This window comes from Bos taurus, chromosome 11 (assembly GCF_002263795.3).
Source record: "Bos taurus isolate L1 Dominette 01449 registration number 42190680 breed Hereford chromosome 11, ARS-UCD2.0, whole genome shotgun sequence".
NCBI classification, from domain to species: Eukaryota; Metazoa; Chordata; class Mammalia; order Artiodactyla; family Bovidae; genus Bos; species Bos taurus.
In genome coordinates, this window is record NC_037338.1 from 93658022 (window position 1) to 93730110 (window position 72089).

Genomic DNA, 72089 nt, shown 5'->3' on the forward strand with positions numbered 1-72089 from the left:
CTCAAGTGCACATGGAACCTTCTCCAGGATAGATCACATCCTGGGCCATAAATCCAGCCTTGGTAAATTCAAAAAAATTGAAATCATTCCAAGCATCTTTTCTGACCACAATGCAGTAAGATTAGATCTCAATTACAGGAGAAAAACTATTAAAAATTCCAACATATGGAGGCTGAACAACACGCTGCTGAATAACCAACAAATCACAGAAGAAATCAGAAAAGAAACCAAAATATGCATAGAAGTGAATGAAAATGAAAACATAACAACCCAAAACCTGTGGGACACTGTAAAAGCAGTGATAAGGGGAAGGTTCATAGCAATACAGGCATACCTCAAGAAACAAGAAAAAAGTAAAATCAATAACCTAACTCTATACCTAAAGCAACTAGAAAAGGAAGAAATGAAGAACCCCAGGGTTAGTAGAAGGAAAGAAATCTTAAAAATTAGGGCAGAAATAAATGCAAAAGAAACAAAAGAGACCATAGCAAAAATCAACAAAGCCAAAAGCTGGTTCTTTGAGAGGATAAATAAAATTGACAAACCATTAGCCAGACTCATCAAGAAACAAAGTGAGAAAAATCAAAGCAACAAAATTAGAAATGAAAATGGAAAGATCACAACAGACAACACAGAAATACAAAGGATCATAAGAGACTACTATCAGCAATTATATGCCCCAAAAATGGACAACTTGGAAGAAATGGACAAATTCTTAGAAAAGTACAACTTTCCAAAACTGAACCAGGAAGAAATAGAAAATCTTTACAGACCCATCACAAGCACAGAAATTGAAACTGTAATCAGAAATCTTCCAGCAAACAAAAGCCCAGGTCCAAACAGCTTCACAGCTGAATTCTACCAAAAATTTAGAGAAGAGCTAAGACCTATCCTACTCAAACTCTTCCAGAAAATTGCAGAGGAAGGTAAACTTCCAAACTCATTCTATGAGGCCACCATCACCCTAATACCAAAACCTGACAAAGAGCCCACAAAAAAAGAAAACTACAGGCCAATATCACTGATGAACATAGATGCAAAAATCCTTAACAAAATTCTGGCAATCAGAATCTAACAACACATTAAAAAGATCATATGCCATGACCAAGTGGGCTTTATCCCAGGGATGCAAGGATTCTTCAATATCCGCATATCAATCAATGTAATACACCATATCAATAAATTGAAAAATAAAAGCCATATATTTATCTCAATAGATGCAGAGAAAGCCTTTGACAAATTCAACATCCATTTATGATAAAAAAAAAAAAAACCCTCCAGAAAGCAGGAATAGAAGGAACATATACCTCAACATAATAAAAGCTATATAAACCCACAGCAAACATTATCCTCAATGGTGAAAAATTGAAAGCATTTCCCCTAAAGTCAGGAACAAGACAAGCGTGTCCACTTTCACCATTACTATTCAACATAGTTTTGAAAGTTTTGGCCACAGCTATCAGAGCAGAAAAAGAAATAAAAGGAATCCACATTGGAAAAGAAGAAGTAAAACTCTCAGTGTTTGCAGATAACATGATCCTCCACACAGAAAACCCTAAAGACTCCACCAGAAAATTACTAGAGCTAACCAATGAATATAGTAAAGTTGCAGGATATAAAATCAACACACAGAAATCCCTTGTATTCCTATACACTAATAATGAGAAAACAGAAAGAGAAATTAAGGAAACAATTCCATTCACCATTGCAACGGAAAGAATAAAATACTTAGGAATATATCTACCTAAAGAAACAAAAGACCTGTATATAGAAAACTACAAAACACTGGTGAAAGAAATCAAAGAGGACACTAATAGATGGAGAAATATACCATGTTCATGGATTGGGAGAATCAATATAGTGAAAATGAGTATACTACCCAAAGCAATCTATAGATTTAATGCAATCCCTATCAAGCTACCAACGGTATTCTTCACAGAGCTAGAATAAATAATTTCACAATTTGTATGGAAATACAAAAAACCTCGAATAGCCAAAGCAATTTTGAGAAAGAAGAATGGAACTGGAGGAATCAACCTGCCTGACTTCAGGCTCTACTACAAAGCCACAGCCATCAAAACAGTACAGTACTGGCACAAAGACAGAAATATAGATCAATGGAACAAAATAGAAATCCCAGAGATAAATCCACACACCATATCTTTGACAAAGGAGGCAAGAATATACAATGGAGAAATGACAATCTCTTTAACAAGTGGTGCTGGGAAAACTGGTCAACCACTTGTAAAAGAATGAAACTAGAACACTTTCTAACATCATACACAAAAACAAACTCAAAATGGATTAAAGATCTAAACATAAGACCAGAAACTATAAAACTCCTAGAGGAGAACATAGGCAAAACACTCTCTGACATAAATCAGAGCAGGATCCTCTATGACCCACCTCCCAGAATATTGGAAATAAAAGCAAAAATAAACAAATGGGACCTAATTAAAATTAAAAGCTTCTGCACAACAAAGGAAACTGTAAGCAAGGTGAAAAGACAGCTTTCAGAATGGGAGAAAATAATAGCAAATGAAGCAACTAACAAAGAATTAGTCTCAAAAATATACAAGCAACTCCTGCAGCTCAACTCCAGAAAAATAAACGACTCAATCAAAAAAAAAAAAAAAAAAGGGCCAAAGAGCTAAGCAGACATTTCTCCAAAGAAGACATACAGATGGCTAACAAACACATGAAAAGATGCTCAACATCACTCATTATCAGAGAAATGCAAATCAAAACCACTATGAGGTACCATTTCACGCCAGTCAGAATGGCTGCTGTCCAAAAGTCTACAAGCAATAAATGCTGGAGAGGGTGTGGAGAAAAGGGAATGCTCTTACACTGTTGGTGAGAATGCAAACTAGTACAGCCACTATGGAGAACATTGTGGAGATTCCTTAAAAAACTGGAAATAGAACTGCCTTATGATCCAGCAATCCCACTGCTGGGCATACACACTGAGGAAACCAGAATTGAAAGAGACACGTGTACCTCAATGTTCATCGCAGCACTGTTTATAATAGCCAGGACATGGAAGCAACCTAGATGTCCATCAGCAGATGATGGATAAGAAAGCTGTGGTACATATACACAATAGAGTATTATTCAGCCATTAAAAAGAATACATTTGAATCGGTTCTAATGAAGTGAATGAAACTGGAGCCTATTATACAGAGTGAAGTAAGCCAGAAAGAAACACAGCTATACAGTATGCTGCTCCTACTGCTGCTAAGTCGCTTCAGTCGTGTCCGACTCTGTGCGACCCCAGAGACAGCAGCCCACCAAGCTTCCCCATCCCTGGGATTCTCCAGGCAAGAACACTGGAGTGGGTTGCCATTTCCTTCTCCATTGCATGAAAGTGAAAAGCGAAAGTGAAGTTGCGCAGTCGTGTCCAACTCTGAGCAACCCTATGGACTGCAGCCTACCAGGCTCCTCCGTCCATGGGATTTTCCAGGCAAAAGTACTGGAGTGGGGTGCCATTGCCTTCTCTGCCAATACAGTATACTAATGTATATATGTGGAATTTAGAAAGATGGTGATGATAACCCTGTACGCGAGACAGCAAAAGAGACACAGAGGTATAGAACAGTCTTTTGGACTCTGTGGGAGAGGGCGAGGGTCGGATGATTTGGGAGAATGGCATTGAAATATTATAATATCATATGTGAAACGAATTGCCAGTTCAGGTTCAATGCATGATACAGGATGCTCAGGGCTGGTGCACTGGGGTGACCCAGAGGGATGGTATGGGGAGGGAGGTGGAAGGGGTGTTCAGGATTGGGAACACGTGTACACCCATGGTGGATTCATGTTGATGTATGGCGAAACCAATATAATATTGTAAAGAAAAAAAAATATTGAATCGGGAGGAGAAGGGGATGACAGAGGATGAGACAGTTGGGTGGCATCACCATCTCAATAAGCATGAGTTTGATTAAACTCTGGGAGTTGGTGATAGACAGGGAGGCCTGGCGTGCTACAGTACATGGGGTCACAAACAGACACAACTGAGTGACTGAACCGAACTGAACTGAAAAGGGAAGACAAAAAATGTTAAAATGAAAAGCAAAATGCCATACTTAATTTATCTAATTTCAAAACTGTTTTATAATCCAAAGCAAGGAAAATAAAAATAATTACATGAGAATAGGAATATAAATCAATGGAACAATGAGTAATTTTGAAATACATCAATACATATAAGGTCAATTAAGAGTTTACAAATGCACCAAGGCAATTTAACATGGCAAGGATAGTGTTTTAATAAATGGTACCAGCATGGTTCAGCATCAATATGTCTTAAGTGAACATGGACGCTGCTGCTACACCACATGCACAACATAACTCAAAGTGGATCAATTGTTTAAGATCTATAACTATAAAACTATCTTCCAGAAAAACTTGGACAAATCTTAAAACGTGGGGTAGGCAATATTTTCTTAAATAGGACACAAAAGTCATGAACACTAAGAGGAAAAGAGTAGAATCTTGATTTCATAAAAATAAAAAGCATTGCTCTTCCAAAGAAATTTTTTTTAAAAAGTTATTGGACTATAGTTACTTAACAATGTTGTGTTATTTTCTTTTTTCAGAAAACTGAATCTGCCATATGTACCCCCTCCTTTTTTTTTCATTTCCTTCCCCTTTAGGCCACTGCAGAGCTTTGAGTAGAGTTCCCTGTGCTATACAGCAGGTTCTCATTAGTTATTTCTTTTATGCACAGTAGTAAATGTCCAATGACAGAGGAATAGATACAGAAGAGGTGGCACATATATACAATGGAATATTATACAGCCACAGAATGTAACAAAAGTGTGCCATTGCCGGAACATGGATGGGTCTATATATTATCTGGGTCTGCAATACAGAGTAAAGAGAAAAATAAATATTGTTTGTTAATGTCTATATATGAAGTCTAGAAAAATGGTAGTGATGAACCGATTTGACAGGAAAGAATACAGAGGCAGACATAGAGAATGAATTTCTAGACACAGTCGGAGGTGGAGTTGTTATTCCGTCACTAGGTCTTGTCTGACTTTTTACAACCCCATGGACTGCAGCATACCAGGCTTCCCTGTCCTTCACAGAGTTTGCTCAGAGAGAAGGAGAGGGTGGGACAAACTGAGAGAGTACCATTGTCATATATACACTTCACTTCAGTTCAGTTCAGTTCAGTTGCTCAGTCATGTCCGACTCTTTGCAATCCCATGAATCGCAGCACACCAGGCCTCTCTGTCCATCACCAACTCCCGGAGTTTATCTAAACTCATGTCCATCAAGTCGGTGATGCCATCCAGCCATCTCATCCTCTGGGGTCCCCTTCTCCTCCTGCCCCCAATCTCTCCCAGCATCAGGGTCTTTTCCAATGAGTCAACTCTTCATGAGGTGGCCAAAGTATTGGAGTTTCAGCCTCATCATCAGTCCTTCCAATGAACACCCAGGACTGAGCTCCTTTAGGATGGACTGGTTGGATCGCCTTGAAGTCCAAGGGACTCTCAAGAGTCTTCTCCAACACCACAGTTCAAAAGCATCAATTCATCGGCACTCAGCTTTCTTCACAGTCCAACTCTCAAGTCCATACATGACTACTGGCAAAATGATAGCCTTGACTAGACAAACCTTTGTTGGCAAAGTAATATCTCTGCTTTTCAATATGCTATCTAGGTTGGCCATAACTTTCATTCCAAAGAGTAAGTGTCTTTTAATTTCATGACTGCAATCACCATCTGCAGTGATTTTGGAGCCCCCAAAAATAAAGTCCAATGCTGTTTCCACTGTTTCCCCATCTATTTCCCATATATACACTACCATGTGTAAATTAGATTGCTAATGAGAAACTGCTCCATAGCACAGGAAACTCAATGTAGTACTCTGTGATGACCTAGAGGGCTGCAAAGCATGGGGAGGGTAGGGAGGGAGGATCAAGAGAGAATATATGTATACTTAGAGCTGATTCACATTGTTATATAGCAAAAACCAACAAAATATTGTAAAGCAATTATTTTCCAATAAAAAGTAAATAAAAAATTAAATACATTTTAAAAAGAAATAAATTCCTAGGAAATAAGAGGAGAGATGAAGTACTACCAGCTATATAAATGCTCAGCCTTATAGACAAGATCAGAAATCAAGATCAGAACTCAAAATTCATAATTTATGCTAATGAACTGATAGGAAATAGACAATAATTGTAAAGGAATGCAATTCAATTATCAAACATTTACTGAATATTTATTCCATGCTGGGCTCAAATCTAGGGATGTAGGATCTGAGGTTTTGTGAACACTCGTGGCTGCTATAAAGACTAGCAAATGTCATTGAGACAAGACTTTTGCCTTGTGCAAGAGTCTCTCCAGGGCCTCCTTCATGTCCCTGTTCCTTAGGCTATAAATGAAGGGGTTCAGCAGTGGAGTGACCACTGTGTACATCACAGAGGCAATGGTGCTCTTGTCCCTGGAGGTGCTGGATGAGGGGAAAAAATACAGTCCAATAATTGTTCCATAATACAGAGACACAACAGAGAGGTGAGAGCCACATGTGGACAATGCTTTGCAGATCCCCTTGGTGGAGGGGACCTTCAGAATGGTGGCCCCGATGCGTCCATAAGAGATCAGGATGCATACTAGTGGGAGGATGATGACGGCCACTCCTGCTGTGAAAATGGCCAGCTCATTGAGGGATGTGTCTGAGCAAGAGAGCTTCAGCAGGGCACCAAGGTCACAGAAGAAATGGGGGATGCTGAGGTCAGCACAAAAGGACAGTTGGGTCAGGAGGAGGGTGTGATACAGGGCATTGGCACAGGAGAGAATCCAGGACACAGTTACTAGTAAGGTGCACAGCCCCTGTCCCATGACGATGGTGTAGTGGAGAGGGTGGCAGATGGCCATGTACCGATCATAGGCCATTGAAGTGAGCAGAAAATCATCCAGACCAGTAAAAAATAGGAAAAAATACATCTGTGTTACGCACCCTGCATAGGGGATGGATTGACCCTGAGTCTGCATGTTGATCAGCATCTTAGGGACAGTGACAGATGAAAAGGAGATGTCAGTGAGGGCCAAGTGGCTGAGGAAGAAGTACATGGGGGTGTGCAGGCGAGGGTCCAGCCTGATGAGCAGGAGGATGAGCAGGTTGCCCAGCACTGTGGTCAGGTACACGCCCAGGAACAGGGCAAAGAACACGCCCTGCTGCTCTGGCCAGATGGGAAGTCCCAGGAGGAGGAATTCGGACATGCTGCTCTGATTCTCCCTCTTCATGCTCCTCTCCTGTCTTATGGGAATGAAAGGACAGTGAAAGAAGCATATTTTGATTGCAGCAGGCATATATAAATGAGTCCTTTCTCTTCGTGAATATGTTAGTGTCTGTCTGCATTGCCCTGCAAAAACCCCGAAGATGAATGGTATTACCATGTATAGTGAGGGAATTACCAACCAAGAATTGAGTTTGATACAGAAGAGAAACTGGCTCAGTGGCATTTTTCCATCACCTCAGTAAAGAGAAAGTATCACACTTTCTTAGCAGAGAAATAGTAAGTTAAAGACCTCCCTAATTTCTCTTCTGTTTCTGGACATACAATCATAAGGTTTGACCTTCAAGTTGTGACATATTGACCTATGGAAATCTGACTTCAAAGTCCTTTCACATGTAAAGTATAAGGAGGACTGTTCAATAACGAATTCTTGAAGTAAAGTGGGTCAAAAATACACAGCCAAGGAATTTCCAGGCAGTCCTGTGGTTAATACTTCAAGATGCAAATCAGGGGTTGTGGGTTCAATCTCTGTTCCATGTATAAAGAAATCACATGCCTTATAGCTAAAAACTGAAACATGAAACAAAAATATATGGTAATAAATTCAGCAAAGAATTTTTAAAATGATCCACATCAAAAAAATTCTTTAAAAATAAATAAGCAACTAAATAGCCAGATTCCATTATGTATAAAAGTTGAAGAAAAATAAAGGAAGCTTACCTGTCAACTGAATTCAGAATTTCTAAGAGCTCAATCTTGTAATATTGTGCTCTATGAAATAAAAATATTACTGGCAGTTATGTATATATTTTTACTAACACTCATATTAATCATTCACCAATATCCTCCTGATTCAACAAAATCCTCTTGTTGAAGAGTTCCCTAATCCAAAATAAAAACAGTTGCTACCAAGAGGTGTCAAAGAGATATGCCCTAATATGCCTTCTCCACTCATCTTTAAGAACTAGTTTAAAAAAGTATCATAGCCAGAGCACAGAGAAATGCTGAACACCTATATACAGACACACACACACATACAAATACACACCTGCTATTGCCGTAGGTCATCCAGTTCTTTTCTGAACTTTATGCTTGATTGATCTAGTTGCCTTGAGTAAGAACTGGTTTTGCAGCTTCTCTGTAGGACACCTGGAGACAAGACTTATCCATTTCTGTGGTCCTGAACCACTCACCAGCATCAGAGAAAAAAGAGCTTTATCTTCAATTCACCAACTTCAGACATGAAGATGTGAAGACTGCTCTGTCCACCAGAAAGTGGATCCAAAGGGATAGGGCTCCAAGCTCTTGGTTAGAGACATGCATTAAACATGTATTAATTGCTCAGTTTTCTTGTTTCTCCCTCCAGGACACATGCCCTAGGGCAGTGGTTCCTAAACTTTGATGTTCCCTAGAATGCCCTGGGGAGTTTATTAATGATGCAGATCCCAGCTCCAACTCCACTGATGCTCATTCTTGAACTCTGCAGCAAGAGAATTCTGATGTACATGGTCCTAAGGGCTGACACTGAGAAAACAGTGTCCTTAGGAAGAACATCATGATGACGCCCCATGGGTGTGAGCCTGAAGGAGATGTGGAAAGACCTCCTCACTGACCCTTCCTACAAGCTTCAAGCTTCCCCTAGTTAAGTCAAAGCTTGGGATGTGAGGATGGAGTTTTCTCCCAAGCCGAGATGCCTTCTTAGTTTGTTGCCTTTTAAATATATCTGCTTCATGGTAGAGATCCAAATACAATATGGTAAAGTCAAAGTATTTCCCCTGTCTTTTATTCATTTTTTATACTTCTAAAACGCTTTTTATTCATAAAACCTTACATTTGTTGTTGTTCTATCAAAAGGTTAGTTGCTCAGTCATGTTGGACTCTTTGCAACCCCACGGACTGTAGCCCCCCAGGCTCCTCTGTCAGTGGAATTCTCCAGGCAAGAATATTGGAGCTATTTTTCAACTCCAATGTTGTTCAACTCCAGTTGTTGTTGTTCAGTGTCTAAGCCATATCTGACTCTTTGCAACCCCATGAGTTTCAACATGCCAGGCTTCGCTGTTTTTTGCTATTTTCCAGAGTTTGCTCAAACTCAAGTTCATTAAGTCAGTAATGCCATCCAACCATCTCATCCTCTGTCATCACCTTTATATCCTTCCTTCAATCTTTTCCAGCATCAGGATCTTTTCCAGTGAGTTGACTCTTCACATCAGATGGCTAAATTATTGGAGTTTCGTCTTCAACATCAGTCCTTCCAATGAATATTCAGGATTGATTTCCTTTAGGATTGACTGGTGTGATCTCCTTGCTGTTCAAGGGACTCTCAAGAGTCTTCTCCAGTACCACATTTGGAAAGTATTAATTTTGCCACTCAGTCTTCTTTCTGGTCCAACTCTCACATCCATACATGACCACAGGAAAACCACAGCTTTGGCTAAATTACCTTTGTTGGAAAAGTGATGTTTCTGCTTTTTAATAGGTTGTGTAGAAATGTCATAGCTGTTCTTCCAAGGTCAAGTGCCTTTTATTTTCATGACTGCAGTTACCAAATGAAGTAATTTTGAACCCAAGAAAATAAAATCTGTCACTGTTTCCACTTTGCCCCCCATCTATTTGCCAGGAGCAACAGAACAGAATGCCATGATCTTTGTTTTGTGAATGTTGCATTTTAAGCCAGGTTTTTCATTCTCCTCTTCCACCCTCATCAAGTGGGTCTTTGGTTCCTCTTCACTTTCTGCCATTAAAGTGGTGTCATCTGCTTATGTGAGGTTGTTGATATTTCTCCCAGCAATCTTGATTCCAGCTGGTGATTCATCCAGTCTGGCATTTCGCGTAATGCATTCTGTATATAGATAAATAAGCAGGGTGACAATATACAGCCTTTATGTACTCCTTTCCCAATTTGGAACCAGTCAATTGTTCCATGTCCCGTGCTAGCTATTGCTTCTTGACCTGCACACAGGTTTTTCAGGAGGCAGGTAAGGTGCTCTGGTATTTCCATCTCTTGAAGAATTTTCCACAGTTTGTTGTGATCTACATAGTCAAAGATTTTAGCATACTCAGTGAAAGAGGAGTAGATGTTTTTCTGTAATTCTCTTGATATTTCTATTATCCAACAGATGTTGGTGATTTGATCTCTGGTTCCTCTGTCTTTTCTAAATCTAGCTTAAACTTCTGGAAGTTCTTGGTTCACATACTGCTGAAGCCTAGTTTGAATGGCTTTGAGTATAATCTTGCTAGCATGTGGAATGAGTGCAGTTGTACTGTAGTTTTAACATTCTTTGGCCTTGTCTTTCTTTGGGATTGAAATAAAAACTGCCCTTTTCTAGTCCTGGGGCCACTGGGGAGTTTTCCAAATTTGCTGGCATACTGAGTGCAGCAGTTTAAAAGCATCATCTTTTAGGATATATTTACATAAATGCGATTTATTTTGCATGGTATCTTAGAGCTTTCTTTTCCTAAAATATATTTATTGCATTAATACTTGCAAGTCTACATCTATGCTTATCAGTTCATAGAATATATATAACATCAATACATTAATCTTCTTAAATTTTTAAATTTTTAGTTGCTCTCTTGTTGAATTAACTGAATGATCCATTAACACAGAATATCTAATTCTTCAATAGCACTGGGGCAACCCAGAGGGATGGTATGGGGAGGGAGGAGGGAAGAGGGTTCAGGATGGGTAACACATGTATACCTGTGGTGGATTCATTTTGATATATGGCAAAACCAATACAATATTGTAAAGTTAAAAAATAAAATAAAATAATAAAAAATAAGGTAAAACTTTAAAAAATATTATAGTACACCCTGAAGTCTTCTCCTGTGTCATTTGTCTGATCAAGATTACTTTAAGATCTCCAAAGCATTCATTTTAACAGGCTGCATTGTCTTAGTTCCCCCATGCCTGTGGCTTGTTCCTTTGAAGAGAGAACAACCGAACTTTGAAAATGTCCATGAAAATACATGAAGAATGGAAGTCCAGGTGGAAGCCCATGGAAAGAGAGGCAATAAAGCCAGACTCTTTTCATTCACCTAAGGAATGATCTAAGTCAGAGCTTATGGAATGAAATAAATGAATAATAAAGGAAAGTTGCATCATGATATTTTATACATGTATCAAATATCAAATTCCTTCAAAATATTGTGGTTTCCAACTTTACACCTCAAACAGAGTAGAGTTGTGACATTACCACAGCCTTCCGTGTCACTCCAGCTGCTGGTTACATACTAATTAGTGTAATTCGTGTTTATGTATAATATTGGTAAACATACTACATTCACATAGTGCAGGCACACATACACACAAAGACAAGATGGAAAAAAGGGGTAAAAACCTGATGCTCATAAAGAGACATATCTATGTTGATAAGAGAGATCAAAAGAATAGTACAAACTAATCTAAAAAAGGCCAATAAAGAGGGAAAAGTAAAGAAACAATCTTTGTCCAAATCTATTTGCAGTAAGTGAATTTTGCAAGGTAGCAGCATTACAAAGTTTGTCAATAAAGAACAAAAATCAATGATACTTTATATCCTAACAGTGAGCACTGAGAATTGAAAATTTTAATATACTATTTATAACAGTTTAAAAAGCAAAATATACATATGGATGAATTTACCAAAATACCAGTACATTTACAACTACAAACCCATTCATGGTAAATTTAAAGAGAATGAAAATGAATAGAGATACACTTTGCACATAGACTGGATAGCCCAATATTGTTACGAAGCCAAGTCTCTCCTCCAACTGATCTATAGGGTCAGTGCAATCAAAGGCAATGTATCAGCAGCCTACTTGTAGAAAGTGATTCTTAATATTATATGGAAGTTAAAGGGAAGACAAAAAATCTTAAAATGAAAGCAAAATGCCATAATTTACCTAATTTCAAAATCTTTTTATAATCCATCGAAAGGAAAATAAAAATAATTGCATGAGAATAGGAATATAGATCAATAGAACAGCAAATAATTTTTAAATAGATCAATACAAATAAGGTCAGTTAATAGTTTACAGTGGACCAAGGCAATTTAATGTGGCAAGCATAGTGTTTCAATAAATGGTGCCAGCATGGTTCAGTATCAATATGGCTTAATTGAACATGGACTCTTGAGCCACACAATATGCAAAACATAACTCAAAATGGGTCAAATGTGTAAGAACTATAGCTATAAGACTATTTTGAATAAAACATTGGACAAAATCTTGGTAAAAGTGAAGTAGGTAATATTTTCTTAAATAGGACACAAAAGTCATGAACACTAAAAGGAAAAGATAGAATCTTGATTTCATAAAATAAAATGCATTTGCTCTTCCAAAGAAACTTTTTTTTAAAAAAGTCATTGGACTACAGTTGCTTAACAATGTTTTGTTATTTTCTGATCTCAGTAAAATGAATCTGCCATATGTCAAGGCTATGGTTTTTCCAGTGGTCATGTATGGATGTGAGAGCTGGACTGTGAAGAAAGCTGAGCAATGAAGAATTGATGCTTTTGAACTGTGGTGTTGGAGAAGACTCTTGAGAGTCCCTTGGATTGCAAGGAGATCCAACCAGTCCATCCTAAAGCAGATCAGTCCTGGGTGTTCATTGGAAGAACTGATGCTGAGGCTGAAACTCCAATACTTTGGCCACCTCATGCGAAGAGTTGACTCATTGGAAAAGACCCTGGTGCTAGGAGGGATTGGGGGCAGGAGGAGAAGGGGATGACAGAGGATGAGATGGCTGGATGGCATCACCGACTCTATGGACATGAGTTTGGGTGAACTCCAGGAGTTGGTGATGGACAGGGAGGCCTGGAATGCTGCAATTCATGGGGTTGCAAAGAGTCAGACACGACTGAGCAACTGAACTGAACTGAACTGTATACCCCTCTTTTTAAAATTTCCTTCCCATTTAGGTCACCACAGAACTTTGAGTAGAGTTCCCTGTGCTATACAGTATATTCTCATTAGTTATCTATTTTATACACAGTAGTAAATGTCCACTGACAGAGGAATAGATAAAGATGTGGCACGTATATACAATGGAATACTATACAGCCACAAACAAAACTGTGCCATTGCTGGGACGTGGATGGGTCTACATAGTGTCTGGGTCTGACATATAGAGTGAAAAAAGTCAGAAAGAGAAAACTAAATATTTTATGTTAATGTCTACATGCGGAATAGAGAAAAATGGTAGTGATGAAGCGATTTCACAGGCAAGAATAGAGAGGCAGACATAGAGAATGAATTTCTGGATACAGTTGGAGGAGGAGTTGTTGTTACAGTTGCTAAGTCTTGTCTGACTCTTTCCAAGACCATTGACTGCAGCATACCATTCTCCCCTGTCCTTCACAGAGTTTGCTCAGGGGGAAGAAGAGGGTGGGAAAAACTGAGAGAGTACCATTGACATACATACACTACCATGTGTAAATTAGATTGCTAATGAGAAACTGCTCCATAGCACAGGACACTCAGTGTGGTACTCTGTGATGACCTAGAGGGCTGCAAAGCATGGGGAGAGTTGGATGGAGGATAAAAAGAGAGAGAATATATGTATACTTAGAGCTTATTCATGTTGCTATATAGCAAAAATCAACAAAATATTGTAAAGCAATTATCCTCCAATAAAAATAAATGAATAATTAAACACATTTTAAAAAAGAAATAAATTCCCAGGAAATAAGAGGAGAGACATAAGTACTAAGAGCTATATAAATTCTCAGCCTAATAGACAAGATCAAAAATCAAGAACCTAAACTCAAAATTCCAAATTTATGCTAATGAACTGTTAGTAAATAGACATAATTGTAAAGGAATGCAATTCAACTATCAAACATTTACTGAGTATTTATTCCATGCTGGGATCAAATCTAGGGATATAGGAGCTGAGGTTTTGTGAACACACATGGCTGTTATAAAGATAAGCAAACATCATTGAGACAAGATTTTCGCCCTGTGCAAGAGTCTCTCCAGGGCCCCCTTCATGTCCCTGTTCCTTAGGCTATAAATGAAGGGGTTCAGCAGTGGAGTGACCACTGTATACATCACAGAGGCAATGGTGCTCTTGTCCCTGGAGGTGTTGGATGAGGGGAAAAAATACAGCCCAATAATTGTTCCATAATACAGAGACACCACAGAGAGGTGGGAGCCACATGTGGACAATGCTTTGCATATCCCCTTGGTGGAGGGGACCTTCAGGATGGTGGCCCCAATGCGGCCATAAGAGGTCAGGATGCATATTAATGGCAGGATGATGACGACCACTCCTGCTGTGAAAATGGCCAGCTCATTAAGGGATGTGTCCGAGCAGGAGAGCTTCATCAGAGCATCAAGGTCACAGAAGAAATGGGGGATGCTGTGGTCAGCACAAAAGGACAGCCGGGTCAGGAGGAGGGTGTGACACAGGGCGTTGGCACAGGAGAGAATCCAGGACACAGTTACTAGTAAGGTGCACAGCCCCTGTCTCATGACGGTGCTGTAGTGGAGAGGGTGGCAGATGGCCACGTATCGATCATAGGCCATCGAGGTGAGCAGGAAATCATCCAGATCAGTAAAAAAGAGGAAGAAATACATCTGTGTTACACACCCTGCATAGGGGATGGATTGATCCCGAGTATGCATGTTTATCAGCATCTTAGGGACAGTGACAGATGAAAAGGAGACGTCAGTGAGGGCCAAGTGGCTGAGGAAGAAGTACATGGGGGTGTGGAGGCGAGTGTCCAGCCTGATGAGCAGGAGGATGAGCAGGTTGCCCAGCACCGTGGTCAGGTACACGCCCAGGAACAGGGCGAAGAACATGCCCTGCTGCTCTGGCCGGATGGGGAGCCCCAGGAGGAGGAACTCTGACACGCTGCTATTTTTCTCCCTCTTCATGCTCCTCTCCTGTCTGTTGTGAACAAAAGGATAGTAAATTTTCACTACAGAGGCAGATAATAATGAGTCCTTTCTGCTGGTGAATGTCAGTGTCTGCCTGCTTTGCCATGTCCCTGCAAAACCCTAAAATGTATGGCATTACCACATAAAACAGGGAATTTACCAACCAAGAAGAGGTTTGATACAGAACAGAAACTGGCTCAGTGGCATTTTTCCATCTTCTAGGAGAGAGGCCACCTTTAAGTCATAATTTGCAGCTGTGTCTTTTCAGCAAAGAGAAAATGTCACAGCATCTTAGTAGAGGGATAGATAGTAAGTTAAAATCTCCCTAATTTCTATTCTGTTTCTGTACATTTAAGAACAATCCTATGGTTTAACCTTCAGATTGTGACATAATGATTTTTTGAAATCTGACTTCAAAATCCCTTCCTAAGTAAAGTGTAGGGAGGAAGTTTCAACAACAAATTCTCACAGGGAAGTGGATCAAAAATACATTGCCAAAGTTTACATTATGTATAAAGGCTGAACAGAAAAGAGTCATATCTCTTGATTGAACTCAGAGGGTCTTAGATCTCAGCCTTGCAATATCACTGCTTTACAAACTAAAAATATTACTGTCAGTCACATATTTTTTACTAGTACTCATATTTATCATTATCTAATCTTCTCTTGATCCAACAAACTCTCCTGACCCCATGAATAGGCACACCCATAATAAAAAGAGTTGTTATCAAGAGTCAAACTGATAAGCCATGATATGCCTTCTCCCCTTGTCTTTAGGTACTAGCATGAGAACTAACATAAATAAGAACACCTGTGTACATACACACACACAAACACTCACACAAATACGCACCTGCTATAGGGAAAGGAAACCAGTTCTGCTCTGAACTTTATGCTAATGTGATCTGGCTGCTGAGAGTAAGGACGGGTTTCTCAGTTTCTCCTTAGGACACCTGGAGACTAGATGTGGCCAATTCTGTGGTCCTGAACCCCTTACCAGCATCAGAGAGAAAAAATCCATACACCTTGGAGTTCGTCTCTAAGGAGTTCATCTCCAAGTTCAGAAATGGAGTGTGAACACTATCATCTGCCCAACAGGGAGAGGACTCAAGGGGCCAGACACCGAACTCCTGGTTAGAGACATGCATTAAACATAGATTAATTGCTCAGTTTTCTTCTTACTCTCCCCAAGACAGATGCCCTCGGGCAGTCGTTCCTAAACTTTGATGTGCCACAGAATCCCCTGGGGAGCTTGTTAACGTTGCACATCCCAGCTCCACCTCCAGTGATGCTCTTTCTTGAACTCTGCAGCCAGGGAATTCTGACGCACATGGCCCTAAGGGCAGATTTTGAGGAAACATTGTCCTTAGGAGAAGCATCATGGTGATGCCCTGTGGATATGAGCCCCCCAAAATATGTAAAAGACCTCCTTACCCTTCCCTACTAACTTAATATTTCCCTGAGTTAAGTCATAGCCTGGTATGTGAGCAGGGATTTATTTTCCAAGTGGAAATTCCCTTTTGATTTTCTGCTTTTCAAATTAATTCTTCTTCATGATGGAAACCCAAATACAATAACATAGATATGAATGGAAAGAAGTACGTCAAAGAACTTCACCCTTCCGTTATTCATTTATCCTTCTAAAGTGGATTTTATTCAAGAAATTTTATATTTACATAAACAGGATTTATTTTATATGGTATTTTACAGCTTTCTTTTCCTATAAGAATATATTGCAACAATATTTGCATATTTACTTCTATGCATATAAAGAATACATATAACATCAACATGTCAATGTACTTAAATTTTAAAAATTTTAGCTGCACTATTGCTGAATAGTTCTGATGAACCAACTCATTGCAAAAGACACTGATGCTGGGAAAGATTGAGGGCAGAAAGTGAAGTGGGTGACAGAGGATTAGATGGTTGGATGGCATCACCAACTCAATGGACATGAAAAGTGAAAGCAAGTGAAGCCCTCAGTTATGTCCAACTCTTTGTAACCCCATGGACTGTAGTCCGCCAGGTTCCTCTGTCCATGGAATTCTCCAGGCAAGAATACTAGAGTGGGTAGCTGTTGCCTTCTCCAGGAGATCTTCCCAACCCAGGTATTGAACCCAAGTGCCCTGCATTACAGGCAAATTTTTTACCATCTGAGCCACCAGGGAAGCCCAAGAATACTGGAGTGGGTATCATATCCCTTCTCCAGTGTATCTTCTTGACCTAGGAATTGAACTGGTGTCTCCTGCATTGCAAGCAGATTCTTTACCAGCTGAGCTACCAGGGAAGAATTTGAGCAGCTGTCAGAGATGGTGAAGGACAGGGAAACTTGGCATGCTGCAGTCCATGGAGTCACAAAGAGTCGGACACAACTTAATGACTAAACAACAACAAAATTGTTGAATTAACTCAGTGATTCTTTAATAAAAAATCTTGAATTCTTTAATAAAGTTAAACCTTACTAAAGATTATACTATGCTTTGAAATCTTCTCTGTGTCAGTTGTCTGACTTTCACATCTCCAACGCATCCAGGCTCCATTATCATGGTTCCCCCATACCTGTGAGGAACTTCATGCTCCTTTGAAAAGAGAAGAACCTAACTTTGAAAATGTCCAGGAAAAATACATGAAGAATGGGAGGTTAAATTGAACTCTGTGAAAAGAGAGGTAATAAAGCCAGATCGTCTTAATTCACCTAAGGGATTGCTTCAGTCAGAGCTTATGGAATGAAATAAATAAACAGTAAAGTAATTTGCTATTGTAATATTCTATAATGTATCAAATATCAAACTCCTTCCAACATTTTGATTTCTGTCTTTACACCCAAACAGAATAGAGCTGAGGACATACCACAGACTTAAATGTCACTCCAGATGCTGGTTACATATTGCTTAGTGTTATGTTTATATATAAAGTTGGTAAAGATATTACATTTTGCATAGTACCAGCACACACGCAAAATGACACGATAGAAAGACTGGGATAAAAACCAATGCTAAAAAAGAGATATACCTAATAAGATAATAATAGAGATAAAATGAACAAGTAAGAAATAAACTAATCTAAAAGAAGGCAGAAAAAGAAGGGAAAGAAAACAAAAAAGAATCTCCCTCCAAATAGGTTTCACTAAGTGATTTTGCAAGGTAGCAGGATTACAAGGCTGATGAACAAAAACCAAAAATCAATGGTACTTTGTATCCTAGCATGGAGAATTGAAAAAAAAATTTTTTTTCAATTTTTTATTTTTTATTTTTAACTTTACAATATTGTATTGGTTTTGCCATATATCAACATGAATCCACCACAGGTATACATGGGTTCCCCATCCTGAACCCTCCTCGCTCCTCCCTCCCCATACCATCCCTCTGGGTCGTCCCAGTGCACCAGCCCCAAGCATCCAGTATCGTGCGTCAAACCTGGACTGGTGACTCATTTCATATATGATATTATACACGTTTCAATGCCATTCTCCCAAATCATCCCACCCTCTCCCTCTCCCACAGAGTCCAAAAGACTGTTCTATACATCAGTGTATCTTTTGCTGTCTTGAAAAATTTTAATATACTATTTATAACAATATAAAAACTGAAAAATACATATGGATGAATTTAACAAAATACCTGCAATACTAGTACATTAAAAACCACAAAATATTTATGGTGAACTAAAGAGGATGCAAATAGAGATATACCTTGCACACAGACTGAATAACTCAATATTATTATAGAGCTGGTTCTCTCCCCCATTTGACCTACAGGGTCAACTCCATCAAAGCCAAAAACATTAGCAGCCTACTTTTTGAAGATATTTCTTAATTTTACACAGAAGTGAAAGGGAAACCATAATAATTTAAAATGAGAAAAAAACTGCCAGACTTACTTTACCTAATTTCAAAACTTTTATAATCCATAGCAAAGAAAATAATAATATTGGCATGAGAATAGGAATATAGATCAATAGAATAGTGAATAATTTTGAAATAAGTCAATACACACAAGGTCAATTAATAGTTTATGAATGCACCAAGACAATTTAATGTGGCAAGGATATTGTTTCAGAAAACAATGTCAGCATGATTCAGTATCAACATGTCTTAAATGAACACGGACTTTTGGCTGCACCACATGCAAAACATAACTTGAAATGGAGCAATTGTGTAAAACCTATAAGTATAAAACTATGGTGTAGGCAACATTTTCTTAGATAAGACACAGAAGTCATGAACTCTAAAAAAAAGTAATCTTGACTTCGTAGTAATAAAATGCATCTGCAATTCAAAAGAAACTCTTCTTTAAAAATTTTTATTGGAGTATAATTGCAATGTTGTATTAGTTTCTGCTCTTGAGGAAAGTGAATCAGTCATATGTATACATTTCTGCTGTTGTTCGGTTGATCAGTCATGTCCAACTCTTTGCAACCCGATGGACTGCAGCATGCTAGGCTTCCCTGCCCCTTACCATCTCCTGGAGCTTGCTCAAACTCATGTCCACTGAGTCAATGATGCCATCCAACCATCTCATCCTCTGTTGTCCCATTCTCCTGCCTTCAATCTTTCCCAGCATCAAGGTCTTTTCCAATGAGTCAACTCTTCATATTAGGTGGCCAAAGTATTGGAGCTTCAGCTTCAGCATCAGTCCTTCCAATGATTATTCAGGATTGATTTCCTTTAGGATGGACTGGTTTAATCTCCTTGCAGTCCAAGGGACTCTCAAGAGTCTTCTCCAACACCACAGTTCAAAAGTGTCAATTCTTTGGCACTCAGCTTTCTTTATGGTCCAACTCTCACATCCATGTCTGACTACTGGAAAAACCATAGCTTTGGACGGACCTTTGTTGGCAAAGTAATGTCTTTGCTTTTTAATATGCTGTCTAGGCTGGTCATAGCTTTTCTTCCAAGGAGTAAGAGTCTTTTAATTTCCTGGCTGCAATCACCACCTGCAGTGATTTTTGAGCCCAAGAAAATAAAGTCTGTTACAGTTTCCATTGTTTTCCCATCTGTTTGTCATGTAGTGATGGGACCGAATGCATGATCTTAGTTTTTTGCATGTTGAGTTTTAAGTCAGCTTTTTCACTTTCCTTTTTCACCTTCATCAAGAGGCTCTTTAGTTCCTCTTGGTTTTCTGCCATAAGAGTGGTGTCATCTGCATATCTGAGGTTATTGGTATTCCTCTTGGCAATGTTGATTCCAGCTTGTGCTTCATCCAGCCTGGCATTTCACATGATGTACTCTGCATAGAAGTTAAATAAGCAGGGTGACAATAAACAGCCTTGATGTACTCCTTTCCCAATTTGGAGCCAGTCCATTGTCCCATGTCCAATTCTAACTGTTACCTCTTGACCTGCATTCAGGTTTCTCAGGAGGCAGGTCAGGTGGTCTGGTATTCCCAACTCTTGAAGAATTATCCAAAGGTTGTTGTGATCCACATAGTCAAAGGCCTTAGCATAGTCAATGAAGCAGAAAAGAAAGTAGAAAGAAAGTGAAGTCACTCAGTCGTGTATGACTCTATGAGACCCTGTGGACTGTAGCCTATCAGGTTCCTATGTCCATGGGATTCTTCAAGCAAGAATACTGGAGTGGGTTGTCATTTCCTTTTCCAGGGGATCTTCCTGACCCAGGGATCAAACCCGGGTCTCCCGCATTGCAGGCAGACGCTTTACCCTCTGAGCCACCAGAGAATGAAGCAGAAGTAGATATTTTTCTGAAATCCTCTTGCTTTTTCTATGATTGAACAGATGGATGTTGGCAGTGTGATCTCTGGTTCCTCTGCCATTTCTAAATCCAGCTTGAACATTTCCAAGTTCTTGGTTCACATACTGTTGAACCAGTCTAGCTTGGAGAATTTTGAGAATTACTTTGCTAGCATGTGAAATGAGTGCAACTGTGCAGTTGTTTGAAAATTCTTTGACATTGCCCTTCTTTGGAACTGGAATGAAAACTGACATTTTCCATTCCTATGGCCACTGTTGAGTTTTCCAAATTTGCTGGCATATGGAGCTCAGCACTTTAACAGCGTCATCTTTTAGGATTTGAAGTAACTCAGCTGGAATTCCATCACCTCCACTAGCTTTGTTTGTAGTGATGCTTCCTAAGGCCCACTTGACTTTGCACTTCAAGATGTCTGGCTGTAGGTGAGTGACCACACCATCATGGTTATCTGGGTTATTCAGAATTTTTTGTATAGTTCTTCTGTGTATTCTTGTCATCTCTTCTGAATATCTTCTTCTTCAGTTAAGTACATACCATTTGTGTCCTTCATTGTGCCCATCTTGGCATGACATGTTCCATTGGTATTTCTAATTTTCTTGAAGAGATCTCTAGTCTTTCCCATTCTATAGTTTTCCTCTATTTCTTTGCATTGTTTACTTAGGAAGGTTTTCTTATCTCTCCTTGCTATTCTATTTAATATATAGTAGTATTTAACACAATACTTGAAGAAGGCAATGGCAACCCACTCCAGTACTCTTGCCTGGAAAGTCCCATGGTGGAGGAGCCTGGTAGGCTGCAGTCCATGGGGTCGTGAAGAGTCGGACACGACTGAGCAACTTCACTTTCACTTCCATGCATTGGAGAAGGAAATGGCAACCCACTCCAGTGTTCTTGCCTGGAGAGTCCCAGGGACGGTAGAGCCTGGTGGGCTGCCGTCTATGGGGTCGTACAGAGTCAGACACGACTGAAGCGACTTGGCAGCAGCAGCAACACAATACTACTATTTATTAAAATACAAAAATTTAATATAACATTACTATATTTTAAATATAACAGTTTAGCACAGGGAACTGTATAGCACAGGGAACTCTTCTCAATGCTCTGTGGTGGATTTCCTTTCCATTTAGGTCACCACAGAGCACTGAGAAGAGTTCCCTCTGCTATACAGTAAGTTCTCATTAGTTATCTTTATAATACATAGTACTAAATGTCTGGTTGCTTTTTTTTTCTTTCTTTTTTTTTTTTTTTTTTTTTTTGATCTCTGGTTCCTCTGTCTTTTCTAAACCCAGCTTGGACATCTGGAAGTTCTCAGTTCACATAATGCTGATGCGTAGCATGCAGGATTTTGAGAATAATCTTACTAGCATGGGAGATGAGAACAAATGTCTGGTGGTTTGAAAGGAAAGGAGTAAGACAAGGCTGCTTATTGTCACCCTGTTTATTTAACTTATGGGCTGAGCACATCATGAGAAATGCCAGACTGGATGAGTTACATGCTAGAATCAAGATTGGCAGAAGAAACATCAACAATTTCAGATAGGAGGATGATACCACTCTAATGGCAGAAAGCAAAAAGGAAAAAAAAGAACCCATTGATGCAGGTGAAAGAGAGAGTGAAAAAGCCAGATGAAATCTAAATATTAAAAAACTAAGATCATGACATCCAGCCCCATCACTTCATGGCAAATAGAAGGGGGAAATGTGGAAGCAGTGACAGATTTCCTCTTCTTGGGCTCTAAAATCACTGCTGATGGTGACTGCAGCCATGAAATTAGATGATTGCTTCTTGGCAGGAAAGTTATGACAAACCTAGCATGTTAAAAAGCAAACATATCACTTTGCCAACAAAGGTCTGTATAGTCAAGGCTATGGTTTTTCCAGTAGTCACATACGGTTGTGAGAGCTGGATGGTAAAAAAGACAGAGCGCCGACCAATTGATGTTTTCAAACTGTGTTGCCGGAGAAGACTCTTGGGAGTCCCTTGGACAGAATGGAGATCAAACCAATCAATCTTAAATGAAATCAACCCTGAATACTCATTGGAAGGATTGACACTGAAGCTCCAATACTTTGGTCACCTGATGTGAACAGCTGGCTCACTGGAAAAGACCCTGATGGTAGGAAAGACTGAAGGCAGAAGGAGAAGAGTAAGACAGGGGTAAGATGGTTCAATAGCATCACTGATGCAATGGACATGAACTCCGGGAAACTCCAGGAGATGGTGAGGGACAGGGAGGCCTGACATGCTGCGGTCCATGGGGTCACAAAGAGTCAGACATGACTGGGCAACTGAACGACAACAACAGTAAATGTATATGACAGAGGAATAAATAAAAATGTGGCACATAACTGTTAGTGGGAATGTAAATTCATACAGCCACTATGGAAGATGGCATGGAGATTCCTTAAAAAACTAGGAATAAAAACACCACGTGACCCAGCAATCCCACTCCTAGGCATATACCCAGAGGAAACCAAAATTGAAAAAGACATATGTAAACCCAGTGTTCATTGCAGTATTTGCACTATTTACAATAGCTAGAACATGGAAGCACCCTAGATGTCCATCAACAGATGAATGGACAAAGAAGATGTGGTACATATACACAATGGAATATTCAGTTCAGTTCAGTTCAGTCACTCAGTCTTGTCTGACTCTTTGTGATCCCATGAATCACAGCACGCCAGGCCTTGCTGTCCATCACCAACTCCCGGAGTTCATTCAAACTCCTGTCCATCGAGTCAGTGATGCCATCCAGCCATCTCATCCTCTGGCGTCACCTTCTACTCCTGCCCCCAATCCCTCCCAGCATCAGGGTCTTTTCCAATGAGTAAACTCTTTGCATGAGGTGGCCAAAGTATTGGAGTATCAGCTTCAGCATCAGTCCTTCCAAGGAACACCCAGGACAGAGCTCCTTTAGGATGGACTGGTTGTATCTCCCTGTAGTTCAAGGGACTTTCAAGAGTCTTCTCCAACACCACAGTTCAAAAACATCAAATCTTTGGCACTCAGCTTTGTTCACAATCCAACTCTCACATCCATACATGACCACTGGAAAAACCATAGCCTTGACTAGATGGACTGGAAATTTGCTGGCAAAGTAATATCTCTGTTTTTTAATATACTATCTAGGTTGGTCATAACTTTAATCCAAGGAGTAAGTGACTTTTAATTTCCTGGCTGCAGTCACCATCTGCAGTGATTTTGGAGCCCAGAAAAATAAAGTCTGACACTGTTTCCACTGTTTCCCCATCTATTTCCCGTGAAGTGATGGGACCAGATGCCATGATCTTCGTTTTCTGAATGTTGAGTTTTAAGCCAACTTTTTCACTCTCCACTTTCACTTTCATCAAGAGGCTTTTTAGTTCCTCTTCACTTTCTGCCATAAGGGTGGTGTCATCTGCATATCTGAGGTTATTGATATTTCTCCCAGCCATCTTGACTCCAGCTTGTGCTTCTTCCAGCCCAGCGTTTCTCATGAGGTACTCTGCATAGAAGTTAAGTAAGCAGGGTGACAATATACAGCCTTGACGTACTACTTTTCCTATTTGGAACCAGTCTGTTGTTCCATGTCCAGTTCTAACTGTTGCTTCCTGACCTGCATATAGGTTTCTCAAGAGGCAGGTCATGTGGTCTGGTACTCCTATCTCTTTCAGAATTTTCCAAAGTTTATTATGATCCACACAGTCAAAGGCTTTGGCATAGTCAATAAAGCAGAAATAGATGTTTTTCTGGAACTCTCTTGCTTTTTCCATGATCCAGCGGATGTTGGCAATTTGATCTCTGGTTCCTCTGCCTTTTCTAAAACCAGCTTGAACGTCTAGATGTTCACAGTTCACGTACTGCTGAAGCTTGGCTTGGAGAATTTTGAGCATTACTTTACTAGCGTGTGAGATGAGTGCAATTGTCTGTTAGTTTGAGCATTCTTTGGCATTGCCTTTCTTTGGGATTGGAATGCAAACTGCCCTTTTCCAGTCCTGTGGCCACTGCTGAGTTTTCCAAATTTGCTGGCATATTGAGTGCAGCACTTTCACAGCATCATCTTTCAGGATTTGAAAGAGCTCAACTGGAATTCCATCACCTCCACTAGCTTTGTTCGTAGTGATGCTTTCCAAGGCCCACTTGACTTCACATTCCAGGATGTCTTGCTCTTGGTCAGTGATCACACCATCGTGATTATCTGTGTTGCGAAGATCTTTTTAGTACAGTTCTTCTGTGTATTCTTGCCACCTCTTCTTAATATCTTCTGCTTCTGTTAGGTCCATACCATTTCTGTCCTTTATCGAGCCCATCTTTGCATGAAATGTTCCCTTTGTATCTCTAATTTTCTTGAAGAGATCTCTGGTCATTCCCATTCTGTTGTTTTCCTCTATTTCTTTGCATTGATCACTGAGGAAGGCTTTCTTATCTCTCCTTGCTATTCTTTGAAACTCTGCATTCAGATGCGTATATCTTTCCTTTTTTTCTCCTTTGCTTTTCGCTTCTTTTCTTTTCACAGCTATTTGTAAGGCCTCCTCAGACAGCCATTTTGCTTTTTTGCATTTCTTTTCCGTGGGGATGGTCTTGATACCTGTCTCCTGTACAATGTCATAAACCTCCATCCATAGTTCATCAGGCATTCTATCTATCAGATCTACTCCCTTAAATCTATTTCTCACTTCCACTGTGTAATCATAAGGGATTTGATTTAGGTCATACCTGAATGGTCTAGTGGTTTTCCCTACTTTCTTCAATTTGAGTCTGAATTTGGCAATAAGGAGTTCATGATCTGAGCCACAGTCAGCTCCTGGTCTTGCTTTTGCTGACTGTATAGAGCTTCTCCATCTTTGGCTGCAAAGAATATAATCAATCTGATTTCAGTGTTGACCATCTGGTGATGTCCATGTGTAGAGTCTTCTCTTGTGTTGTTGGAAGAGAGCATCTGTTATGACCAGTGCATTCTCTTGGCAAAACTCTATTAGCCATTGCCCTGCTTCATTCTGTATACCAAGACCAAATTTGCCTGTTACTCCAGGTGTTTCTTGACTTCCTACTTCTACATTCCAGCCCCCTATAATGAAAAGGACATCTTTTTTGGGTGTTAGTTCTAAAAGGTCTTGTAGGTCTTCCTAGAACCATTCAACTTCAGCTTCTTCAGCATTACTGGTTGAGGCATAGGCTTGGATTACCATATTGAATGGTTTGCCTTGGAAATGAACAGAGATCATTCTGTCGTTTTTGAGACTGCATCCAAGTACTGCATTTCAGACTCTTTGTTGACCATGATGGCTACTCCATTTCTTCTAAGGGATTCCTGCCCACAGTAGTAGATATAATGGTCATCTGAGTGAAATTCACCCATTCCAGTCCATGTTAGTTCACTTATTCCTAGAATGTCGACGTTCACTCTTGCCATTTCCTCTTTGACAACTTCCAATTTGCCTTGATTCATTCCAGGTTCCTATGCAATATTGCTCTTTACAGCATTGGACCTTGCTTCTATCACCAGTCGCATCCACAGCTGGGTATTGTTTTTGCTTTGGCTCCATCCCTTCATTCTTTGTGGAGTTATTTCTCCACTGATCTCCAGTAGCATATTGGGCACCTACCAACCCGGGGAGTTCCTTTTTCAGTATCCTATCATTTTGCCTTTTCATACTGTTCATGGGGTTCTCAAGGCAAGAATACTGAAGTGCTTTGCCATTTCCTTCTCCAGTGGACCACATTCTGTCAGAACTCTACACCATGATCCTCCTGTCTTGAGTGGCCCCACATGGCATGGCTTAGTTTCACTAAGTTAGATAATGCTGTGGTCCATGTGATCAGATTGGCCAGTTTTCTGTGATTATGGTTTCAGTGTGTCTACCCTCTGATGCCCTCTCGCAACACCTACCGTCTTACTTGGGTTTCTCTTACCTTGGACATGGGGTATCTCTTCATGGCTGCTCCAGCAAAGCGCAGCTGCTGCTCCTTACCTTGGACGAGGGGTATCTCCTCCCGGCCACCCCTCCTGACCTTGGACGTGGAGTAGCTCCTCTCAGTCCTCCTGCACCCACGCAGCCACCGCTCCTTAGATGTGTGGTAGCTCCTCTCGGCCGCTGCCTTGACCTCGGGAGTGGGGTAGCTCCTCCCAGCCAGTAATGGAATATTACTCAGTCATAAAAAGAAACACATTTGAGTCAGTTCTAATGAGGTGGATGAACCTAGAGCCTATTATACAGAGTAAAGTAAGTCAGAAAGAGAAAGATAAATATCACATACTAATGAATATATATGGAATCTAGAAAGATGGTACCAAAGAATTTATTTGCAGGGCAGCAATGGAGAAACAGACATGGAGAACAGATCGATGGACATGAGGAGAGGGGAAGAGAGGGTGAGAGGTATGAAGATGTGGCACATATATACAATGAAATATTACACATCCAAAAAATGGATCAAATTGTGCCATTTCCCGAGATGTAGACTGACCTACAGACTGTCATATAGAGTGAAGTAAGTCAGAAAGAGAAAAAAAAATATCGTATATTAATGCCTATGTATGGAATCTGGAAAACAGTACTGATGAACGTATTTCTAGGTCAGGAATAGAGATGCTAACAGATGCAGAGAACAGACATATGGACACACCAGGGAAGGAGAGGGTGGCACAAATTGGGAGATTAGGATTGACACATATGCACTACCGTGTGCAACATAGACAGCTAGTGGGAAGCAGCTACATAACACAGGGAACTCAGCTCAGCGTTCTGTGATGACCTGGATGGGTGGGAAGGCTGGGTGGTGGGAGGCAGACTCAGAGGGAGGGGATACATGTATACTTACAGCTGATGCGTGTTGCTGCACATCAGAAACCAACACAACATTCTAAAGCAATCATCCTCCAATTAAAAATAAATAAAAAACAAAATTAAATAAAATATTTTAAGGGGACTAATAAATTCCCAGGAAATGAGAGGAGAGACATAAGTACTGCCAGCTATGCGATTTCTCAGTTTAATACACAAAATTTATAATCAAGAATATCAACTCAAAAATAACAATTTATTCTAATGAATTGTAAGGAAATAGACAATAACTGTGGTAGGATGCAATCCAAGTTATAAAATATTAACTGAGGATTTATTCCATGCTAGGATCTGGGGTTCTGTTAACACATGTGACTGTTATAAGATAAGCAAATGTCATTGAGACAAGACTTTTGCCCCGTGCAAGAGTCTCTCCAGGGCCCCCTTCATGTCCCTGTTCCTTAGGCTATAAATGAAGGGGTTCAGCAGTGGAGTGACCACTGTGTACATCACAGAGGCAATGGTGCTCTTGTCCCTGGACGTGTTGGATGAGGGGAAAAAATACAGCCCAATAATTGTTCCATAATACAGAGACACCACAGAGAGGTGAGAGCCACAGGTAGACAATGCTTTGCAGATCCCCCTGGTGGAGGGGACCTTCAGGATGGCGGCACTGATGCATCCATAAGAGATCAGGATGCATATTAATGGGAGGACGATGACAGCCACTCCTGCTGTGAATATGGCCAGCTCATTAAGGGATGTGTCTGAGCAGGAGAGCTTCAGCAGGCTACCAAGATCACAGAAGAAATGGGGGATGCTGAGGTCAGCACAAAAGGACAGCCGGGTCAGGAGGAGGGTGTGACACAGGGCACTGGCACAGGAGAGAATCCAGGATGCAGTTACTAGTAAGGTGCACAGCCCCTGTCTCATGACGGTGCCGTAGTGGAGAGGGTGGCAGATGGCCACGTACCGATCATAGGCCATTGAACTGAGCAGGAAATTGTCCAGATCAGTAAAAAATATGAAAAAATACATCTGTGTTACACATCCTGCATAGGGGATGGATTGATCCCGAGTATGCATGTTTATCAGCATCTTAGGGACAGTGACAGATGAAAAGGAGACGTCAGTGAGGGCCAAGTGGCTGAGGAAGAAGTACATGGGGGAGTGGAGATGAGAGTCCAGCCTGATGAGCAGGAGGATGAGCAGGTTGCCCAGCACCGTGGTGAGGTACATGCCCAGGAACAGGGCGAAGAACACACCCTGCTGCTCTGGCCGGATGGAGAGCCCCAGGAGGAGGAATTCAGACATGCTGCTCTGGTTCTCCTTCGTCATGCTCCTTTCCTGTCTGCTGGGGGTGAAAGGACAGTGAAAGAAGCAGAAACTAACAATCAGGCAGATCAAAATGAATCCCTAGCATAGCAGAGGGATGTTAAGCTAAAATCTACCTCATTTCTATTTTGTTTCTCTACCTTTAAAATCAGTCATAAAGTTTGACCTTTAGATTGTGACATATGGACTTTTGAAATCTGACTTCAAAATCCTTTAGTAAGTATAGTGAGGAAGCTTCAACAATAAATTCTCAAAGGCAAGTGGATCAAAAATAAATAGTCAAAGTTTCCATTATGTATAAAGATTGAAGGAAAAAGAAGCTTATCTGTTGATTAAACTCAGAGCGCCTTAGAGCTCAGTCTTGCAATATCACTGCTTTACAAAGCAAACTTATTATTGGCAGTTACATATTTTTTACTAGTACTCATATTTTTCATTCTCCAGTCTCCTCCTGATCCAACAAGTTCCCATGACCCCTTGAACATCCACAATTCATAGTAAAAAGGGCTGTTGTCAATAGGTGTCAAAGAGATAAACCATGATATGTCTTCTCCCCCACCGCCATCTTTAGAAACTAATACTAAGAAATGACATAAGCCAAGAGCACAAAGACGTGATGACCACCTGTGCACAGACATACACACACACACACACACACACACACACACACACACACACACTTGCTTTTGGTTGAAAGAGACTAAGTTCTACTCTGAACTTTATGCTCAAGTGATCTAGCTGCAGGGAATAAGGACTGGTTTCTCAGCTTCTCTGGGCCTTCCTTGGTGGCTCAGATGGTAAAGAACCTGCCTGAAATGCAATGGGGGAGACCCAGGTTCGATTCCTGGGTTGGGAAGATCCCCTGGAGAAGAGAATGGCAACCCACTCCAGTATTCTTGCCTGGAGAATTCCATGGACAGAGAAGCCTGGCGGCTACAGCCAGTGGGGTCACAGAGAGTCGGACAAAATGGCTTCAGCTTCTCAGTAGGATACTCCAAGACCAGATTTAGCCACCACTTCTGTGGTCCCAAACCTCTCACCAGGGACTTCCCCGGTGGCTCAGATGGTAAAGAGTCTGTCTACAATGCAGGAGACCCGGGTTCGAGCCCTGGGTTGGGAAGATCCCCTGGAGAAGGAAATGGCAATCCACTCCAGTACTATTGCCTGGAAAAGCCCATGGATAGAAGAGCCTGGTAGGCTACAGTCTATGGGGTTGCAGAGTCGGACACAAGTGAGCGACTTTACTTCACTTTCACTTACTTTCTGTGGTCCCGAACTTCTCACCAGCATCAGGGTGAAATAAGCAGACTCCTCAATCCACAGTTTCAGAAATGGAAATATGAAGACTATGCTCTGCCCACCAGGGAGGGGACCACAGGGACTGGGCACCAAGTTCTTGGCTAGAGACATGCATTAAACATCTATTAATTACTCAGTTTTCTTTATACTCCCTTCAGAGAAGATGCTCCCAGACAGTGGTCCCTAAACTTCAACATTTCCCAGAATCCCTTGGGAGCATGTTAAAGATGCAGATCCCAGCTCCACCTCCAGTTATGCTCATTCATGAGCTCCAGGGCCAGGGAATTCTGAGGTACATGGACCTAAGGGCCAACATTGAGGAAACACTGTCCTGAAGAAGAACATCAGGGTGATGCCCTGTAGATGTGAGCCCAAAGGAGATCCTTACTGCCCCTTCCCCACGGCTTAATGTTTCCTCTAGTTAGGTCATAGCTTGGATATAGGGATGGATTTTTTTCTCCCAAGTGGGAATTCCTTTTGACTTGATGCTTTTAAAATTAACTTTGCTTTATGATGGGAATCCAAATACAATAACATAGACATGAAAATAAAGGAGAAAGTCAAAGTACTTCACCCATCCATTATTTATTTATCCTTCTAAGATGGTTTTTTAATTAATTTATTTTAATTAGAGGATAATTACTTTACAATATTGTGATGGTTTTGCCTTACATCAACATGAATCAACCATAGGTATACATCTTTCCATAAATGAAGTTTACTTTATATGGTAATTTATAGTTTTCTTTTCCTAATGTAATTTATTATAATAATTGTATATATACTTCTATGCATTTCAATACATGATAAAATGCATCTGTTCTTCAAAACAAACCCTTTTGAAAAAAATTTTATTGGACTATAGTTGCTTTACAATGCTGTGTTATTTTCTGCTATACAGGAAAATGAATCAGCCGTATGCACACATACACCCCTCTTTTTTTGGATTTCCTCCCCATTTAGGTCACCATAGAGCATTGAGCTGAGTTCCTTATGCTCTACAGTATGTTCTCATTAGTTATCTATTTTATACATAGTAGTAAATGTCCATCAAGAGAGGAGTAGATAAAGATTTGGCACGTGTATACAATGGAATATTAATCAGCCATAAAATGGAACAAAATTGTTCCATATGAGGAGACATGGATGGACCTACAGACTGTCATACAGAGTGAACTAAGTCAGAAAGACAAAAACAAATATTGTATATTAACACAAAAAAAGGGAAGGACTGATGCCGAAGGTGAAACTCCAATGCTTTGGCCACCTGATGCAAAGAACTGACTCATCAGAAAAGACCCTGATGTTGGGAAAGATTGAAGGCGGGAGGAGAAGGGGACGACAGAGGATGAGATGGTGGATGGCATCACTGACTCAATGGACATGAGTTTGAGTAAGCTGCAGGAGTTGGCAATGGACAGGGAAGCCTGACATGTTGCAGCCCATGGGGTCCCTAAGAGTCGGACACAACTGAGTGACTGAACTGAACTGAACTGAACTCAAAGGAAATTCAAAGTAGAAAGACAGGCTTCAGACTGGCAGAAAATATTCTCAAAATGTATTTCTGATAAAGACTTGAATCCAGAACATATACAAAAGACAAGCAATCCAATTATTTGAAAAAAAAAAATGTGAAAAATGTAAACAGATATCTCACCAAAGGAAGATATATAGCAAATTAGCATATATAAAGACACTCAACCTCATTAGTCATTAGATTAATGGAAATGAAAACCACAATGATATAGCACAACAAACCCACTAGAATGGCCAAAATTCAGATAAATGGCAATTCCTAGTGGTAGTGAGGATGTTAGAACTCTCATACATTACAGGCAGTATTGCATAATATAGAACTGTTTAGGAAATAGTTTGTCAGTTTCTCCTGAAATTAAATACACCCTTGGCCCTGCAATTCCACTCTTAGGGATTTATGCAAAAGAAGTATAAATTTCTCACACAAAGATTTGAATGTACAGCTATGTGCACTGTGCTGTGTTAAGTCAGGCAGTCGTGTCTGACTCTTTGCGGCCCCATGGACTGTAGTCCACCAGGGTCTTCTGTCCATGGGGATTCTCTAGGCAAGCACATTGGAGGGGGTTGCCATGCACTCCTCCAGGGGAACTTCACAACCCAGGGATTGAATCTAGGTCTCCCACATTGCAGGCAGGTTTTTTACTGTCTAACCCACCAGAGAGCCCATGAACACTGGAGTGGGTAGCCTATCCCTTCTCCAGGGATCAAAAGCGGGGTCTCCTGCATGCCCGCAGATTCTTTACCAGCTGAGCTACCAGGCAAGCCCACACAGCTATACACATATTCATATAGTAATACATGTGACAAAGGTGATCCTGAAACGCCACGAAGAAAAGATGGATTTTCAACAAAGGGTGCCAGGGTAGTTGAATATTCATGGAGAAGAAAAATGAATTATAATTCACACCATAGACAAAAATTACTTCCAGAAGATTATAGATCTAAAAGTGAACGGTAAAAAATAAAAGCTTCTTAGAAATAATATACAAGGGTATTTTAATATATTTGGCCATATTTTTAAAAACACAAAAAGTATAAATCATAAAGGAACTAATCAACAAACTTGACTACCTTAAATTTATGATCTGTTGTTCATCAAAATATATCATTTAGATAGTTAAAAGGCAACTCACAGAGTAGGAGAAGATTCTATCTATCCATATATGCACCTGTCTGTAAAGCTAGCTACCTACCTTTCTTCAACAAAGAAATCAGATTCAGACTATATAAAAAGTTCTTTATACCAATGGGAAAAAAGGGGGATAAAATGCAATAGAAAAATAAGTAAAATATTTGAACGACTACTTTACTTAAGATATCCAAATGAACAACATACATAACAAAAGGTGTTCAAATTCAATTTTTAATGTCAAATAAATACAAATTAAAACCACCATGAGATATTGTCACACACCCATCAGCATGACTAAAATTTAGAAGACTAACAATCTGAGTCTTGCTGGGGTTGTGGAGCAACTAAAACCATCTTATGCTACAAATGGGAGTACATACTCTGGACCCTCTGGACTACCATTGAAAGCTAAAGTGAAGTTGCTCAATCGTGTCCGACCTTTTGCCATTTCCTTCTCTAGGAGATCTTCCCAACCCAGGGATTGAACCCTGGTCTCCCGCATTGTAGGCAGATGCTTTACTGTCTGAGCCACTAGGGAAGTCCTGGACTACCATTGGGTGGTATCTTTTCACGTGTTCCCTGTAACCTGGCATTTCCATACCTGGGTATGTGCCCCCAAAGAGTTACATATATATGCATATTAATAGATAGTTATAAGAAAGTCACAGCAGCCCTAGTCATAATAGTCCCAAACTGGAAAAAAAAAATCTTAAATGTCCATCTACATTGTGTGTGTGTGTGTGTTAGTTGCTCAGTTATGTCCAATTCTTTTCGACCCCATGGACTATAGCCCACCAGGCTCTTCTGTCCATGGAATTCTCCAGGCCAGAATACTGGAGTGGGTAGCCATCCTCTTCTCCAGGAATTGTTCCCAACCAAGGGATCAAAACCAGGTCTCCTGCACTACAGACAGATAGATTCTTTACCATCTGAGTACCAGGGAACATTACATCAATGTTACAATGGATTAAAAGTTGTAGTATATTTGTATAATGGAATTGTAAACAGAATGAGAATAAATAAAATACACACTAAACAGTGATGAATCTCACAAACAAAATAAATCTGGTGAACAAAATAAATCAAACAAAACTGATAAATCGGTCTACATTAAACTAAAGAATTTATGTTCCTTAAAAGACACCCTAGTTGCACTTGATGAGGAGAATAACATATAGAAGGGTTGAAATATTTGTCAAGATACTTGGGCTAAGACCATGTCAAGTCCAAATGAAGAACTACATTATGCCCAGACTGTTCACCCAAGTTCTTCCTCTGAGTCACAGATATGAGAGAACAGGGCAACAGTAGCAAGCCCAGAACATTGCCTCCCCAGGTGATGGACAAGAGGAACGCTCTCTAAGAGCATGCATGTAGAACAGGAATCCCAACTGGAAAGAGCAGTGCTCCTCCTCTCTTTAGGGATTCAGAGACAGTTAGTCTTTATTCCCACTAATGAGGTCACTGGGGTCTCCAAACCTGGAAAATATTCCCAGCATGAATCCCCTCAGGCCCTCTCAGTTCCATTTATTGTGACTCTAGAAATCTACTCCGTAGTGGCCAAAAACACTGGGTTTCATTTCCATTACACAAGGAGAAGAGGCTGAGTCTCCTAATGGGGCTGTGATGTGAATTTGCCACTGTCCAAGGAGAAAGTGTTCGAGTGTAGAACTCCATGCTGAGTAACAGCTGAGGTTGGCTTGAGATCAGCTGGGTAAGTGTTGAATCAGATACCCTGCAGTTCAAGTCTGGGTTTTACTACTCACCTGCCACCTCATCTGGGACAAATTGCTTCACCTCTTTACATCTCAGTTTCCTCATCTGAAAAATAGAGAGTTCATCTAATCAGAGTGAAAATACCACAGTGAGAGAAGCAAAGCACTTTAGTTCAACATCTGGCAGGATGAATCAGTGCTTGTTATTCTTGCTATTGCTGTTGTTGTGATCATTGAGATATTTTGTAATTTATCCCTGGCTCACAGATGAGAGAAGCAATTGATTGCCAGGTCCATTGTACCCTAGAGTCTGCCCTCTTGAGCACTAAGTCATTCTGCCTCTCGTTGAGGGTTGGGGTGGGATGGGAAAGACTCAGAAGAGTGAAAATAAACTGGAACATCAGTTTATTTTCAGTTTGCTTTTGTTATGTCAATGAGGTGAATTTTGGACCCCACCCAAGGTAGGATGCTGGTTGTCAGGTGACCTCCCATGGAGGGGAGAGGCTGGAGGTTGAGTGAATAGCCAGTGGCCAATGATTTAAATCAATGATTCCAGTGTAATGATGTGCTCAGTTCCTAAGTCTTATCTGACTCTTGGTGACCCCGTGGACTGCAGCACACCAGGCTTCCCTGTCCTTCACTCTGTCCTGGAGTTTGCTCAAACTCACATCCATCGGTCAGTGTCCTATGTAATAAATCCTATATAATGGGCTTCCCAGGTGGTACATAGTAAATAATCTGCCTGCCAATGCAGAAGATGCAAGAGACAGGTGTTTGATCCCTGGGTTGGGCAAATCCCCTGGAGTAGGAAATGGCAACCTCCTCCAGTACTCTTGCCTAGAAAATTCCAGATGGATGAACATATTTCTTGAGAGTATAATTACTTTACAATGTTGTGTAATGTCAACTACAAATTGGCACTTGCCAAGAATATTGTCCAATAACTCAACAACAACAAGGGCATTTGTCATCTGCGGTGGCACTAGTGGTAAAGAATCTGCCTGCTAATGCAGGAACTGCAGCAGAAGTGGGTTTGATCCCTGGATCAAGAAGATCCCCTAGAGGAGGGTATGGCAACCCACTCCAATATTATTGTCTGGAGAATCCCATGGACAGAGGAGCCTGGTGGTAAAAAAGAGTTAAAAAAAAAAAAGCCAGACAAGATTACACCCCCATGAACACACAGGGATTTATATTTTCAGAGCCCAAAACTAATGGTTCAAGTCTCTGTATCACTAACTCTGAGTTTTAAATGACAATTCTCCTGACTCAGTTTGACTCATCCAATTCCATGGTTCAACCACCTGTGGCCAAAGAGGTTGTATTACATGCAGCTCATTGCCTGCTCACTATACTCCAGTCACACTGCTTTTCCTCTACCGACCAGTCCCTTTCCCTCCTCCAGACCACCACATGTGCTGGAAAGTTTTCCTCCCGTCCTCTTCTTTCTTCTACTCCTGGTTTTCTCAAAGAAATTTCCCCTGAACTCCTTTCTCAATTAGGTCCTCTAATTATATGTTCTCAGTGTCACCCCTGTATCTCTCCTTTTCATACTCAGCAGAGTTTTGACTATGTATTTTCTTGTTCACTTGTTTGTTGTCAGTCTCTCCAATCAGACTGTACATGCAGAGACTGTGCCTGCTTCAAATGACTTTAAATATCTCATGCCCAGAGGCATTCCTGGTATAATGCAGGCAATCAATAAATATTTGAATACATGAAAAATTACAAACATGGCTCCCCAGACCCAATGTGGAAGTATTCTAAAGGTTGGATTTATTTCACATGATTACAAAGTAGTTAACAAATATCTCTAGTGCGTGTTCATTCACCCAGTCACGTTAGACTCTTTGTGACCCCGTAGACTACAGCACACCAGGCCTCCCTGTCCCTCACCATCTCCCGAAGTTTGCCCAAATTCATGTCCATTGCATCGGTGATACCATCCAGCCATCTCATCCTCTGATGCCCTCTCCTCCTTCTGCCCTCGATCTTTACCAGCATCAGAGACTTTAGTCCCTCTCTAGTACCCATGAGAAAATAAAGGCCTGCCTTAGGAGGTAGAATTGCATGATGGACCAATTTCCAGATTTGGTTGAAGAGAGATCTTAGTTTGAATACTGACTTATTCCCTTATAGCTGTGTGATCTTAATCTGGTCCCTTAGCCTCTCTGAGCTTTCCTGATCTGGAAATGCAGGGTAAAGATGCATGGCATACAGGTGGTATGGATTAAATGATAGAAGTCACTGTCACATAGGAAACACATCAGAAATGATTTATATATCTATCCACAGTCCTGCAAATGGTCCCTGAAGCCTTTGCCTTTTTAATTCTCTCTCTTCTGGGAATAATTCAGAGTCATCTGTATCACTGGAACTCTGTTTTTCTTTTCTTTTCTTTTTTACTTTAAAAGATTTCATCGCAGCACTGTTTATAATAGCCAGGACATGGAAGCAACCTAGATGTCCATCAGCAGATGATGGATAAGAAAGCTGTGGTACATATACACAATGGAGTATTACTCAGCCATTAAAAAGAATACATTTGAATCAGTTCTAATGAGGTGGATGAAACTGGAGCCTATTATACAGAGTGAAGTAAGCCAGAAAGAAAAACACCAATACAGTATACTAACGCATATATATGGAATTTAGAAAGATGGTAACAACAACCCTGTATGTGAGACAGCAAAAGAGACAAAGATGTATAGAACAGTCTTTTTGGACTCTGTGGGAGAGGGAGGGAGGGATGATTTGGGAGAATGGCATTAAAACATGTATAATATCATATAAAAATAAATAAATAAAAATAAAAAATTTTTAATAAAATAAATAAAAGATTTAATTAAAAAACAAAGTTTGAAAACAAGTCAGTGATCACCTTAAAAAACTAGAAAGTACTAGAAGTAATACAACTAAAAAGCTTCACAGAATACAATCAGTAAAGACAAATGCTGAGACTAAATAAATACAGAGTAAAAGAGTAAATATTGCTGGCTAAACTGTAACAATAATAATTTTCTCAAGAAGGGCAAAGAAAACTAACAGGAAATTTCCATTAATGTTTCCAGGTCATTACAGGGATTTTTGCCATTTGAGACCATGTCTTGGATATTTTAAGCTATATAAATTTTAAACAGATTCCATTGATAAAAGAAATCACCTTAATCCTTTCCTGTTTACTTCAGAGAATTTTACCACTTGTACCTCTAAGAGTGCAGCTGGGGGAGTGAAAAGCCTTAATCTACTCCATATCTCTGTCTACCACTTGTGGTTTCATCACCAACTCTAAATCATCACCCAAATCCAGCTACTTCATCCTGTCTCTATACCTGGCTGGGTCCTATATGAATTTTTTCCTTAAAAAAAAAAAAACTTATCTATCTATCTATTTATTTATTGCTGCTTCTGATCTTAGCTGCATCATGTGGGATCTTTCATTGCAGCATGTAGGGCTCAGTTTTCCTGAGGCATGTGCAGTCTAATTCACCGTCCCCTGCATTGCAAGGTGGATTCTTAACCTCTGGACCATCAGGGAAGTCCCGGAATTTTCTAATTGGCCTCCTTGTACTATATAGTCATTATTGCCCCTACAGTCCTTCTCCCCACAGTAGCACAATGATCCTTCCACAGATCCCATGATTGATCCTGTCTGCTGTTTTAAGAGCCACCCATGCCAGCAGGTCTCCAATGTTACTGGGAATCTTCACTCCATGGTGTACATGCTCTGCCTACCCCTATACACCCCTCCCACCCCTCATCCCCTCTCTCAACCCTCTCCCTTCTCCTACCCCTCTCCACCTACCATATTTGAGCCCCACCTGCCCTCCTTCTGCTCCTCCAAATATATATGCTCCTGCCCTGTTTACACTTCCTGCAAACACTCTTTCCCACAATTCTTTACTTGGTTGAGTCCTTTTAAATCATTCATGGTGAGTTATTTGCTGACCACAAAATTTAAAGCAATCTGCTAGTGATAGCTATATTCTGCTTCATTTTAATTCTTCTTTGTTTTTTATAAAAGTCTTTGTATATTACAGGACTCCTTTGACTAGCATGCTATCCATAGAAAGGCAGGAACCATTGTTTCTCTGGTAGTTAGTTATAGTCAGTACTCACTGAATATGTGGAACGAATAAATGAATGAGTTCTGGGTACCAAATCAGAGGGAGACTGGTAAGGAGGTTAAGATTACAAACTCTAAAATCAGAATCTCCAGGTTTAAACTTTACCTCTCTTTCAAAGAAACTCATTCCTTTATCAACAAAATGAGTATAATAATAACAATCTCACAGATCTGTTTAGGTTTAAATGAGATAATGCACAGCTATTAATATCCTGATTCCATCTTTGTTTTATACTTTTGTTTACATATAGACAATATGAGAGCAAGAAAAGTTTTGGAAGCATCATCCTTCATTTTATTCCTTAGTTTACACCAGTGAGATGAAACCTGGAAACCACACATTCAGTGTCTCTGAATTCCTCCTCCTGGGCCTGTCTGAGCACCAGACACAGCAGCCTCTTCTCTTTGGCATCTTCCTGAGTGTGTACCTGATCACCGTGGTGGGGAACATCGCCATCAGCCTGGCCATTGTCTCTGACCCTCACCTCCACACCCCCATGTACTTCTTCCTGGCCCACTTCTCCCTCACTGACCTGGGTTTATCATCCACCACGGTCCCCAGGATGTTGGTGAACATCCAGGCTCACAGGCATACCATCACCTATGCTGGATGCCTGTCTCAGATCTACTTCTTCCTGTGGTTCATTGGTCTAGATGTTTTCCTCCTGGCAGTGATGGCATATGACCGGCTGGTAGCCATCTGCCACCCTCTTCACTACACCTTGGTCATGAGTCCCAGATGCTGTATCCTGCTGGTAGTCATGCCCCTAATCCTTGCTCAGGCTTACTCTCTAACCCACACCCTTCTCCTGGCTCAGATATCCTTTTGCACTGACAACATCATCCCCCACTTCTTTTGTGAACTTCTCCCCCTGTTGAAGCTCTCTTGTTCTGATACTTATGCCAACAGGTGTGTGCTGACATACTGGGGAGGGGCATTAACCATCTTGATCCCCTTGCTGATTGTCATTTCCTATGCCCGCATTGTGGCTGCCATAGTGCACATCCCCTCAGCGAGTGGCAAGTGGAAAGCCTTCTCCACCTGCAGCTCCCACCTCTCAGCAATTTGCTTGTTCTACGTGTCTGCTATTGGGGTGTACTTCATTCCCTCCTCTGCAGATTCAGCCAGCAAGGACAGGATTGCAGCAGTGATGTATGCCGTGGTGACTCCCATGCTGAACCCATTCATCTACAGCCTGAGAAACAGAGACATGAAGAGTGCCTTGAAGAGATTCCTGAGCAGAAGGGCACTGCAATCTCCATGAGGTCAAACACATCATTTGGGGGAATTCAGGGGAAATCAACTTATAGAGTTATCTTGGTGCCTCCATTCAAATTCTGTATCTGCCACTTGCTAGCTTTCAAACCCAGTGCAAATTAAATAACCTTCAGTTTAGTTCAGTTCAGTCATTCAGTCATGTCTGACTATTTGTGACCCCATGAATTGCAGCATGCCAGGCCTCCCTGTCTTAGTGAGACACAATTTCCTTACTTGCAACTTTTAAGTCACTTCAGTCCTGTCCGACTCTGTGCAACCCCATAGGTGGTAGCTCACCAGGCTCCCCCGTCCCTGGGATTCTCCAGGCAAGAACACTGGAGTGGGTTGCCATTTCCTTCTCCAATGCATAAAAGTGAAAAGTGAAAGTGAAGTCACTCAGTCGTGTCCGACTCTTAGCGACCCCATGGACTGCAGCCTTCCAGGCTCCTCCGTCCATGGGATTTTCCAGGCAAGAGTACTGGAGTGGGGTGCCATTGCCTTCTCCCCTTACTTGTAAAAGGAGGTAATAAAACATTCTCTATCATGCAGGGTTTCTGGAGAGGTTACAAGAAAAAAATGTGTGCATATGCAAATTCATTTTTTATGGTAAACTCTTAGGAAAGTTCATTATTATGTACATCATCATTTGAGTTTTTTCATTTTTATTTTATAATGGAGTACAGTTGATTTACAAAGTTGTATTAGTTTCAGGTATACAGCAAAGTGATTCAGGTATACATACACATATATCTCTTCTTTCTCAAATTCTTTTCCCATTTAAGTTATTACAGAATATTGAGCAGAGTTTCCTGTATTATACAGTAGGTCCTTGTTAGTTATCTATTTTAAATGGGTGGGTGTGTACAGTTGCTCAGCCATGTCCGAATCTTTGCGACCCCATGGATTGTAGTCTGACAGCCTCCTCTGTCCATGGCATTTTCCAGACAAGAATACTGGAGTGGGTTGCCATTTCCTTCTACAGGGATCTGCCCAACCCAGGGATAGAACCCGCATCTCCTGCATTGGCAGGTTAATTCTTTGCATATATCAATCTCCAAGTACTCTGTGTTGTGTAAATTTATTTAGATCTTCATTATTTTCAGCAATAGACAATATGAGACTTTGAGGCAAATATTGTGCAGAAGAGAAAGCAAAAGTTCAAACAGGCTAAATTATATACCTGAAATAATTAATTATTACCACAGGAAGTGGCAGAGTCAGAATTTGAACTGAGATATCTGATTCCAAAATGCATACATTTGGTTCAATGGACATGAAATACACATATTCTTCTCAGTTTCTAGCTTTCTCTTTTTTTTTCTTCCTTCACATTGTTCACATACACAGTTCTAATCAACAACTTCTCCCAATACGAGCAAATGATTTGAAAACAAGGTAAAGCAAATAAGAAGCTGGAGAATGAGTGTGAAACAGGCCCAGAGATTCTCTCTCCTCGGGGATGCACACCCTCTGCTTAAGCATAAGCCCTTACTTAGATATCCTGCAATGACTTGTGAATCAAGCCACATGATCAGAGAGAAGGGAACTTGGGACCACATTGTTTGAGACTCTTACCAAGTTTCTTTCATGAAACCATCATCTTTCTTCAGCAATATGGCAACAGTCCATGTTAGATCTGCTTTAAAATGTAACTATCAATTTCATTATTGCATCCCCCCTAAGGATGCTGCTAAGGATATATCCTAACAATGTGCAGAGGACTTTTTAATAAAATGTATGCGGAAGTTTGGAACCTGTATTGCACTCTGTATTTCTTCCCCACATAACTCAGATTCTACTGAAATCTCACTGATAAACTCAGGTTTTTAAAATAGTTTTTAAATGAAAGTAAAACTTACATTAGTATCAGAAATACTTGGGTTTGTAAGTTAGATTTACTGTTCACTGTCTGTGTGACTTTCAACAAATTCTCAACATCTCTGAGTCTGCTTCCAAATATAAATACATGAATAGTATTTGATAGCAACTACAGTAACTATCATCTAAGGCTGCTGTGACAATCCATATAAATGATAACACATAAAATGCTTACCACAGTGATACTTATAATCTGAAAATTCTGTGTAAAATACAAATAATATTGAAATATGGTTGTCATTTCCTATGATATTTCTCCCGGCAATCTTGATTCCAGTTTGTGTTTCTTCCAGTCCAGCGTTTGGAGTGTGTCTTAAATGCAGTAATTAAAGAGTGTGGAACTAGTGAATGAATCAACAAGTAGGCAAGTGAATTGAATAGAATACTCAGAAATAAAAATTTAAAATATATACAGATAGAACTTCAGAATAGGCAAGTGAATAGAACAAAACAGAGTAGAATACTCGGAAATAAAAATTTAGAGTACATACAGATAGAACTTCTATGCTTGTACAAAGATGCATTGTTTAATAAATGTCCTAGAATAAGTGAATTGCCATTTGTCATACAGGTGCTAGGAAGACACATGGTAAATTCCTCTTTAACATCAATATTGAGAATAACTTTCATTCATAATCAAGAGGTAATACAAATTGAATAAATTTGATCATATAAAAACTTAAAATTTTCATGACAAAGAAATCCTATAAACAAAGTAAAAGACAGTTGACAAACTGGAAAAAAAAAGAAAGATATTTACAATGTCTGTCACAAATAAAGACAAACAGCATTTAAACTGAGAGAGAAAAGCATACCAACTCTATTCACTTCCTGATAGGATGTAATAAGGAGACACTTGCACTTTTGTGATATGTCAAAGTGGTATCTGCTCAGTCCAATCATGAAGAAACATCTAATAACTCCAAATGAGGGATAAAATTCTACAAAATAACTGTCCAGTAGTCTTCATATATATCAAGGACATAAAAACAAAAGAACTATACAATATTAAAGGAAATTTAACAGTGAAATATAATGTGTGACCCTGGATTGGCTCCTAGCTTAAAAAGGATATTACTGGGATAAGTAAGAAAATTTGAAAAAAGTCTACTGATTATTTAATAGAAGTTTATCAATATTAATACCTTGATTTTGATAAGCACTCTAGAGTAATTGGGAAAACTGGTTATCAGGTATATAAGAATACTGTTCAGTATTTTTGCACTATTTTGAGAGTCTAAAACTATTTCATAATTTAAAAATGTAAAATAATTAAACACAAAAATTTTTTAAATAATAAATAATAATGAAATATGTAGGAACCCATAAATTAACCACCATACTTCTAAAAAGAGATCACCAGTCAAAAAATAAAAGAACAAGGGAAATAAGATAATATTTTAAGTTGCAAGATGTAGAAAAGACAACATATCAACAATGACAAGCTTCAGATAAAGCAATGCTTAAGGGGAAATTTATCACTTTAAATACTTACACTGAAACAGAATAAAAAACATCAACAAAAATAACAAAATGCTCTACCTTAGAAAGCTATAAAAGGCAGGATAAAAGATACCAGAAGTAGAAGGAAGACATAATAAAAATAAATACAGAAGTACTGGAACACAGTATTGATAAGGGATAGAGAAAATAAAAAGAAACAAGTTGATTCTTTGAAGAATCAGCAAAACTGATAAACAGCTACCAGATAGTTAGGAAAAACGAGAGAAAGCAAGTTGAATATATCATAGGAGGAGGAATTCTCACTAATCAGTGGTAGTAAATTTTATATGGACAAAATTGTCCAACTGGATGAAATAGACAAATTCTTTGAAAAAGAATAGCTAAGTCACTTGCTATACAGTAGAAAATCAAGCACAACATTGTAAACCAACTATACTTCAATAATTTTTTTTAAAAGATAAATGCCAAAGGTAAATCTGAGGATTGTGAATTTAGTTCACTTTTGCTCCCTTTTCTCATGCAAAGATGGGCTCAATAAAGGACAGAAATGGTATGGACCTAAAAGAAGCAGAAGATATTAAGAAATGGCAAGAATACACAGAAGAACTGTACAAAAAAGATCTTCACGACCCAGATAATCACAATCGTGTGATCACTCACACTCACCTAGAGCCGGACATCCTGGAATGTGAAGTCAGGTGGGCCTTAGGAAGCATCACTACAAACAAAGCAAGTGGAGGTGATGGAATTCCAGTTGAGCTATTTCAAATCCTGAAAGATGATGCTGTGAAAGTGCTGCACTCAATATGCCAGCAAATTTAGAAAATTCAGCAGTGGCCATAGGAATGGAAAAGATCAGTTTTCATTCCAATCCCAAAGAAAGGCAATGCCAAAGAATGCTCAAACTAACGGACAATTGCACTCATCTCACACGCTAGTAAAGTAATGCTCAAAATTCTCCAGGCCAGGCTTCAGCAATATGTGAACTGTGAACTTCCAGATGTTCAAGCTGGTTTTAGAAAAGGCAGAGGAACTAGAGATCAAACATCCACTGGATCATCGAAAAAGTAAGAGAGTTCCAGAAAAACATCTATTTCTGCTTTTTTGACTATGCCAAAGCCTTTGACTGTGTGGATCACAAGAAACTATGGAAAATTCTGAAAGACATGGGAATACCAGACCACCTGACCTGCCTCTTGAGAAACCTATATGCAGGTCAGGAAGCAACAGTTAGAACTGGACATGGAACAACAGACTGATTCCAAATAGGAAAAGGAGTACATCAAGGCTGTATATTGTCACCCTGCTTATTTAACTTATATGCAGACATCATGAGAAACACTGGGCTGGAAGAAGTACAAGCTAGAATCAAGATTGCAAGGAGAAATATCAATAACCTCAGATATGCAGATGATATCACCCTTATGGCAGAAAGTGAAGAACTAAAGAGCCTCTTGATGAAACTGAAAGAGGAGAATGAAAAAGTTGGCTTAAAGCTCAACATTCAGAAAACTAAGATCATGGCATGGAAAATAGATAGGGAAACAGTGGAACCAGTGGCTGACTATTTTTCTGGGCTCAAAATCACTGCAGACAGTGATTGCAGCCATGAAATTAAAAGACACTTGCTCCTTGGAAGAAAAGTTATGACCAACCTAGACAGCATATTAAAAAGCAGAGACATTACTTTGCCAACAAAGGTCCATCTAGTCAAGGCCATGATTTTTCCAGTAGTCATGTATGGATGTGAGAGTTGGACTATGAAGAAAGCTGAGCACCAAAAAATTGATGCTTTTGAACTGTGGTATTGGAGACGACTCTTGATAGTCCCTTGGACTGCAAGGAGATCCAACAAGTCCATCCTAAAGGAGATCAGTCCTGGGTATTCATTGGAAGGACTGATGTTGAAGCTGAAATTCCAATACTTTGGCCACCTGATGCAAGGAGCTGACTCATTTGAAAAGACCCTGATGCTGGGAAAGATTTAGCACAAGAGGAGAAGGGGACGACAGAGGATGACATGGTTGGATGGCATCACTGACACAACGGACATGGGTTTGGGTGGACTCTGGGAGTTGGTGATGGACAGGGAGGCCTGGCGTGCTGTGGTTCATAGGGTTGCAAAGAGTCAGACACAACTGAGAGACTGAACTGAAGTGAACCGAACTAGATATACTAATGAAAGACAAGAATTGACAGCATGGACAGCTAGCCACTAAAGGCATGATATTAAAGCCAAATGGCTCCACATAAGTATTTAAAGAAACCAGCCAAAGCACAGCATGTACTGGCAAATCACACCCACTCCTGTTCTGAATCCATGGTTCTGATGGGAAAGACTAGACTCGTGGAGCAATATTTGCCACCCCAAAGTATCTCTTTGACTTGTCATTTAGTTCAAGTTGATGACAATTAAGGCCTAAAGGACTCAGGAAGAACCTCGACCTTTCCCAGAACTCCCTAAAAGAAAGTAGACAGAGGACCTTTTCCAGGAGGGGAGCCATCACCATAGATCACCACGGTTTGAACTAGTGGTAGTAAACAGAGAGGAACCTAACAAAGTCTGTTAAAATTTCTCTCTGTGCCCAATGTTTATAAGACATTCATAAAATACACAGATGATTCACATTGTAGGATTTGGGGGCTTAAGTGAATGATTTTGAGATCACTTTTCTCAAAATGTAAGTCAATACAGTAGGGGATGGTATTCCTTTATAAACACATGGGTTCTACAGAGTGAAACTGCAAAATATGGATTTAGGATTAAAGTCCCTGAGAAGACAGTGTGTGAATTTCCAAAAGCCTGCCCAATGCCACCTTCATATCCTTATTCCTGAGACTGTAAATGAAGGGGTTCAACATCGGTGTAATTATAGTGCCTATACTCACCCCCAGAATGTGATGAAGGAGGACACAGGTAGACCCCAGTAGCCATGCCATAGAACAAGAAGACCACCATGAGGTGGGACCCACAGGTGAGGAAGCCCTTTTGCCTGCCAGAGGCAGATGGGACCCTGAGGATGCTGGAGATGATATGTGTGTGTAACAGGATGATCAGGGAGAGAGGACCAGTCAGTATCATGGAGCCCACAGCGAACAGGGTTACCTGGTTGATGCTAGTATCTGAGCAGGAGAGTTGCAGCAGAGGGATCACGTCACAGAAGAAGTGATGGATAGTGTTGTCTGCACAGAAAGCAAGCTTGGCCATGAGCAGGATGTGTAAGAGGGCAGCGAGCTTGGTGAGAACCCAGCACGATGCCAAAAGGAGCACGCACACAAGAGGACTCATGAGTGTGGAGTAGAGAAGGGGCCGGCAGATGGCCACATAGCGGTCATAGGCCATCCCCCTCAAAAGGAAGTCATCCAGTGCCCAGAATGTCATGAACAAGTGCATCTGGGCCAAACATCCCCCACAGGATATGGTCTGACTGTGAGTCTGAATGTTCACCAGCATCTTGGGAACCATGGTGGAAGAAAAGCCGGCATCAGCCAACGAGAGGTTGGCCAAGAAGTACATGGGGGTGTGGAGGTGGGGGTCAGAGCCGATGGCCAGGATGATGAGCAGATTTCCTAGCATGGTGACCAGGTACATGGCCAAGAAGATGCCAAATAGGAGAGGCTGCTGCTCTGGCCTCTCAGAAAGTCCCAAGAGGAGGAATTCAGTGGCACTGGACTGGTTGTTCTGGTCCATGCCACCACACCTTCTGAAGGGAGAGAAGACGGACATGTCAGAGACTATACAAAAGGTGGTACTTCTAACTCTCTTTGAAAGAGACCCCGCTCATCCAGTTCATATATGCGCACATCCCAAGTCCTGGATCTTCCCACGTGGTGCCTATTGTCCCCTCTTCATCTGATTTAGGCCTCTTACTCAGGCTTCTCCTCATAATCTAACTTGCACTATCTGCATTTTGGGTTCCTGCCCATAAACAAAGCTCACCAACCAGCTTCTCACCACCAAGTATGTTATATTCTTGCCAACTGCTTTATTCTGCTGACCACATGGGGGTCACCAGTGTTGCTGTGGAACCCATAATATTGCACAACAAAATAAAATAATCAATACCAACCAAGAAATATCCAAAATAATATTTGAATATACTGTTTGCCTGCCACCACCCTTGAAGCCCTGACTGAAAGGCAGTGCTCACTGGCCACTGTGGTTACTGACAATCCCTTAGATTATCTGCCGTCAGCCAAGCGGGCATTTGTCCCCTGAAGGGTACATGTTGCAGTATGTGAATACACAACACAGAGTTAATCAGAGAGCACAGCACATGGTTTGTCCTTCCAGCAGAACATTTTCCCCCCTCCCACTCCTTAACCACTGAGAGTTCCCAAACCCTCTCTCTCTTTTGTCAAAGCCAACCTGCTTGCTCACACCCAGCTCTCCCCAGGAGTCCTTTAGTGTGAGTAATACACTTTCTCTTAAATTATCTTCCTGTCCTGAGTTATTCAGATGTCTCTGACATCTGAACGGAATCATATGCCTTCTGATACATGTGCTGTGTATACCTATCAAAGATTTGCAGTGTGAATATTTGATACACACACACGTATTAATAATAAAGCAAAACATGGTAAAATGTTAGTCTTTCTGGAATGTGGGCAAAGGGCATACAGGAATTCATTTTATCACCTTTACACACGTTTTTCTAAGTCTGAAATCATTTAAAAATTAAATTAGAAAATTCTGAGTCCCAGCTGGAACTCTGCCCAAGGTAAGTTTGAGCTTGGAACCATGCCCAAGAAGGAAGGAATGCCAGTCAGCCTTGGCATTAGAGACACTCTCCCCTGTGACTCCTCCAGTCCCCTCTGGCTCCTGGACATGCTACTCCCAAAATGGTAGTAAGAAATTGGCCGATTAATCCACAGGAGCTCCTCCTGTACTATGAAGAGAAGCTGAGGATTTAAGCAACAGTCTGAAAGAGGTGTCTGAACTCATGACAAGCACAGGTCAGAAGGAGCTGGAAATCCACACTTGCCGAAGGATCTATTTGGGTTTGAGTGTGAGTATGTCTGTGTTCATGAGTGTGTATGTGTGTATGCTTGTGTACAAGTTGTCTGATAAGCATGTGTGTATCATGTATGCTTATGTATTTGTTGCTTGGTAGTTTGTGTGTGTGGGCTGTGTATGATTGTGTATGTGTTGTTTGATAGTCGTGTATGTGTGTGTCCTCTGTACCTGACTCAGCCTGATTCTCTTCCTGAGTTAGACCCAGTCCAGGCCTGTTTTAGCACACAGAGATCTAGTTGTCAGCCTCTTAATGTGCAATTAGCAGCTCCTGAGTGGTGCCCATCATCTTAAATATCTGCCTCCTGTTGTCATGATGGGGCATGTCCCCCAGCAGGCAGGCATTACAGTTCAGGGTGAGGGTTCAGCATCGGGGCTGCTGGAGCAGATGCCCGACCTCACCAAGGAACCAAGGTCAGACAGGGCTCAACCTCCACTCGGCAGCCAGAGCTTAGTGTGTGTCCAACCTGTGTTTGTGGGTGACACACTTGAGAGTGAGAGCAGGAATGTGTGTTGTTTGCTTCTGTCTGTGCGTGTGTCACGAAGGGCACAGGTTGGTGGTGGTGGTGAATAGGCTTAGCCTACCCATGCTAACTGCCTTCACCTCGCAAGGATTTGGGGCATAAGCAAACCTCAATTAAGGGAGTGTGTGTGCTGCTTGTTGTGAGTGCACGACTGGGTGTGCTTGTGTGTTGTTGTTGTGTGTCTTGTAAGATTTTTGATTTGTAGTTGGCCTTGTATGTTTTTGATGGTGTGTATGTATAGTGATGAGCTATGTGTATGCAGTGTGTTTATGTATTTTATAAGGTGTGTCCTGCTGTGCCAGTGGTGTGTTGTGAGTGTATGGTTGGATGACACATGATTGTGCATTGTATATGTCTTGCTTTGTGTGTTATTTATGACTTGTACATATATGAGTGTTTATGATCTGAACCACAGACTGGTTATCCTTCCCCTGGAATGAGTCTCAGACACAGATGACAGGAATCCTCAGATCAGCAGGGTGTGTGTGTGTGCATGAGAGAGAGAGATTTCTATGTGTGTTTGAGGACTCCTGATTGTCGGGAGAAATATCAATAACCTCAGATATGCAGATGACACCACCCTTATGGCAGAAAGTGAAGAGGAACTCAAAAGCCTCTTGATGAAAGTGAAAGTGGAGAGTCAAAAAGTTGGCTTAAAGCTCAACATTCAGAAAATGAAGATCATGGCATCTGGTCCCATCACTTCATGGGAAATAGATGTGGAAACAGTGGAAACAGTGTCAGATTTTATTTTTCTGGGCTCCAAAATCACTGCACATTGTGATTGCAGCCATGAAATTAAAAGACGCTTACTCCTTGGAGGAAAAGTTATGACCAACCTAGATAGCCTATTGAAAAGCAGAGACATTACTTTGACAACAAAGGTTTGTCTAGTCAAGGCTGTGATTTTTCCAGTGGTCATGTATGGATGTGAGAGTTGGACTGTGAAGAAAGCTGAGCGCCGAAGAATTGATGCTTTTGAACTGTGGTGTTGGAGAAGACTCTTGAGAGTCCCTTGGACTGCATGGAGATCCAACCAGTCCATTCTGAAGGAGATCAGCCCTGGGATTTCTTTGGAAGGAATGATGCTAAAGCTGAAACTCCAGTACTTTGGCCACCTCATGGGAAGAGTTGACTCATTGGAAAAGACTCTGATACTGGGAGGGATTGGGGGCAGGAGGAGAAGGGGACGACAGAGGATGAGATGGCTGGATGGCATCACTGACTCGATGGATGTGAGTCTGAGTGAACTCCTGGAGTTGGTGATGGACAGGGGGCCTGGCATGCTGCGATTCATGGGGTCACAGAGTCGGACACGACTGAGTGACTGAACTGACTGACTCACTGACTTGCATCCATGATCTCAAGTATCTTCTTATGTGACCTTCTTCTAGGGTAACATCAACTGATATAACCAATGCTCCAAGTGACTGTTTCCTGTAAAGGAACCGCCCTCATTTTCAGACACCTGAGAGTGACTGAGTGTCTCAAAGTTTTGTATCTCTTTGCTTCATTTAATGTCCCAGCAAAGAAACACTAGGCACCCTGCTGAGTGAAGTTAGAATGCAGGAGCCCCCCCGCCAAAAAAAATGGGTGCAATACCTTGGAAGGCCACTTAATTCTTTTATTTCAGTTTCAGTTCAGTTCCGTTCAGTTCAGTCGCTCAGTCGTGTCCGACTGTTTGCAACCCCATGAATTGCAGCACACCAGGCCTCTCTGTCCATCACCAACTCCCAGAGTTCACTCAAACTCATGTCCATCGAGTCGGTGATGCCATCCAGCCATCTCATCCTCTGTTGTCCCCTTCTCCTCCTGCCCCCAATCCCTCCCAGTATCAGAGTCTTTTCCAATGAGTCAACTCTTCGCACGAGGTGGCCAAATATTGGAGTTTCAGCTTCAGCATCAGTCCTTCCAATGAACACCCAGGACTGATCTCCTTTAGAATGGACTGGTTGGATCTACTTACAGTCCAAGGGACTCTCAAGAGTCTTCTCCAACATCACAGTTCAAAAGCATCAGTTCTTCGGCGCTCAGCTTTCTTCACAGTCCAACTCTCACAACCATACTTGACTACTGGAAAAGCCATAGCCTTGACTAGACGGACCTTTGTTGGCAAAGTAATGTCTCTGCATTTGAATATGCTATCTAGGTGGTCATAAATGGAAGCTCACAAATTCTCAATAATTATCGATGGCTTAAACATAAGCTATGGAGAAGGCAATGGCACCCCACTCCCAGTATCAGAGTCTTTTCCAATGAGTCAACTCTTCGCATGAGGTGGCCAAAATATTGGAGTTTCAGCTTTAGCATCATTCCTTCCAAAGAAATCCCAGGGCTGATCTCCTTCAGAATAGACTGGTTGGATCTCCTGGCAGTCCAAGGGACTCTCAAGAGTGTCATAATATCAGCAGCAAACATAAGCTAATGTATGTGAGAACCTTTTGGCATCTGGAAAGTATAGAATTATGAATGAAAGGAATTATCTAGACAGAGCACTAAGAGAATTCAGGACAGCTTCAGTTTCCTTGCAGCCCTCAAATAACACAGAGTGTCTGGCGTCCATGACAATGAAAGGAGATGCTTCCATATTAAAGGCACAGAATCTGATCACATGAATAGTATTAGACTGAACTACATGAAGTAACTAATAGTTGATCATTTTTAACCTACAGAAAAAGGCAATTTTATATGTGTAATACATATATATTCTTATATATTCTTATTTGTATATTCCTATACATATGTTCATGTGTATGTATGTATATGAATATAGTTCAATCTATATCTGTATGGGATATATACACATATGTATATGCCCCAGGTTCCATATATGTTTTTATACAGTTCATCTATGTGTGTATATATAAACACACATTACCATATATATGTGAATATATATGCATCCCATCTCTGACGGCTACATCAGCTACATGCCTGTGAAATTTATATCATTTATGTTGTCATTTCCTAAAAGCTTAAAAGCAGAAAGAACACTAATTCTTAATACCATAAAGATTTTGTTATAAGGCTGACATATTAATTTAATTAGTAAATGTATATAAAGTGTTAGTTGGTCAGTCGTGTCCAACTCTTTCCTACCCCATGGACTGTAGCACACCAGGCTCTTCTGTCCATGGAATTCTCCAGGCAAGAATACTGCAGTGGGTTACCATTTCCTTCTCCAGAGGATCTTCCCTACCCAGGGATCAAACCCAGGTCTCCTGCATTGCAGGCAGATTCTTTACCATCTGAGACACCAGGGAAGGCCAATAATGTATGAAAAACCCTTAGCATAGTGCTGGTAACATAGTATAATCCGCTAAGTGTTCACCATCAATATGAAAGATAGTCTGTGGACCATTTTGTTTGGGGAGCTATCCTGGCATCAAGTGGTGTTAAGCCATTTCTAGAGGACCAATGAGTTTATAGCTATAGGTCAACGGCACTAACCAGGGTCCCAGGAGGTGTTTCACAAGGCTCCAACACCACCACCTCAGCCCAGAAACACCTGAGATCAGTTTATAGAGACTCATCTACTATTTCTGCCACAGTGAAGTATTATGGTTTGGCTCCATCTCATTGGCATAAACTATCCCAGCATGTTTATAGAAAATATTCTCACAGAAGAAAGGGACCTTGCCTTTCTTCTTCACTGCTGCGTTTTCAATCATGAGTAGATGGCAGGGTTCAGACTCAATGTTCAATAAATAATGGTTGAATGAAACAGCAAACATCCTCTGGCCTTTGTGCAATGAGGTCTTGTTGGCTACTTCTGGGTGTGATGTTTCCTGGATCCAGACTGGGATAGAGCAAGGATGCATGCATCCACAGGGGCTAGAAATGAATAGGAAGATAGTTAAAAATTCATTGTTTTCTCAGAAAATGCAGTTCAGAATATATCCCTACCATTCGTCCTGATGTTCCTAAACCCTCTTTATCCCCAGCACGGTATGAGACCTGAGAACCAGAGCAGCGTGTCCGAGTTCCTCCTCCTGGGACTCCCCATCCGGCCAGAGCAGCAGGGTGTGTTCTTTGCCCTGTTCCTGGGCGTGTACCTGACCACGGTGCTGGGCAACCTGCTCATCCTCCTGCTCATCAGGCTGGACCCTCGCCTCCACACCCCCATGTACTTCTTCCTCAGCCACTTGGCCCTCACTGACATCTCCTTTTCATCTGTCACCCTCCCTAAGATGCTCATGAACATGCAGACACGATGCCAAGCTATCACATATGCAGGGTGCATTTCACAGGTGTATTGCTTTATATTCTTCGGTTGCCTTGACAGTTTTCTTCTTGCCGTGATGGCCTATGACAGGTACGTGGCTGTGTGTCACCCTCTCCACTACACTGCCATCATGAGGGATGAGCTTTGCGTCATCCTAGTGGCTGGGTGCTGGCTCGCCGCTTGTGCCCAGGCTCTGTTGCACACCCTCCTTGTGGACCAGTTGACTTTCTGTGCAGGGACTGTCATCCCTCACTTCTTCTGTGATCTCGCTGTTGTGCTCAAATCCTCCTGCTCCGACACCTCCCTCAATGAGCTGCTCATCCTCACTGAAGGAGGACTGATCTTCACCTTGCCTTTGGGTGGTATTCTGGGCTCCTATATCCGCATGGCAGCCATCATCCTGAAGGTCCCCTCCTTCACAAGAATCTTCAAAGCCTTGTCTACCTGTGGTTCTCACCTCTTCGTAGTGTTTTTATATTATGGGACAATTGCAGGTGTGTACTATTTCCCCTCATCAGGCAACTCCAAAGTCAAGGACATAGTTGCTTCATTGATGTACATGGTGGTCACCCCCATGCTGAACCCTTTCATCTACAGCCTGAGGAATAAGGATATGAAACATGCTCTTCAGAAATTTTTCAGGACCGTGGGCACCCCTGGCTATCGTTAATTCCTTCCCTATGTCATGGGCACTTATGAGGCTGTAAAATATGTTTCCTTTAGAAGTTGTAACTTGGACAAATCTTATTGCTGACACCATTTTTCTCTCAGTCTCATTTTGTATTTTCTCTCATCTTTTTCTTAACCTGATTTTTTCCCCCTATCTGCTCTCTGAATTCTATGTATTAATGTTTCTGCACTGAAATTCCAACCACTCCTATGATGGTCGCTGCAAGCTGTGAGACTTTGAATCCACTTCCCTGAGATTTTAGTTTTCTTGTCTCCATATTTTTCTTCAGTAATCTTCTTGTCTTGTACTGATATCAACACATAGTCATATGAATTTTCTTAATACCACCAAATTTCTCTTATTTCATGTGTGAGGAATTCAGAAGAAGTTACCAAACTGGTTTATCTATGGAATGGTATCAATTACAGCTGGCATTAATTAATATACAATTTTAACGTGCAGTTTATTTAATCCTCAGCACCATCCTCTTATAAGGATGCTAACATTTCCCAAATTTACAGAGAAGCAAAGAAAAGTCCAGGCTTTCCAGATGGCACTAGTGGTAAAGAACACACCTGCCAATGCATGAGCCATACAAGACAAAGATTCTAGCACTAGGTGGGGATGATTCCCTTGAGGAGAGCATGGCAACCCACTCTACTATTCTTGCCTGGAGAATCCCATGGACAGAGCAGACTGGCAGGCCACAGTCCATAAGATTGCAAAGAGTCAGACACACCTGAAGCGAATTATCACACACACACACACGCAGAAGTCCAGAGAAATCAAGTAAGTAACTGCCCTTACTTACATGTCTCGGACACATATGGCTTTAAAACCATGTGTTTAATCAGATTATTTTATTGCCATTATCTTGATCTCTAACACTGTTTACCAGTTTGGATGTTTTTGTCCTTATATAAAGTATACAATAAATACTCTTTTGTGGTCCACTTTTTTTGCTTCAGTATCACTATGGCTGGAGAAGGCAATGGCAACCCACTACAGTACTTTTGCCTGGAAAATCCCATGGATGGAGGAGCCTGGTGGGCTGTAGTCCATGGGGTCGCTAAGAGTTGGACACGACTGAGTGACTTCACTTTCATTTTTCACTTTCCTGCACTGGAGAAGGAAATGGCAACCCACTCCAGTGTTCTTGCCTGGAGAATCCCAGGGACAGGGGAGCCTGGTGGGCTGCTGTCTCTGGGGTTGCACAGAGTCGGACACGACTGAGGCGACTTAGCAGCAGCAGCAGCAGCAGCACTATGGCTAACTCAGTCTCAAGGCTTTGTAGTTTTCTAATGTGTCTATATGCCTTCATGTACTCATCCATTCTAGTTTTCACTGATATTTGGATTGTTTCCAGCTGGGACTTGTGTATATACCTAAGAATGGAGTTTGGGGTTCACAGTGAATGCATATTTTCAGCCTTAATAGTTTGCATCAGAAAATGAAAGTGTTTGTACCAATCATCCTTGTAACATGTGAAACACTAGTCTACTTCCTCACCACATTTATACCATCCGTCTTTTCCACTGCATACATTTTTATGGATTTGCAGAACTGTGTTATGATTTTAATTTACATTTGTCTGATACCTCCTATAATTTGTCCCCTTTGCCTCTGCTTGTTAATCATTTGGGTATCTTCTCTTACAAAGGACCTCTTCCCTGTTCTTTGCTGCTGTTTTATTGGGTAGTCTGCTTTTATAAATTACTTTCCAGGAATTCTTTAAATATAATAGTTATGACTCCTTTTTTGGATATATATATATATATATTTATAGAGAGAGAGTTTTTTTCTTCCATTATGTTGCTTGTTTGTGCACTGTATTAATGATTCTTTTGTCAAACAGAAGTTCTAATCTTAATGTAATAGATATTTTTCCAATCTAGTTAATTCTGTTTGTGTTCTGTTGAAGAAATTTTTGTCTATCCAAAATTCATAAAGATATTACTCTAAGATTTTTCCTTTTAAATTTCTTGTTTTAATATTCTTTGATATCTGTATTTAAAATCCATCTGGGTTCACTTCTTATATATGTTTTGGATGTGGATTCAGATTAATTTTTTTCCATATGGATATACAATAGATACACAAGAATTTACTGAAAATTACATCCTTTCTCCACTAAAACTACAAAATCATTATATCGTTTTTATCATAAATCAAATGACTGAATATGCTGTCTTAATTATTTTTTCCTTTCATTTAAATTTTAGATTCTGCTTGACAGAAACCAAAACCAAATTATTGTTATTTTATTTGGGAGGTCATTGAACATATGAAACAGCTTGGGGAGAACTATCATCTTTAAAGTGAGAAAACTGTAGCATACAAACAGTATTACATTCTTTTTCATGGACAAATAATATTTCATTATATGGACAAACCATGTTTTATTTATGCAGTCTTCAGTTGCTAGATATTGAATTCCTTTACAATTTTTTTGGATATTCTGAATAATGCTGCTCAGAACATTTGTGCAGAAATTTTTGTGGGCCTGTGTTCATTTCTATTGGATATATACCTAAGATTGGATGTTGAAGGATTGTATGGTGAGTCTATATTTAACTTTTGAGGAACTACCAGACTGTTTCCCAAAGTAGCCACACCATTTTACATTCCCACCAGAAATATAAGAAGGTTTCAATTTCTCCATATCCTCACCAGGACTTGAAATTGTTTTCCTTCTTGGTTTTCATTATCCTAGCAAGATTGAAGTGGTATCTCATTGTAGTTTTGATTTTTAGTTTTCTAAAGATGCTGAGCATCTTTTTCATGTGCTTATTGGCCTTCTTTATATCTTCTTCAGAGAAATGAATGTGCAGATCCTTTGTCCACTTTTAAGCTGGATTTTTCTAACAAGTTGTAAAAATTATACATATATACTTTAGAAGCAAGTCCTTTATCAGATATATAATTTGCAAATATTTTCCCATTTCTCACCCCCATGAAAAGTAAGCTGACTTTTCATTTTCTTGATCATATTACTTTAAGCATGAAGGCTTTAATTTTCATGAAATTTAATTTTTTTTTCTTTTGGTACTTGTGTCAGGCCTAAAAAGGTTTTGTCAAACTCAACATCTTGGAAGTTTAGTCTTATGTTTCTTGTAATAGTTTTATAGTTTAGCTCTAACTTTTAGGAATACAGTCCATTTTGAGTTAATTTTGTGTATATAGGGGAAAAGGAGCTCAAATTTATTCTTTTGTATATGTTCAGTTTTCCTAGCACCATTTGTTAAGAAGGCGTTTCTTTCCCACGCTGAATTGTCTTGACACCTTATCAAAATTCAAATGTATATAAATGTAAGGGATTACTTCTGGGTTCTCAGCTCCATTCCAGTGATCTACACATCTATCCTTATACCTGCATCATACTATCTTGATTACCACAGTTTTATATAAAGTTTTAAAATCGGAAATCAGAACTTATGAATCCTGGCACTGTTCTACTCTTTCAAGATATTTTTTGTTAGTTTGGATTCCTTAAATTTGCATATGTAGATTGAGATCAGCTTGTCATTTTCTGCAAAGAAGCCAGCTGAGATTTCGGCAGAAATTATATTGAATATATAGATCAGTTTGGGGAGTCTTGCTACCTTAATAATATTAAGCTTTTAAGCTATGAACATAGGTATATTTATACCTTTAATTTATTTCTACAATACTATGCTGTTTTCAGACAATGAATTTTGCACTGATTTTGATAAATTTATTCATAAGCATGTTATTCTTTTGGTGCTATTGTAAGTAGAATTGTTTCATCAGTTTCATTGTTCCTTGCTAATGTGTAGAAAATACCATTGATTTTTGTATATTGCACTTTGCAATCTTTTGAACTTATTACTAGTTCTCATAGTTTGTTTTGGGATTCTTTAGAATTTTTTTTTTCTAATTTTATTTTATTTTTAAACTTTACATAATTGTATTAGTTTTGCCAAATATCAAAATGAATCCGCCACAGGTATACATGTGTTCCCCATCCTGAACCCTCCTCCCACCTCCCTCCCCATACCATCCCTCTGGGTCGTCCCAGTGCACTAGCCCCAAGCATCCAGTATCATGCATCGAACCTGGACTGGCAACTCGTTTCTTACATGATATTTTACATGTTTCAATGCCATTCTCCCAAATCTTCCCATCCTCTCCCTCTCCCACAGAGTCCATAAGACTGTTCCATACATCAGCATCACTTTTGCTGTCTCGTACACAGGGTTATTGTTATCATCTTTCTAAATTCCATATATATGCGTTAGTATACTGTATTGGTGTTTTTCCTTCTGGCTTACTTCACTCTGTATAATAGGCTCCAGTTTCATCCACCTCATTAGAACTGATTCAAATGTATTCTCTTTAATGGCTGAGTAATACTCCATTGTGTATATGTACCACAGCTTTCTTATCCATTCATCTGCTGATGGACATCTAGCTTGCTTCCATGTCCTGGCTATTATAAACAGTGCTGCGATGAACATTGGGGTACACGTGTCTCTTTCCCTTCTGGTTTCCTCAGTGTGTATGCCCAGCAGTGGGATTGCTGGGTCATAAGGCAGTTCTATTTCCAGTTTTTTAAGGAATCTCCACACTGTTCTCCATAGTGGCTGTACTAGTTTGCATTCCCACCAACAGTGTAAGAGGGTTCCCTTTCCTCCACACCCTCTCCAACATTTATTATTTGTAGACTTTTGGATCGCAGCCATTCTGACTGGTGTGAAATGGTACCTCATAGTGGTTTTGATTTGCATTTCTCTGATAATGAGTGATGTTGAGCATCTTTTCATGTGTTTGTTAGCCATCTGTATGTCTTCTTTGGAGAAATGTCTATTTAGTTCTTTGGCCCATTTTTTGATTGGGTCGTTTATTTTTCTGGAGTTGAGCTGTAGGAGTTGCTTGTATATTTTTGAGATTAGTTGTTTGTCGGTTGCTTCATTTGCTATTATTTTCTCCCATTCTGAAGGCTGTTTTTTCACCTTGCTGATAGTTTCCTTTGATGTGCAGAAGCTTTTAAGGTTAATTAGGTCCCATTTGTTTATTTTTGCTTTTATTTCCAATATTCTGGGAGGTGGGTCATAGAGGATCCTGCTGTGATGTATGTCAGAGAGTGTTTTGCCTATGTTCTCCTCTAGGAGTTTTATAGTTATATAATCACCTGGAAATAAAGTTTTTCTCTCTTCTTTCCAATCTTGATGCCTTTTACTTTCTTGCCTAATTGCACTGGCTAGTTCAGTTCAGTTCAGTCGCTCAGTCTGTCCAACTCTTTGCGACCCCATGAATCACAGCATGCCAGGCCTCCCTGTCCATCACCAACTCCTGGAGTTCACCCAAACCCATGTCCATCAAGTCGGTGATGCCATCCAGCCATCTCATCCTCTGTCGTCCCCTTCTCCTCCTGCCCCCAATTCTTCCCAGCATTAAGGTCTTTTCCAACGAGTCAACTCTTCACATGAGATAGCCAAAGTATTGGAGTTTCAGCTTCAACATCAGTCCTTCCCATGAACACACAGGACTGATCTTCTTTAGGATGAACTGGTTGGATCTCCTTGCAATCCAAGGGACTCGCAAGAGTGTTCTCCAACACCACAGTTCAAAAGCATCAATTCTTCAGCGCTCAGCTTTCTTCACAGTCCAACTTTCACATCCATTCATGACCATTGGAAAAACCATAGCCTTGACTAGACGGACCTTTGTTGGCAAAGTAATGTCTCTGCTTTTAAATATGCTATCTAGGTTGGTCATAACCTTCAGTAAATATTGATTAGAAACACTGTTGTTTCTGAACTTACAGAAGAGAACCTAGATAGAGGTGATGGCTGTACAACACTGTGAATATACTTAATGCCACTGAATTGTGCACTTTAAATTGGTTAAAATGGTAAATTTTATGATATGTGTATATATAATGAAATATTACTCAGCCATTAAAAGGAACAAAATAGGGTCATTTGTAGAGACATGGATGGACCTAGAGTCTGTCATACAGAATGAAATAAGTCAGAAAGAGATAAATAAATATCATATATTAACACATATATGTGGAATCTCAACAAATGGTATCAATTCAGTTCAGTCGCTCAGATGGACCTATTTCCAAGGCAGCAATATAGATGCAGAGAACAAACATTTGGATACAAGAGGGGCAGGGGAGAGTGGGACAAATTGGAAGACTGGGATTGACATATACACACTACCCTGTGTGAAATAGATAGCTAGTGGAAGCTACTACAAAGCACAAGAAGCTCAACTTTATGTTCTGTGATGATCTAGAGGGGTGGGATGGGGATGATGTGAAGGAGGTCCAAGAGGGAAGAGATATATGTATGCATAAGTCTGATTCACTTCATTGTACAGCAGGAACTAACACAACATTGTAAAGCAATTACATTCCAAATTTTTTCAAAAAGTACAATTTATTCCATAGGGAAAATAAAAGAAAGAGTAATTAAAAATGTAATATGAATCCTAGAAGAACAAAAAATAAAATTGGAGAAAAAGATTTAGAAAAATAATGGAGGCTGCGCTGTAGTGGCCTTGTTCTCCGCTTTTCGCTGTTGCTGTTTGACGACGTTGCCCTGCTCACTTCAGCCTCCGGCCCGCCATCTCCTTGAGACCTACCACCATGCCTTCAATTAAGTTGCAGAGCTCTGATGGAGAGATATTCGAAGTTGATGTTGAAATTGCAAAACAATCTGTGATCATCAAGACTATGTTGGAAGATTTGGGAATGGATGATGAAGGAGATGATGATCCAGTCCCCTTGCCAAATGTTAATGCAGCAATATTGAAAAAGGTCATTCAGTGGTGCACCCACCACAAGGATGATCCTCCTCCTCCTGAGGATGATGAGAACAAAGAAAAACGAACAGATGATACACTTGTTTGGGATTAAGAATTCCTGAAAGTTGACCAAGGGACACTCTTTGAACTTATATTGGCAGCAAACTATTTAGACATCAAAGGTTTGCTTGATGTTACCTGCAAGACTGTTGCTAATATGATCAAGGGCAAAACTCCTGAGGAGATTCGAAAGACATTCAATATCAAAAATGATTTTACTGAAGAAGAGGAAGCCCAGGTACGCAAAGAGAATCAGTGGTGTGAGGAGAAGTGAAATTTCGTGTCTAACGCTGTAACACTGTAAGGATTATTCCAAATACTAGTTGCACTGCTTTGTTTATAATTGTTAATATTAGAAAAAGAGTCAACAAATGCAGCAGCAAGTCAATTGTATCAGCAGAATGTTGTCCTCATTGCATGTGTAGTTTCAGTACAGTTCCCAAACTTAAGGCCCAGTTTCTTCTAGTGTGATTGAAAGTTTCTTTTCTTTGCTCTGAATAAAATTGAACTGTGGGTTCCCTACAGAAAGTGGCATTTTGGGCTTTCCCTTTCTGTAAAGCAATTTCTGCCTAGTTTATTGTCCAGTTAATTTTAGTTCAGTGACTTTTAAAGTTGGCGTTGTAAATAAAGCAACTTGCAAAAAACCTTCTGAAATAGAATTTAACAACGTATTATCTTTATTCAACTGGAAACTGGATAAAGGCTACTTGAGGTAAATGCTTTGAGTGGGGTTATCAGAGTGTCTTTAATCTTCCTGGAGGAGTAAGTACCCCTGGTATTCATTAGCCTGTATGTAGCAGGGCTTCCTTAATTGGGTCTGAGGGCTTATTTTTGCATTTTTAATCCTCTCAGCTTTGAAGGCCCAGTTACTACTCAGTTAGTGGTTTGGGAGGAGATATAATAATTAGTTTGCTAGCTTTTCAGTTAAAAAAAGATAGCCTATATGGTGTGTCATCTTTTTATAATCAGTGATCCCATGTGGGGAAAACTATTCATACTACTTGCATGTAGAAAATAATTTAACCTTTAATGTTAAAATGTGTGGCATAACCCAGAAAGCATCTGTCATGAATGCAAGATACTTTCAATAAAGTTATCTAGTAGGTAGTAAAAAAAAAAAAAAAAAGAAAGAAAGAAAAATAATGGAGACAAATTTATTCAGAGTTAAATATTAACAACTTCATATTTCAAGAGTCTGTAAAGTAGCAAAAAGGAGAGAAAACAAAAACCTCCATAGGCTTAATAGATTTTAAGAATTTCAAAGTCAAAGAGAAGATTCTGAGAGAAAAGGAAGTTTTCCTACAAAGGAACAGTAATCATATTCACATCAGACTTCTTAATAGCTACCCTGTATGTAAAAATTTGGAAAACTCAGCAGTGGCCACAGGACTGGAAAAGGTCAGTTTTCATTCCAATCCCAAAGAAAGGTAATGCCAAGGAATGCTCAAACTACCACACAATTGCACTCATCTCACACACTAGAAAAGTAATGCTCAAAATTCTCCAAGCCAGGCTTCAGCAATACGTGAATCATGAAATTCCAGATGCTCAAGCTGGTTTTAGAAAAGGCAGAGGAACCAGAGATCAAATTGCCAACATCTGCTGGATCATAGAAAAAGCAAGAGAGTTCCAGAAAAGCATCTATTTCTGCTTTGTTGACTATGCCAAAGCCTTTGACTTTGTGGATCACTATAAACTGTGGGAGATTCTGAAAGAGATGGGAATACCAGACCACCTGACCTGCCTCATGAGAAAGCTATATGCAGGTCAGGAAGCAACAGTTAGAACTGGACATGGAACAACAGACTGGTTCTAAATAGGAAAAGGAGTATGTCAAGGCTGTATACTGTCACCCTGATTATTTAACTTATATGCAGAGTACATCATGAGAAATGCTGGGCTGGAAGAAGCACAAGCTAGAATCAAGATTTCTGGGAGAAATATCAATAACCTCAGATATGCAGATGACACCACTCTTATGGCAGAAAGTGAAGAGGAACTCAAAAGCCTCTTGATGAAAGTGAAAGAGGAGAGTGAAAAAGTTGGCTTAAAGTTCAACATTCAGAAAACGAAGATCATGGCATCTTGTCCCATCACTTCATGGGAAATAGATGGGGAAACAGTGGAAACAGTGGCTGACTTGATTTTGGGGGGCTCCAAAATCACTGCAGATAGTGATTGCAGCCATGAAATTAAAAGTCGCTTACTCCTTGGAAGGAAAGTTATGACCAACCTAGATAGCATATTCAAAAGCAGAGACATTACTTTACCAACAAAGGTCCATCTAGTCAAGGCTATGGTTTTTCTTGTGGTCATGTATGGATGTGAGAGTTGGACTGTGAAGAAGGCTGAGCGCCGAAGAATTGATGCTTTTGAACTGTGGTGTTGGAGAAGACTCTTGAGAGTCCCTTGGACTGCAAGGAGATCCAACCAGTCCATTCTGAAGGAGATCAGCCCTGGGTGTTCATTGGAAGGCCTGATGCTAAAGCTGAAACTCCAGTACTTTGGCCACCTCATGCGAAGAGTTGACTCATTGGAAAAGACTCTGATACTGGGAGGGATTGGGGGCAGGAGGAGAAGGGGATGACAGAGGATGAGATGGCTGGATGGCATCACCAACCAGATGGACATGAGTTTGAGTGAACTCTGGGAGTTGGTGATGGACAGTGAGACCTGGCATGCTGCAATTCATGGGGTTGCAAAGAGTCGGACAGTACTGAGCGACTGAACTGAACTGAACTGTATGTAAAAAGACAATGACATGTTTTTAATGCATAAGGAAATACAGCTTTGACCCCAAATTTTTATATCCAGTGAAGTTGCTATTTAAAATGTAGAGATGTTTTCGATTATTTTTACTTTTATTATTATTATTATTATTTTACTTTACAATATTGTATTGGTTTTGCCATACATCAACATGTATCTGCCATGGGTGTACACGTGTTACCCATCCTGAACCCCCCTCCCCCCTCCCTCCCCATACCATCCCTCCGGGTCATCCCAGTGCACCAGCCCCAAGCTTCCTGTATCCTGCATCGAACCTGGACTGCCAATTCGTTTATTAGATGTATAAATCCTCAGGAGTTTTGTCACACAAAGAGACTTGTGGAGGAAATACTCAAATAAAAAGAAAGAAAATTTTTAGGAAATTCTGAAAGATGTGTGAAATGCAGATGTGGAAGCAATTTAAATGTCTGTTGACAGAGGAAAGGATAAAGAAGATGTGGTACATATATACATTGGAACATTACTGTCGTTTGAAACCATGATGCCATTTGAGCAACATGGAAGGATCTAGAGATTATCATACTGAGTGAAATAAGTCAGGCAGAGAAAAACTATTACCATATGGTATCACTCATATGTGGAATCTAATTTTTAAAAGATACAAATGAATTTATTTACAAAACAGAGACAGACTTACAGATACGGAAAACAAACTTGTGGTTACCAAAGGGGAAACATTGGAGGAATGGGGGGAGATAAATCAGGATATGAATATACATACAATGCTTTATATATACTTACATACTGTATAGAAGATAGATAACCAACAAGGATCTTCTGTATAGCATAGTAAACCATAAGCAATATCCTGTAATAACTTATATGAGAAAAGAATCTTTAAAAAAATGAACCAATATATGTATATGTATAACTGAATCACTTTGCTATACACCTAAAACTAATGCAATACTATAAATCAACTCTACTTCAATAAAATTAAAATTAAAAAAACACTCAAAAAATCAAAAATATCCTCTTTTTTTAATTTTTTTAAATTTTATTTTATTTTTAAACTTTACATAATTGTATTAGTTTTGCCAAACATCAAAATGAATCCACCACAGGTATACATGTGCTCCCCCTCCTGAACCCTCCTCCCTCCTCCCTCCCCATACCATCCCTCCAGGTCGTCCCAGTGCACCAGCCCCAAGCATCCAGTATCGTGCATTGAACCTGGACTGGCATCTCGTTTCATACATGATATTTTACATGTTTCAATGCCATTCTCCCAAATCTTCCCATCCTCTCCCTCTCCCACAGAGTCCATAAGACTGTTCCATACATCAGCATCACTTTTGCTGTCTCGTACACAGGGTTATTGTTATCATCTTTCTAAATTCCATATATATGCGTTAGTATACTGTATTGGTGTTTTTCCTTCTGGCTTACTTCACTCTGTATAATAGGCTCCAGTTTCATCCACCTCATTAGAACTGATTCAAATGTATTCTTTTTAATGGCTGAGTAATACTCCATTGTGTATATGTACCACAGCTTTCTTATCCATTCATCTGCTGATGGACATCTAGCTTGCTTCCATGTCCTGGCTATTATAAACAGTGCTGCGATGAACATTGGGGTACACGTGTCTCTTTCCCTTCTGGTTTCCTCAGTGTGTATGCCCAGCAGTGGGATTGCTGGATCATAAGGCAGTTCTATTTCCAGTTTTTTAAGGAATCTCCACACTGTTCTCCATAGTGGCTGTACTAGTTTGCATTCCCACCAACAGTGTAAGAGGGTTCCCTTTCCTCCACACCCTCTCCAACATTTATTATTTGTAGACTTTTGGATCGCAGCCATTCTGACTGGTGTGAAATGGTACCTCATAGTGGTTTTGATTTGCATTTCTCTGATAATGAGTGATGTTGAGCATCTTTTCATGTGTTTGTTAGCCATCTGTATGTCTTCTTTGGAGAAATGTCTATTTAGTTCTTTGGCCCATTTTTTGATTGGGTCGTTTATTTTTCTGGAGTTGAGCTGTAGGAGTTGCTTGTATATTTTTGAGATTAGTTGTTTGTCGGTTGCTTCATTTGCTATTATTTTCTCCCATTCTGAAGGCTGTTTTTTCACCTTGCTGATAGTTTCCTTTGATGTGCAGAAGCTTTTAAGGTTAATTAGGTCCCATTTGTTTATTTTTGCTTTTATTTCCAATATTCTGGGAGGTGGGTCATAGAGGATCCTGCTGTTATGTATGTCAGAGAGTGTTTTGCCTGTGGCTATATATGACAAACCCACAGAAAACATTATCCTCAATGGTGAAAAATTGAAAGCATTTCCTCTAAAGTCAGGAACAAGACAAGGGTGCCCACTTTCACCATTACTATTCAACATAGTTTTGGAAGTTTTGGCCACAGCAATCAGAGCAGAAAAAGAAATAAAAGGAATCCAAATTGGAGAAGAAGAAGTAAAACTCTCACTATTTGCAGATGACATGATCCTCTACATAGAAAACCCTAAAGATTCCACCAGAAAATTACTAGAACTAATCAATGACTATAGTAAAGTTACAGGATATAAAATCAACACACAGAAATCCCTTGTATTCCTATACACTAATAATGAGAAAACAGAAAGAGAAATTAAGGAAACAATTCCATTCACCATTGCAACGGAAAGAATAAAATACTTAGGAATATATCTACCTAAAGAAACTAAAGACCTATATATAGAAAACTATAAAACACTGGTGAAAGAAATCAAAGAGGACACTAATAGATGGAGAAATATACCATGTTCATGGATTGGAAGAATCAATATAGTGAAAATGAGTATACTACCCAAAGCAATCTATAGATTCAATGCAATCCCTATCAAGCTACCAACAGTATTCTTCACAGAGCTAGAACAAATAATTTCACAATTTGTATGGAAATACAAAAAACCTCGAATAGCCAAAGCGATCTTGAGAAAAAAGAATGGAACTAGAGGAATCAACCTACCTGACTTCAGGCTCTACTACAAAGCCACAGTTATCAAGACAGTATGGTACTGGCACAAAGACAGAAATATAGATCAATGGAACAAAATAGAAAGCCCAGAGATAAATCCACGCACATATGGACACCTTATCTTTGACAAAGGAGGCAAGAATATACAATGGATTAAAGACAATCTCTTTAACAAGTGGTGCTGGGAAAACTGGTCAACCACTTGTAAAAGAATGAAACTAGAACACTTTCTAACACCATACACAAAAATAAACTCAAAATGGATTAAAGATCTCAACGTAAGACCAGAAACTATAAAACTCATAGAGGAGAACATAGGCAAAAATATCCTCTTGATAGCCAAAAAAAGGTCAAATATTTCTTTAAAATTTAGGCTTTTTTATAGTTTCCTTTGTTGTGCAGAAGCTTTTAAGTTTAATTAGGTCCCATTTGTTTATTGTTGCTTTTATTTCCAGTAGGCTGGTGCACTGGGATGACCCAGAGAGATGGTACGGGGAGGGAGGTGGGAGAGGGGTTCAGAATGGGGAACACATGTATACCTGTGGCGGATTCATGTTGATGTATGGCAAAACCAATACAATATTGTAAAGTAAAAAAAAAAATTAGGCTTTTTTAAAAGGGCTGAGCTAAAAGAAAAATTATGAAGTATATCCCTTATAAATAGTATTAAAATTTCTATACATCATTATCAAAAGATAATCAACCCAATAAAAATAGGCAGACTCTTCTAAAAAGAAGATTTAAGAATGACTAATAGGCATATGAGAATGTGTTCAACATTATTAAGAATTGGAAGGATGATAAGTAAAACCAAAATGAGGTACCACTTCATGTACTTTTATTACAGAATGGCAAAAATGTACTTCTATTTTGGGAGACTATTTTTTGAGGGGGAGAATATTTTTGACTTATTTACCTGAAAACCAAAGTTCAGAGAGGATAAGAGAATTTTGAGTCACAGAGTAAGTTAATTTAGAGTTTGAGGATTGGGACTGGGCAAGGAACCAAGGTTTTTCCCTTAATGGGTATTTTAGGGACCGGTATTCCCAGATGTCTCTGCTGCTTCCAACAGGCAGCTCTAGGGATTGTGACAGACACTACACGCAGATAACTTCTCTTTTCCTGGGCTTCTCTTCAGTCTGGTTGACTAAGGATCTGGAGTGGCCTGCCCTCCTTTCTCCTTCATTGGAGCAGATGAGGGCTCCCTGTCCCCTCCTTAAACAGAGGGGAGGAGGCTGTCTTTTCATCTGGCCATCACATATGGCTTCTCCACTTTTGACAAGGGAGAACTGAGAGCCCAAGAGTCAAACCTCTGTCTTAACGTGAGAAATGATGACCCTTCCTGGCCCACCTCGGGACAGACAGTAAGTCATTGGCCATACGTCCCCTTTCTTGGTCAGTTGAGGGAAACAGAGTGGTCTGCTGGAAATAGTTGTAGGAAACCTGTTTCTGGTACCAGTTGTAGTGTGGGTCTTCAGTAGATTACAGCAACTTTTTAAGAGTCTATCATTTTCTCATTCATAAAATGCGAATTGTATTAGATGGCTTATTGGGCTTTAACATGTGCTCTTTCACTGTTTTTACTCATATATCAACATGTGTGTTTCAATTTTACAAAAATAGTTATAAATACACATGCTATTCTGAAATTCTACCTTTTAAAATTGGTAATTAATTATATAATTATTTTATTTATAACTATTACATGTTATTGTGTTATAAACATTATTTTAATTTTTTTGTTAAGTTAAATATTGTTTGCTTGATTGTGCTACTACTCAGTGAAAAAAGCAAAGTAACATATTAAAAAAACAAAAGCAAAGTGCAACTCAAAGAACACTTTCACATGGTACCTGACATGTTTCATGGGGATGGTTGAAACAGTTCAAAGGAGCTTTGGATATCTGATCAAGTGCTGACATCCATCCATAACTTTATAGAGTCTAATCCAAATTGTCTTTTTAAATGTGCACAATTATAAATCTAAGCTTTACCAAAACAGAATTGTCAAACCATGTTTATTTTTTTAAACAGGGGTTCAGAGTACTTCCGACACAGCATTATTTTACTTTCTTGCTATTTATAATAACATTTATTTCATACAGAATTCCAGACTTGGACAGAGGAAACCAGACAGGCACGTATGAATTTCTTCTCATGGGCCTCTCTGAGCACCCAGAGCAGCAGCCTCTCCTGTTTGGGCTCTTCCTGGGCATGTACCTGGTCACCGTCTGGGGGAACCTGCTTATCATCCTGGCCATTGGCTCTGACGTGCACCTCCACACCCCCATGTACCTCTTCCTGGCCAACCTGTCCTTCTCTGACATTGGTTTTATCTCTACAGTCATTCCCAAGATGCTCAATAATATTGGCTCAGGAAGTAAACGGATTTCTTATGGCGGGTGCCTGACACAACTCTATTTCTTTGGCCTGTTTGCAGATCTGGACAACTTTCTCCTGGCTGTGATGGCACTGGATCGCTACATGGCCATCAGCCAACCTCTCCATTATGCCATTACCATGAATTCCCAACGCTGCATCCTGTTGGTGGCTGGGTCATGGGTGGTCACTACCTTCCATGCCCTAGTGCACACCCTCCTGGTGACCAGGCTTTCCTTCTGTGGCCCCAATGTCATCCCCCACTTCTTCTGTGATCTGGTCCCACTCCTAAAGCTGGCCTGCTCCAGCACTCATGTCAATGACCTGGTGCTCATCCTTGTGGCAGGAACACTGTTAATTGCACCCTTTGTCTGCATCCTTACATCTTACTTTTACATTGCATTGGCTATCCTAGGAATCGATTCCCCAAAGGGTAAGCAAAAGGCCTTCTCCAACTGCACCTCGCACCTCTCTGTGGTCTCTCTGTTTTACACCACAGCTATTGGGGTCTATTTATGTCCTCCATCATCCCCTTCAGGTGGAAAGGACCGGGTCTTCTCAGTAATGTACACGGTGGTGACCCCTTTGTTGAACCCCTTCATCTACAGCCTGAGAAACAGGGATATAAAGGGGGCACTGGGGAAAATACTGAGAAGAAACATGTTTAACACTCTTTCTTGGGACTGAAAGGTCCAAGTCTCCAAGACTCGGAGCTGAGGGCTGAAACATGGTCTCTTAAGGGCCTAACCACTATAGTGTCCCTTAACCTGAGACTTCTCTTTTCCTCATATTTACATTTCAGGGAAGGGACCACTGACACCTGTAAGCACTAATCATCCCTGTGAAGTGTCCATGCTCTGAGCAGTTTACTACTCACTTTCAAAACGTTTCTTGCTTATTTTTACTAGATGCCTACCTGAAGTCCACAGGTAGGGGGCTTGTGTGTGTGTGTGTGTGTGTGTGTGTGTGTATATATATGTATATATATATATATATATGTGTGTGTGTGTATATATATATATATACATTTGTATATGTATGACATGAAAATGAAAGTGAAAATCTTATTTTGCTGAAGTCGCAAAGGAACTATGGAGGATATCTCTAGTCCAAGAATACAGGAGTGATTGTGGTTGGTAGAATGAAATACAAAGGATATAATCTTAAACAAGCTTTATCTTAACCAAGCAGTGATCTATAGAAGAATAAGGATGGGGCTATAAGTTCTGGGTTCCATTGCTGGCTTTGACATTATATATTGTATGACAGCTGGATAATCACTTGACATCTCTGAGCCTTGGTTTCCCTTTTTGTAAAATAAAGTGATTGTGTTATATGAGCTGAAGCCCCTGCATACATGTTCCCAGTTCTAATAATATGTAGTGCTAGAGTAACAAGAATGCAAGACCACGTCAGAAGTTACAAGTCAGAACCAAAGTCCACCACTTCACACTGTATAACTTTAGGAATATTCTTTCTCTGAGTTTTGCTTTCAGGTGTACAGCAAAGTGATTCAGTTTTACTTATATAATTTTCTGATTCTTTTCCATCATAGGTTATTGCAAGATATTGAATATAGTTCCCTGTGCTATACAGTAAACTTCTATTAATTATTTTATGCATAGTGGTTTGTATGTTAGTCCCATACTCCTAATTTATTCCTCCCCTTCTCACTTTGCCCATAAGTTTGCTTTCTATGTCTGTGAGTCTATTTCTGTTTTGTATAAAGATTCATTTGTATTACTTTTTAGATTCCACATATAAATGACATCATAAAATAGTTACCTGTGCCTCTACCAAAGTGCTACTCCTCTCTTCCCCATAAGGGTAAAAATTATTCTTTGACTTTTTATGTCAATTACTTCCCTTCCTTGCTTTCTGTTTAATTTTTCCACATACACATGTGTGCTTAAACATTATAGTTTGGTTTTGCCCATTTTTAATTTTTTAAAAAAATTTTCCAGTGTTATTGATGTATAATTGACATATAATGTTTGTGGAAGTTTAAGGTATAGGACTTGATGATTTGATATACACCCATGGTGAAATCATGACTACAATAAAGGTCAGTTAACGCATCCATCACCCCACATAGTTATGTTCTATGTGTGTGGGTATGGGAGTTAGGAACATTTAGCATCTACACTGTTAACAACTTTAAAGTATATGACACAGAATTGTTAACTACAGTCACCATACTGTTCATTATTTACCCAGAACTTATTCGTCTTATAAATGGAAATATATAGCATTATCCCAAACTCTCCCCATTTCACCCACACCCTGGACATCACTTGTCACACCTGGACATCAGCTCTTTGTTTCTATGAGCCTGGTGTTTTTGGATTTCACACGTAAGTGAGATCATACAGTATTTATCTTTTCCTGTCTGACTTATTCACTTAACATCATGCCCTCCAAGTCCATCCGTGTTGTCACAAGCGGCAGGATTTTCTTCTTTTGTATAAATTAGTAATATTCCACTGTTTATATATACCTCTTTTTCTCTATCGACAGTCATTTAGGTTTGTTTTTTTTTTTCATATTTTGACTATTGTGGATAATGCTGCAATGAACATGAGGGTAATTAATGTAGCTGCTGAAAGGACTGAATGATATAAAAACATTTGAACACTTTAAACAGAATGCCTGGCACACAGTAAACATTCAACATATATAACCTGTTATTATTGCTAACTATATGCATTCAGTTATGTCTGTGTCCATGTGAGTCTCAGATTTTTGAGACCTGACAAAAATGAAAGATGATAAGAAATGTTCTGTTTCATGTTCTAGGGAAACTAATGATTTATGTTTCCAGAATGAACAGAAAGTGTAAGTAAAAGAGAAAATGCCTATTTGAGCTGGACATTGAGAATAATTAGAGTTGTAAGTTAGATCAAGAAGGAAAACCTGAGAATATTTCATAATCAAAGCATAACTCCTGCAAATCAATAATAAAAGCATAGCAACGACATAGGGAAAAGGAGGCAACAATATAGCTGGAAATTTTTTTTTAAAATAAGAAACTCAAATGGTTGAAAAGTATTTTTTAATTCCTCCATTAATACTTCCATCTAGCATTTCCATTTCTAGAAAATATATGTACACAAAAATGCCTGTAAAATATCCATGCAGCATCGCTTTTGTAATAACCATCCCTACCCCCTGAAAAAAAAAGGAGATAGGTAAGTGGCATGAGTAGGGAAATGTGTATTACTAATGGTACATCTATTAGTCTATTAAATACTTTAAAAAATAATGAGGTAGATCCCATGGTAATATAGGAGGTCCATGATATATTGGTGAGAGAAACACAGAAAGCTCCAGAACAAATGATCCCATTTTTGTAAAATC

The 72089-nt window shown here is 40.0% G+C and overlaps 6 protein-coding genes and 1 pseudogene across 9 annotated transcripts; 4 read left to right on the forward strand and 3 right to left on the reverse strand.

Annotated features, from left to right (window-relative positions):
- Positions 1–6323: 6323 nt before the first annotated feature.
- OR1J4B (olfactory receptor family 1 subfamily J member 4B) lies at positions 6324–16985 on the reverse strand. 4 transcript variants are annotated; one of them, XM_059891407.1, is made up of 2 exons: positions 14625–15131; positions 6324–7266 (listed from the first exon to the last, which is right to left on the reverse strand). In XM_059891407.1, exons 1-2 carry the CDS (start codon positions 15119–15121, stop codon positions 6324–6326), a joined length of 1440 nt encoding a protein of 479 aa, XP_059747390.1. In that variant the 5' UTR covers positions 15122–15131. The 4 variants fall into 4 exon arrangements, with proteins under 4 accessions (XP_059747390.1, XP_002691605.2, XP_059747391.1 ...); XM_002691559.3 differs by lacking the exon at positions 6324–7266 and adding an exon at positions 16978–16985 and having other exon boundaries at positions 14112–15122; XM_059891408.1 differs by lacking the exon at positions 6324–7266 and adding an exon at positions 16253–16272 and having other exon boundaries at positions 14112–15101.
- An 11013-nt stretch (positions 16986–27998) lies between these two features.
- Positions 27999–28940, reverse strand: OR1J4D (olfactory receptor family 1 subfamily J member 4D). Its single transcript, NM_001390820.1, has one exon. The coding sequence runs from the start codon at positions 28938–28940 to the stop codon at positions 27999–28001; it is 942 nt and encodes a 313-aa protein (NP_001377749.1).
- A 10125-nt stretch (positions 28941–39065) lies between these two features.
- Positions 39066–40010, forward strand: OR1AK3 (olfactory receptor family 1 subfamily AK member 3). The gene has a single exon (NM_001390808.1). The coding sequence runs from the start codon at positions 39066–39068 to the stop codon at positions 40008–40010; it is 945 nt and encodes a 314-aa protein (NP_001377737.1).
- OR1N16P (olfactory receptor family 1 subfamily N member 16, pseudogene) lies at positions 46139–47036 on the reverse strand (annotated as a pseudogene).
- On the forward strand, positions 52834–53778 carry OR1J28 (olfactory receptor family 1 subfamily J member 28). Its single transcript, XM_002683726.4, has one exon. The coding sequence runs from the start codon at positions 52834–52836 to the stop codon at positions 53776–53778; it is 945 nt and encodes a 314-aa protein (XP_002683772.4).
- Positions 53779–60295: 6517 nt separating this feature from the next.
- LOC112448833 (S-phase kinase-associated protein 1-like) lies at positions 60296–61334 on the forward strand. Its single transcript, XM_059891845.1, has one exon. The coding sequence runs from the start codon at positions 60398–60400 to the stop codon at positions 60665–60667; it is 270 nt and encodes an 89-aa protein (XP_059747828.1). The 5' UTR covers positions 60296–60397; the 3' UTR covers positions 60668–61334.
- Positions 60773–69467, forward strand: LOC619026 (olfactory receptor 1361). Its single transcript, XM_024999768.2, has 3 exons — positions 60773–60875; positions 61189–61327; positions 68459–69467. Exons 1-3 carry the CDS (start codon positions 60773–60775, stop codon positions 69417–69419), a joined length of 1203 nt encoding a protein of 400 aa, XP_024855536.1. The 3' UTR covers positions 69420–69467.
- Positions 69468–72089: the final 2622 nt, after the last annotated feature.

Coding starts and splice junctions, on each gene's coding strand:
- OR1J4B (XM_059891407.1), bottom strand. CDS start 15,121: ATGAAGAGGGAGAAAAATAGCAGCGTGTCAGAGTTCCTCCTCCTGGGG. Junction 7,267..14,624: donor ACCCTCCTCCTGACCCGGCT/GTCCTTTTGTGC, acceptor ACAGGAGAGGAG/CATGAAGAGGGAGAATCAGA.
- OR1J4D (NM_001390820.1), bottom strand. CDS start 28,940: ATGACGAAGGAGAACCAGAGCAGCATGTCTGAATTCCTCCTCCTGGGG.
- OR1AK3 (NM_001390808.1), top strand. CDS start 39,066: ATGAAACCTGGAAACCACACATTCAGTGTCTCTGAATTCCTCCTCCTG.
- OR1J28 (XM_002683726.4), top strand. CDS start 52,834: ATGAGACCTGAGAACCAGAGCAGCGTGTCCGAGTTCCTCCTCCTGGGA.
- LOC112448833 (XM_059891845.1), top strand. CDS start 60,398: ATGCCTTCAATTAAGTTGCAGAGCTCTGATGGAGAGATATTCGAAGTT.
- LOC619026 (XM_024999768.2), top strand. CDS start 60,773: ATGATCAAGGGCAAAACTCCTGAGGAGATTCGAAAGACATTCAATATC. Junction 60,876..61,188: donor ACGCAAAGAGAATCAGTGGT/GTGAGGAGAAGT, acceptor ATTTCTGCCTAG/TTTATTGTCCAGTTAATTTT. Junction 61,328..68,458: donor CTGGATAAAGGCTACTTGAG/GTAAATGCTTTG, acceptor TATTTCATACAG/AATTCCAGACTTGGACAGAG.